This window comes from Euphorbia lathyris, chromosome 1 (genome assembly GCF_963576675.1).
Source record: "Euphorbia lathyris chromosome 1, ddEupLath1.1, whole genome shotgun sequence".
Classification (NCBI taxonomy): Eukaryota; Viridiplantae; Streptophyta; class Magnoliopsida; order Malpighiales; family Euphorbiaceae; genus Euphorbia; species Euphorbia lathyris.
Genome location: NC_088910.1, coordinates 139,622,737 through 139,676,020, shown reverse-complemented (window position 1 = coordinate 139,676,020; position 53,284 = coordinate 139,622,737). Strand labels below are relative to the sequence as shown.

The following is a 53,284-nucleotide window of genomic DNA, read 5'->3' as shown; positions in this document are numbered from 1 at the left end:
ACGCCTTTGAGATCATGGATCAACTCAAAAGGATGTTCCAAGATCAAGATCGTCAGGAAATATACTTGACAACAAAGGCGCTATGCAGCACTACGATGCAAGCCGGGACTTCTGTTAGCACACATGTGCTAAAGTTGAAGGGTTTTACTAACACATTGTCAAGGCTTGGCTCACCAGTGCCTGCACAACTAGCAGTCGACATCATTCTTGGATCACTTCCGGCATCCTACAATCAGTTTATCATGCACTACCACATGCAGGGCGTTGATAAGTCTGTAGTAGAATTGCATGGCATGTTGAAACTTGCTAAGCAATCCTGCAAGAGGACTCCAAAAGTGTTGCTGGTTAACAAAGGGAACGTACCTAAGGGAAAGGCCAAGTCCAAGTCCAAAGCGAAGGCCCAAAAGGCCAAGCCCAAGGCTAGGAAGGCGGCAGCTTCTAAAGGTAGGTTGGCCTCAGCAGATGATATCTGCCATGAGTGTAATGAGAAGGGACACTGGAAAAATGCGTGTCCAAAGCTAAGGGAGAAACAGAAGGACGAAGCTTCTGGTTCAGGTATTTATGTTGTTGAATTTAATCTGGCTATTTCTACATCTTGGGTTGTAAACACTAGATGTGGTACTCACATTTGTTCAAATGTGTAGGGACGAAGAAATAGGAGATTGCTGGGATCTGGTGAAGTGGATCTTTGAGTCGACAATGGTGCTCATGTAGAGGCCTTAAAGATCGAAGATTATTCTTAGAGATACCTAGTGGATTAGTTTTAGAAATTAGAAATTGCTATGTTGTACCTGCAATGCGCAGGAATATTATTTCAGTTTCTATGTTGGATATTTATGGTTTTAATTTTAATATTGGACGTGGTATGATTTCTATACATCGTGGCAATATTGTTTATGGAACCACATTTCTAGAAAATGGTTTGTATATCCTTGATCTAAAACATAACGAATCAATCTATAACATAAAAGCTAAAAGGATTAAGATTAATAAAACTGAATCCTACATATATCTGGCACTGTCGTCTTGGCCACATAAATGAGAAACGCATAACTAGGCTTTACTCCAGTGGAGCGCTAGGGTCATTCGACATACAGTCTTATGACACATGTGAATCTTGTTTAAGAGGGAAGATGACAAAGGCCCTTTTCACCAAAACTGGTGAAAGGGCCATGGAGCTGTTGGAGCTGATACACTCAGATGTATGCGGTCCAATGAGCACCAGTGCTGGATCTGGTTATCTGTACTTTGTTACCTTCATAGATGACTATAACCGATACGGGTATGTGTATCTGATGAAACATAAATCTGAAACTCTTCTGAGATTCAAAGATTTTAAAAATGAAGTAGAAAATCAACTTGGCAAGAAAGTAAAAGCGCTCCGGTCTGATAGAGGGGGCGAATACTTAAGCCAAGAGTTTGTCTCATTCTTGAGAGAGTGTGGGATTGTTTCCCAACTCACTCCTCCTAGTACACCCCAATGGAATGGAGTGTCGGAAAGGAGGAATAGGACCCTGCTCGACATGGTCCGCTCAATGATGAGTCAAGCTTCTCTCCCTATCTCCTTTTGGGGATTTGTTTTGGAAACCGTTGCTCACATAATCATACACCAAGCAAGGCATCTGAAGGAACACCATATGAATTATGGATGGGCCAAAAGCCCAACGTTTCCTTCATGAAGATTTGGGGCTTCGATGCACATGTCAAGAAATTGATAAGTGGCAAACTGGAGTCCAGATCTGTTAAATGCCAGTTCGTGGGTTACCCTAAGGAAACTAAGGGTTATTACTTCTACAACCCAGCTGAGAATAAAACATTCCTGGCTAGGTTTGCAATCTTTTTGGAAAAGGAATTCCTTTCCAAAGTAGACAGTGGGAGTGATATTGATCTCGTTGAGATTCAAGACTTACAAACTCCTGCAGCTTATGTTGAGGATGCTTTGGGAACCGATATAGATCCTCAAAACATTGAGGAGGCTAAACCGGTTATACAGGTGGTGTTTCAAGTAGATTCATACAGAATTCTGATGAACCCTGTGTGTATATGAAATTCAGTGGGAGCATATCCACTTTCCTAATATTGTATGTCGATGACATACTACTCATTGGAGGCAATATATTAACACTGCAAGATCAAGCAGTGGTTGAGTAAATGCTTCATAATGAAAGACTTAGGAGAAGCCGATTAAGATCTACAAGGTTAGATCCAACCGACTTATAGGCTTGAGTCAGGCATCGTACATAGACAAGAATCCATCATGTACTCTATGTCATGTACAAGGCCAAATGTTGCGTGTTGCACCAAATATGACTAGTCGGTGCCAGTCAGATCCCGATAAGGAACACTGGAAGACAGTCAAGACAATCCTGAAGTACCTTAACCGTACCAAGGGTGTTTTTCTTAGTACTGGATGGGTAGGAGGAATGGCAATATCAGGTTACACTGACCGAGGTTTTAAGGATGATAACTAGTCACATACTGGGTATAGATTTCTCCTGAATGGCGATGCCATTAGTTGGAGATCCTTAAAGTAGCCAACCATTATTGATTCTATGACAGAAGCTAAGTACATCGTTGCATGCGATGATGCAGATGAAGAAGTTTGGATTAAGAAGTTCATAACTGATTTAGGAGTAGGTCAAACTCTCCTAAGATCAGTTGATGTTTTCTGTGACAATAATGGGACAATAGCACAAGCACTGGATCCCATGTCACACAAGAGATCCAAACGCGTACTTAGATAGTGACACCTTACCCAGTGACATTACATTATAGAGGGTTGACACTGAGAACAATGTTGCAGGTCAGTTTACCAAGGCAATTGGTAGTACTAGATCTATAGTGTTTAGGGCAATACCCGCTTGGAACTAGTTCAAGTGGGAGACTGTTGGTGTGCCCTAGTTCATAGGCATTGGTTCTTATAAAATGTATTTGTGTCACATTAATAAAGGCATTAATCCAGTTCATTTATATCTTGTGCTATAATATGAATAGAGAATCCATTGATTGATAATCATAAAACCATATCCCAAGTCTATTCTATCATGGGAATGATTAGGACAACAGACTTGTATATTCGATGACTGTATGGTAGTAATTGATACTAGCCATAGCACTTGATAAGTCAGTTGTGAATATAGGTACATGTTGTATACATGTGACTGGATCGATCCGCCCGAGAAAACTACATGGTGGTTGTGTCATTAGTTTTCTTAAGTAGCTCTCTAACTGTCTTCAGACCAGATTTCATTATAATATCAATGTGGGATCCGGTTCACTTTGACATACGCCTAATAGGTCTGTAACAGGATGCCAAATACGGGTATGATTGGGTGAACAGGTGAACACGTTGGTATTGATATTGAAGTGATGGAATTACTGCTCATGTAACAGTGAGATGATATCACAGGCCGCTTGATAAGTGAGATTGATAAGCGTGTGGCCACACCCTGATAAGTAGCTTACTTATCTGTTTCACCAATCTACTTAAGATTAAGAAATATAATAAACATTAGAGAGGATGACAACCGCCATGCCTCTAGTTTATAATATCGATATCAAATGGTAAAAGAAGTTAAGAGATAATTACAGGGTCTCTGCATCTTTAGACTGCTGAAACTCTGTCTTGGTTAAGGGCAGTAATGGTTTGCTAGAACCCACTTACTGTCTGTGGGCCGTGAGCCCACTGCTAGCTAAGGACAGTCCCATAGGATCGTGCACATCGAACATCTGAGTTAGAACTTATAGAACGGTACATTGGAGAGATAGAATTAATTAATTGATTGACAGTAAAATGTCAAGGTAATTAATTGGTGGTTAATAAATTGATTAATTGATACTTTGTATCAAGGTAATTAATTAATGGTCTTAAGTGTTGAGTATTTAATTGATTAATTAGTTTGCGAGATGTAATTAGTTAATTTGTAAATTAATGAAATTGCATTCGGTGAATAATTAATTAGATCAATACGTTAATTTATTAATTAGTGTTATTCATTTAATTGGGGTAATTAAATTTAATCTAATCATAATTAATTGCAAAGAATAAATATTATTGGTATTTATTTATGTAATTAGATTAGGATTGGATTAGTTTTGTAATTAACCAATTAACCCTAAACCAATTAGGTTTAGGAATACACTATATATATAAATTAAAACACTCTAAACCTAATTTAACCTACACATTCATTCGGCCACCAACCTAATTAAAATTAGGAATTTCGGCCACACATATGAGAAAGTGGAGGAATCTTTGGATTTTTACATAATCTCTCCAGTTCTTCATCCGTTCTTCGGCTAGCACCGGTTCTAGCTCAATAGCTGTTCGTGCACCTGACTACGGAGATCTTACTACCTTGTGGATTCTTCAGCCGTCTCTAGAAGAGACAGTCCGGGTATGTTTATATCCCTAAACGGATCAAAATGTTTTATTCAATCAATGGTTAACGGACAAAGATCAAATTAAAGGGATTAGAAATAAATTTTAAACCGCAATTCCGCTGCGCTACAGTTGATTAACTGGCTATAATCCCTAACAATATCTAATAGGGTACGGTTTCTCCTCTCGGATACACCATTGTATTGTGGTGTATAGGGAGGTGTCCATTGTGAGCATATCCCACATTCAGTTAGATAATTCAGAAAATCATCAGAAAGATATTCGCCACCTCGATCGGATCGAAGCGTCTTTATTTTCTTTCCTAATTGATTTTCCACTTCATTCTTGAAGCATTTGAACTTGTCAAAAGCTTCTGATTTGTGCCTCATTAAGTAGATGTAACCATATCGAGTATGGTCATCTATGAAGCTTATGAAGTATCTGAATCCTCCTCTTGCTTGGACCGACATAGGACCGCATACATCTGAATGAATGAGTCCTAGAGTGTCTGATAAACGCTCACCTTTATTGCTAAAGGGTGTCTTTGTCATTTTGCCTTTCAAACATGATTCGCATGTTTCCAATGATTCGAAATCGATTGGATCTATAAGCCCATCTGAATGTAGCTTTAGCATGCGTCTCTTGTTTATATGGCCTAAACGACAATGCCACAAGTAAGTTGAATTATCTAGCTTATGTCTTTTGGTATCAATTGCAAAAGCAAGAATTTTGTTATCTAACACATAAATCCCATTTTGTGAAATTCCTGAAAAATAAAAGATCGAATCTTTATAAATAGTGCAACTCTTGTCTTTTATTGAAATATGAAAACCGTCGTCAACAAGACGGCTAATAGAAATAATGTTACGAGACATCTCAGGAACGTATAAGCAATTCCTTAATTCTATTACAAGCCCAGAGGGCAAAGGTAAAACATAATCTCCAATTGCGAGGGCGGCAACTCTTGCTCCATTTCCAACTCGCAAGTTTATGCTTCCTTTCTTTAGTTCCTTAGTCTGATTTAGCTCCTGCATATCTGTACAAATATGAGATCCACATCCGGTATGTAGAAGCTCCGCCTTTTCCCTTCTTGAGGGTGGCTAGATACTCCTTGCAGTTTCTCTTCCAATGCCCGTCTTTACCACAGAAGTGGCATTCTCCTTTGGGCTTCTTCACTTCCTTTCCCTTGGACACATCTTTCTTACCTTTCTTGGGATGTTTAGGATTGGGAAAATTCCCTTTCTTTTTCTTCGATCCCTCAATTACAAGAGCCGGTATGGTCTTGTCTTTCTTCATATTGGGCTCAACTGACTTGAGCATATTTGCAAGCTCTTCAAGAGAGGTTTGCAAGTCATTCATCTGATAGTTCATGATGAACTGTGAATAACTTTCTAGGAGGGATTGAAGAATTAAGTTAACAATTAATTCGTTATCCATCGCAAATCCAATACTAGAAAGTTTGGTAATGTAGCCAATCATCTTGACACAATGTGTCATGACTGATGTGCCCTCTTGCATCCTGCAACGATATAACAGATTGGATATCTCGTAGCGTTCGCACCTGGTTTGTTTCCCAAACAATTCCTTTAGGTGCATGATGATGGAATTGGCATTCATCTCCTCATGTTGCCTTTGTAATTCCGATGTCATCGATGCAAGTATGATGCATCCGGCATGATCGTCATCAGCCTTGTGCTTCTGATAAGCATCAATTTCCTCGATGGGAGCATCATCTTCAGGGACAGGGGGTATCGGTGTATCAAGTACATACCCAATTTTCTCGAACTTCAAAACAATTTTGAGGTTACGAAACCAGTCGGTGAAGTTTGAACCATTCAGTTTGTTATCGGTAAGAATGTTTTGCAGATTGGTTTTAGTCATGATTTTAAGAGTGTGTTTAAACAAAACCTGAGAGTGAGAAAGAGTAAACATATGTCATTCATTTGCTTTAAAGTATAACAATCTAAAATTATAGGCCTTTTAATTTATTTCAGATTGCTCCCACTATTTTGCCAAATTAATAGCCCTCCATATTAATTCGAAGAATTTCACAAATCCTTTAGTGAGCTAGGATCCTAACTCCTGAGATTTCGCCTTGAGTTTGCTCAACAAGCTAGTCTCATTTGTTAGGTAGATTCATGTAATCAATCACATCTTGAATGTGACTCCTAGGTTATTGGGTTACTAACCACATTAGTAACTAATATGCTATTCACATTAATCCCAACCATATTGCCCATTAGTTTATGACAACATGAGTTTGCTCATCCAATTTTCATAATCTAATTTAAGTATTACCCCATATTCATGAAAGAATGACTTTCGATAATTCAGGTGTTACCATAAGACCCCGAGCTTGAGTTTACTCAACAACCCAAAGGCCCTCAGTACTGCCGGCTGAATTATAATATTAGGGAGGGGCAGCCGATTTTAATAACTTGCTTATTTACTTAACTTTTTAACGAGGGATTTTATTTAAGTCTCATAATCTAACTTAGTCTTGATTTGCTTTAGCATACATCAGACACACATACATTCACATACATTGGCGTTATGGACATATCATCTAAATTATTCCGTCGAGCCAGAGACGGAATAAAAGGGCAAACCTAAGGAAATACTAACTATTACATATTTCTCTTTAGGTCCTCCGTCTTCTCCATGGCGCCTTGAAATTACATATTAATTTCTATACTACTATAAGAAAACTTTAATTGAATTGAAGGGAATCAGATAAGAGGAGAAATTACAATAGATAGTAGAAAGGCAGGACGCGCAGGCCCTATTTCAAAAATACCAAAAGACTAAAAGAGGGTCCAAATATGTCCATAACTCCAAACATGCATAGACTCAATGAAATAAATTTAATTGGTTGATTACATAACCGGCTTATGTAATATTTAGGTTAATCACATTAACTCGTCAAATTAACTTTCATCCAATTTTACTTCTAATCGTTTTGTATCTTTATATTAATCCTTAGATTAATATAACCATATAAAACGTCGATTATGCATCTCCCAATTATTTTGATTTCAATTCATTTAACACTTTGATTTACAACTTGGTAAAAACAAACTTTTAAACGAATTTTCATTCGATAATCAAAACAGAAAACTATTGATTTCCGAAACATATATATATATATATATATATAAATATAAATTATATTCAAGCCAATTTTAACAATTAAAATTAAGTGGGATTCGGGCCGGGGCCCGAAACTGGGCTGCTGCCGTTTGGCAGCAGCCCCGCGGCTGCGCACGCGGCTGGTCGCGCCGTGAGGCGCGACCCGAGCCGCTGTCGTATTTATATATTTTTTTTATAAACAGATATATATATATATATATATATATATATCAGATTTTAAAACTGTTTTAAAAACGATTTTCAGAAATAGGAAAAACTACAATAGATTTCCGTTTTATCTTTTAGAATTAATAAAACTAATTTTATTAACCTAACTATAAAACTAATAGATTTTGTTATAATGATTATCAACCGAAATAATTAGGAACATACGCATAATCTATTTTAATTAACAATTAACTAAAATTTATTTATCTTTAGAATTAATTAATCAAACTATTTGTTAATTAATCCTAACCATAAATATTTATTCAATCCTATTGAAAAACTTCTAAATTTTCATATATGAAATAACGGATTTAACGATGGCTCTGATACCACTGAAGGAAATTAAGGCTAAGGTATAGCAGCGGAAATATAAAATTTTAGCCTACTTCCTTTTAAAGGATCAGTTAATCGTTATTTCATATAAAGAGGGATAAGAAGAAATACCTTTTGAAGAACAATCTACCGTTGTTAAAGAAGCGCCCACAATTCTTCTCCGAGTTCCCAAGCACGAAGTATAACACGGTGAGGTTAAGTTAGAATCAACCGTATGAGATGCAACCAAAATAGATTGCCTCTAATTAACCAACACAAGATCAAAGAGAAAGAAAGATAGATGAAATTAATCGATCGATGGAAGCCGTATGAATTCTTGTCCACGAACTAGGGGAGTCAAATTCTTTTCTCTCTCTAATTGTATGTTTCGAAAATCACAATGAGGGGAGGGTTTAGGCTTTTTTTCGAAATTCATGTAGTAGGGGGGTATATATAATAACTTGTATCTAAACCCTAGTTAGATAGGAATAGGTTACTTAATAGGAATTCAATTCGGAATAGGATTCCCAATTATTATCTTATAATATATCTAATATATCTAGGATAATAATAAATAACCTCATTGGATAATAATAGGAGTATATTAATCTAATTAAAACTCCTAACTTAATTATCTCTTAATTAATTTAATTCACACACCTAATCAAATTAGGATTAATGGAATTAAAATATTTCCTAATTTATTATATATAAATTCCGGCCCCCTTAATTAAATGGGCCTTACTAGGCTCATTTGGGCTTCCATCTATTAATGACATCCATCTCTCTTTTGGTTCCAAGTCTTATGTGTGATCCATTAGGTTCTTACTACTTCTGGCCGTATGCAACTATTAAATTAATTTCTTCAAGAATTATATTTAATCCTTGCATAACGGAATGATGTACTGAGTATGTTATTGGCAAGTCTGTAATCATTCCCCCAGAGTCCGTTAAGAAGACAGGTTGATTCTGTCGTTAACCCTTCTGTATTAGTTACAGTATAATTCGATCATTTATCAACTACATCCTTGAACTGAATCTTATGACTATGGGTGATGTCAAGTCACATATAGCGAGACGTTCGTTTTACTTGTATAGGCCGAGTCAACTCAAATAGATAGGTTAAGTGAAATCTGTATTTCTTACTCTTAAGCTATCACCTTGCAAGGATTTAGAGTCGAGTCTTCCACAAGCGATCCTTGGATGTATCTCCCATTAATCGGGAGTGATAAATGCTCAATCCAATGTATAACTACCCTGACATTACCTCCTATGACACCCAACCTTTGCAGTTCACACCCCAGAGTCATCTCTGTTAAGGATCGTGGGACCGCAGGATCAAAGTCTCACATTCAGTAATTCAGGATGACCAATTAACATTCCTTTGAGTCTGATGATTAGTTATACCTATTAATACCAATGAGATGAACAGGTGACAAGGATGAATCTACCCATCCTGTTATCTCAAATCGGATCCCCAATCCTAATGAACGACGTTTCATCGGATCTATGTAACTGTCCAGATATCTATATATATGAAGCTTGTGAGATCAGCTTTCTGTCGGACAGAAGACATTGTTACATACAAGTCTCAACAGTGATATATCAATCCTAAACATATCACTTGACTTGGGGTGGTTTTAAGTTTATTAGTTTATTATAAAGTTTTGTCTCACTTCATGCTTGTATGAACACTTTATAATCACTTTAAACAAACTTACGGATTTCCTTTTATTAGACTTTATTTAGTGCTTAAACGAGATTGCCTTTATATAGTTATAAAACATATATCTCATTAAAACAAATGATATAAAGAACAATTCATTTACTTTAAGTTTGTATCCTGCAACAATTGTCTATAGGACACTAAACCCCAATAGGTTTAGGTACTAAATCCCATACATCATTTCTCGTGAATTGGTCAATACTCATCATGCTCAGCATCAGCAAAGTTCTTTGGTTCATGAACTGATACGAAAGCAACGTTGCTAAGGAATTTCCTAAGCTGGTCTCTAGTCATTACTTTATTGTTTGCATCATCAAGGATGGACTTTTCTGAATGTCCTCTTGGAATTTTTATCTCCTTGGGTAATGTTGAGTTGTTTGGAACAGGTGTTTCTACAATCTCTGCAGGGACAAATTGGTCAGCAAAGATAATTTCAGTTTCGATTTTACCTTTGGTCAGTTCTTGTGCTGATGACTCAGCATGTCCATTCTGGTCAGCAGAAGCTGAATTGGGTTCTTCCTCTGTGTGTTGAGTTGTTCTTCCTGCAGGGTCAGTTTCATCAAAATCTACATGGACTGACTCTTCTACTACCTGAGTCCTTTTATTATAAATTCTATACGCTTTACTGTTTGTTGAGTATCCCAAAAAGATTGCTTCGTCAGCTTTGGCATCAAACTTTGCCAAATTATCCTTAGTGTTGAGTATAAAACATTTAGACCCAAAGGCACGAAAGTATCCAATATTGGGTTTTCGTCCTTTCCAAAGTTCATAAGGGGTTTTCTTTAATATAGGTCTTACCAAGGCCCTATTCAATATATAACATGCTGTATTGACAGCTTCTCCCCAAAAATACTTTGGAAGCCTATTTTCACTCAGCATTGTCCTAGCAATTTCTACTATTGTCCTATTCTTCCTTTCAACAACTCCATTCTGTTGAGGAGTTCTAGGGGCAGAGAAATTATGGTCAATACCATTAGTTTCACAGAATTCATCAAACATTTGGTTTTTGAATTCTCCACCATTATCACTTCTAATGTGAGCTACTCTTAGGTCTTTGTCATTTTCAAGCTTTTTGACTAATGATGTAAACATCTCAAATGTCTCATCTTTGCTGCTCAGCAAGATGACCCAAGTATACCTAGAGAAATCATCTACAATAACTAAGGAAAATTTCTTACCTCCCATGCTGAGTGGCTGAATAGGTCCGAAAAGATCCAAATGTAGTAATTCCAATGGTCTTTTGGTTGAGACAACCTTTTTGCTATGAAAAGATTTTTTGGTTTGTTTACCTTGCTTACAAGCATTACAAAGTTGATCTTTTTCATACTTTAATTTGGGTAATCCCTCAACTAATTGCTTTCTAGCTAGTTTGGCAAGGAGGTCCATGCTGACATGCCCAAGTCTCCTATGCCATAGCCAGGAGTTGTCCTCTTTAGATACTAAGCATATATTATTTGAAAATTGTTTTTCTAGACTCAACATATAAACATTTTCTACACGAGGGGCTGTTAAAATCTAATCGTTTGTTTTTCCCTCGAGTATTTGACACTTAGTATCATCAAATATAACCTTTCTTCCACTCTTGCAAAGCTGAGCTACACTTAGAAGATTATATTTGAGACCTTTAACTAAGGAGACTGACTCAATTTTAGGGTTACCTCCGATAGTTCCTGAGCCAACTATCTTGCCCTTCTTGTTGTCTCCAAAGCTTACACTACCTCCTCGTTTAAGCTCTAGTGTGATGAACTGAGTTTCATCACCTGTCATGTGTCTTGAGCATGCGCTGTCTATATACCAAAGTTTTGATTTCTCCATGCATGTCAAGCTGACCTGCATTTTAAACTATTCGTTTTTAGGTACCCAATTCTTTTTGGGTCCTTTCTTGTTAGTGTAAACAGGTGCAAAGTCATATTTTAACTTGTGACGACATACTTTTATAGTGTGGCCAGGCTTACCACAGAAGTCACAAAAAGGTACCCTTTGAGAATTGTACTAAGTATGGTCAGCATTGTTGTGTTGGGCGTGCCAGCATACTTTTGTGGAATGCCCTTTTCTTCCGCAGAAGTCACATTGGACAATCCGCTTGTTATGCCAACACACATCTTTTGTGTGCCCCCTTTTTCCACAACACTCACATTGAGTGAATTGCTTATGCTGACTAGTACTTGCATACTCAGCATGGGGTTTATTTCTACTTGAGCCTTTCACTTGACTCTGCAAGGTTGTGACATCCTTTCTAAGTTTCTTTGACTCAGTTTGAACCTCCGTGACCAACTTATGCAAGATTTGCATGTTGGTATGTAAATCTGAGTTGTCTTGGAGAAGATATCGGAGGTCACTCAGCTTGACCTCTTCAATCTCGTGACATCGCCTGCTGAGTGATTTGATTTTCTTGTTACACTTTTTAGTTAGTGTGTATAAATCACTCAAGGCATTTATCATTTCGTTTCTAAGCAAAAGTAGGGATGTTACCTCATTGTTGTGATCCTCCTGGTCAGTTTCATCAGAGAGGTCAGCTTGCTCAGATTGAGATTGGTCAGCTCCATCATCTGCCATGAAGAATATATTGGCAGTTTCATTTTGCTCAGCTTCAGATGATGTCGACTCATCACTGTCACTCCACGTGGCCACCATTGCCTTTTTGCTTCCATTCTTATCTTTCTTCAGATTAGGACAGCTTGACTTAATATGCCCAGTTTGATGGCACTCATAACATGTGACAGGCTTGGAGCTGTCCTTTTTGTATCTGGTGTCACTGGACTCAGCTTTATATCTGTCTCCTCTCTTGTATGGCCGCTTACTATTTCTTTCACTTCTTCTGAACAGCTTTTTCATTTTTCTAGTAAACATGGCCATTTCCTCATCATCAGTTGACTCAGCTTCTGTGGAGTCAGCTTTCATCACTAGTGATTTCTGTTTCTTGTCCTCAGATTTTTCTTTAGCTTCAAAGTTTTTCATGGAAATTTCATGGGTCAGCAAGGAACCGATCAGCTCATCATATTTGTATGTGGTCAGGTCCTGAGCTTCCTCTACAGCTGTCTTCTTGGCTTGCCAACTTTTGGAAAGACTTCGTAAGATCTTCTTCACTTGTTCTTCTTCAGTGAAATTCTTACCGAGTCTTTTAAGCTCATTTATTATGTTGGTGAACCTGGCATTCATTGCTGAGATGTCCTCATTGTCAGTCATCTCAAACAGCTCATACAATCGCATGTGTTGGTTCACTTTGGATTCCTTGACCTTGCTGGTGCCTTCATAAGTTACTTCCAGCTTTTTCCAGATCTCCTGTGCTGACTCACAACCTGAAATCTTATTGTATTCTGCAGCATCTAGAGCACAGTGAAGCATATTGATAGCCGAAGCATTATTTTGTAATTTTCTGAGGTCATCCTCTGTCCACTCAACTTCACTTTTAACAATTTTCTCATTGTTAACAGTTTTGTATGGCACATGTGGACCTTGAACAATTGCAAGCCATGCACTCATGTTTGTGGCTTGAATAAAGTTCTTCATCCTATTCTTCTAGAATGTATAATTTGACCCAAAGAATAGGGGAGGTCTAGTGATGGATAATCCCTCAAGGAGTATCTGTGTTGTTTGGTTCCCGGGAAGGAAACGAGTGCTATTCTCACCTATTTTTCGGGATCAGCTCAAGATTGTTAGATCTTTGAGTAGTGAGCTTAGGCTCTGATACCACTTGTTGGTCCCTAGTAATTAGTTCCAAGGGGGGGATAGGAACTAATGTAACTTTTTATCTTTTAATTATGCTGACTTAATGTTATTTTAAGAGTTTGACAACTCAGCGTGTTGGTCAGCACGGCCGATTGATTAGTCAGACAGTTCTAGTTTTATGCTGACTAAGACTGCTTGACTTGAGAGTTGGGAATTGACACTTGAAAGGTCAGCTTCCAACTCAACACTCAGATTTACTCAGTTTCAGTTTTAACAATTTATAAGGTGAGTAAATTTCACAAGCAACACATACATATATATATATATATATATATATTGAGAGAAAGAGTTTAGAAGTTACTCAGCACGACTTATCCTGGTTCGGCCTCTTTGCCTACGTCCAGTCCCCAGTTCCTCCTGGGATTTTCAATCCAATACTGGGCTCTTTCAAGGTAGAGCACAAACCCTTTACAAGGCAGTGAGTATGCAAGAGTACGTCCTCTATTCTTCTACTCAGCTCCTACTAAGTACTACAACCCAGCACTTAGATTTTCTACCACTGAATACTTACAACCAAGTACTCAGCTCAACACTCTCAATAAACCTATTGATTACACACTTGTTCTTTTTCAACTAAAGAACACCTTAGATGATTACAAAACAATCAATCTAGCATTTACACAGAGAATAGAAAAGTTGGTGTAAGATCTTTTTGTATTTGAGTGCTTTCAAGATTTTCTCTCTTGTATTTTTCTTTTGATACTTCGGCAAATGATCCAAGAACTATCATTGTCCTTTTATAGATGAATTTCTGAAGATTGGATCATTTGAAATGATTTAGCCGTTAAGTCCAAAACGGCTCTTTTAGCAGACATCTTCTAGTCAGCTTCAGTCTGCTCCGCCATTCCATTTCTCTGTTTTCTTCAGGCGTCAGGTTTTGTCTTCTTGCATCAGACTTGTCTTTTTGTGCCAGTTGTCTTTTACCAATAATCCATAGACCCATGTTTCTTGGAATTAGTCTTCTGTGTATTTTCGAGGCTTCAATTATTGGTGCAGAAGATTGATAGACTTTGTCCTTTAGTAAACGAATCCTTCATGCTGTCCTGACTGTCACTTAGCTTCATTCGTTATCTTCGAATGTTGAACTTCCATGCTGAGTTCCTTCCTAGTCAGCTTCGTTCTGTTTGTATAATTCTGAAGGAGTCTTCTAATTTAGTCAGCTTCGTTCTGGCAACTTTGAAGGAAGCTTCTGATGCTAAGTTCTACTCCACTCAGCTTCTTATTCTTTCATGTTGAGTTCCGTTCAACTCAGCTTGGCTTATGCTGACTTTTGTCCTGTTTAACTTTATATATATTTTTGCACTCAATATTGAACAAACACATTAGTACAATTAAATCAAAGCATTTAAATTTAATTGCCTCTTAATCATGGATGATTTTGTCAAATCAAAATCTTGTGGAAAGGTGTTTCAACAACTTTTACTTCTTATCCTCAGACTTCTCCTTCACCTCAAAGTTCTTCATTGAGATCTCATGGGTCAGCAGCGAGCCAATGGGTTCATCATATTTGTAGGTGGTCAAGTCTTGAGCTTCCTTAACAACAGTTTTCTTGGCTTGCCAACTTTTAGGAAGACTCCTCAGTATCTTCTTGACTTGCTCTTCCTCAGTAAAGATCTTGCCAAGTCTCTTGAGCTCGTTGATTATGTTTGTGAATCTTGAGTTCATGTCAGAGATTCCTTCATCATCGTTCATTTCGAACAGCTCGTATAACCTCATGTGCTGGTTCATCTTGGACTCCTTAACTTTGTTGGTTCCTTCGTAGGTGACCTCTAGTTTCTTCCAGATCTCCTGCGCTGACTCACAACCTGAAATTTTGTTGTACTCTGCAGCATCTAACGCACAGTGAAGCATGTTTATAGCTGAAGCATGATTTTGTAGCTTCTTGAGATCATCTTCTGTCCACTTAGTCTCAGCTTTAACAACCGTTTGGCCGTCAATAGTTTCAACAGGAACAAATGGGCCTTGGACTATAGATAGCCATGCACTCATATTTGTTGCCTGAATGAAATTTTTCATTCTATTCTTCCAAAAGGTATAGTTAGACCCGAAGAATAGAGGAGGCCGAGTTATGGACAGTCCCTCAGGTAAAATCTGAGTTGTCTGATTTCCTGGGAGAAAATGAGTGCTGTTCTCAGCCATTGTGGGGACCAGCTCAAGGTAGTTATACCTTGCTCAATGAGCTTTTAAGCTCTGATACCACTTGTTGGTCCCTTATAACGTGACAAGGTTAGTTCCAATGGGGGGTTAGGAACTATTTAAAATTTTGTCCGTTAAGGCTGACTTCTTTTCATTAGAAAAGGTTTACACAGTGGCACTAAGTAGTTCTAAGACACAAGCTTAGTCAACTTGTGAATAAGTCTGTTTCTTTCCTTGAGTCAGGAGATCACACTTAGAGTCTATTCCTGAGCTCAGCTTCTTAGTGCACTCAACTCAGCGTGAGTTCGTTACTTCGTCAGTTTTATAGCAAGCAATATATAAAGGAGTTTAAGGGTTAGAAATATGTTACTCAGCAGACATATCCTGGTTTGGCCTCTCCGTCTACGTCTAGTCCCCGGAACGCGTTCCGAGCTTTTTGAATTCTCTACTGAGCTCTTTAAAGGTAGAGCACGAAACCTTTTACAATAGAAGCTTAGTATACAAGAGTACCTTCCTCTATACCTCTACTCACTCCTATATCTATCGCTGAGTACTATAACCGAGTACTCAGCTTCTCATTTCTATTCTTCTAGAAATGATAAAGTGTTTGTCCTAAACAACAATTGCTAAGACACTTTAGATGAATTGAAATCACTCTAGACTTTTACACAATGATTGGAAATTGGTGTAAGATTTTTGCTTTGTTTTTCTCACAGAACTTCAAGTATGAATTTGGTCAGCGTTTCGACTAGTTGAAGATCTACATCGATTGAAGCAGATGAGAGGCCTTTATATAGTGACACTTCAAGCACCGGTAATTTCGAATTTCGAAATAACCGTTGGAGGCTAACGGCTTCCTGTCATTGTCACTCAGGACATGCTCAGTGTCATTGGCCAATGAGATTCTTGCATCTTCTATCTACGCCAGTGATCAACAGCTTTTTGTCATATAAACAGAATGTTTCGACATTTACGGCAAAGTCTTCCAGACAGCTTTCTGCGCCTTCTGAACTTTACCCAAAGTAGAAATACTTTGTCTCGAAGTTGATTCTGTTCTGCCGCTGACTTGTACTTCTTGTCGTTCGACTCAGCAGCTTCATCTTGAAGCAATTGATAGAAGGCTTCTCGATCCTTCTTCACGCTGAGCTTGAACTTTGTTTAGAACGATCGCGTTTTGAATTCTTGGGCCGTGTGGTCTTGATCTGTTGACTTGGGCTTGACTTCCACTTATGGGCCTTTAAGCTTTTTATCTTAATGTCTTATAAACAATAAACTCAACATTGAACAAACACATTAGTGTGAATAAATCAAAGCATTTAAATTTAATGTGTTAGAATATTTTTCATCGTTTACTTAAATAATTTTGTCAAATCAAAATCATGTGGAAAGGTGTTTCAACAAGTAATATAAAGAAATAAAAAGAGTGTTATGTACCATTATATTCCGTAAAAAAATTTCCGCAAATTATATCCCGTCCTCATAATTTACAAAGTCAGTCCTTCTTAATTATAATTTTAATCCATCTATTTTCAACAAAGTGGTATCAGAGCCATATTACGAGAGTCAGTCTTCCGCCAAACAGACCCTATAAAAAATATCAGACGGTCTCAAACTTCCTTATCAATACCCTCACCTCACCAAAACCAATTATTCAAGTTGGTGTATTCAAATGAAGGCGTTACTTGGATGTCAAGATGTCTGGGATATTATCGAAAAAGGCTACATAGTCCCGACTAATGAGGCAGCATTGACACAGGCAGAAAAAGATACTCTGCAGAAAAATCGCAAAAGCGATCAAAAGGCGCTTACTCTCATCCATCAAGGTTTGGATGAATTAATGTTTGAGAAAGTAGCCGAAGCTACCACCGCCAAACAAGCGTGGGAAATCCTACGAGTTTCTCTTCAAGGGGAGGAGAAAGTTAAAAAAGTTTGTTTGTAGATGCTGAGAGGAGAATTTGAGACGATGAGGATGAAAGAGACGGAGGCCATTAGTGATTACTCATCCCGAGTAAAATCTGTCGTAAATCAGAAGCGACAGTATGGAGAAAAAATTGAAGAGTCCAGAATTGTTGAAAAAATTATGCGATCACTACTACCAAAATTTGATTACGTAGTGGTGGCTATGGAGGAGTCTAGAGACATCAGCGAAATGTCCGTTGATGAAGTTATAGGGTCATTACAAGCACGCGAGGAGCGGTTTGAAAAACGAAGAGAAGATTTTGTAGAACAAGTCTTAGCAATGAAGACTGTGTTTAAAAATGGCGAAAATAGTCAGTCCGGCAGAGGACGTGGAAGAGGTCAAGGAGGAAATGGTAGAGGACGAGGACGTGGCAGAAGTCAAGGCAGAAATGAAAACGGCAACAATAATAATGACAGAAGCACTCAATTCACCAGAGCCAGAGGAAGAGGTCGAGGACGCGGTGAAGGAAGAGGAAATTGGAGGCCAAATGAAGGACGCGATAAGTCCAACATTCAATGTTATAATTGCTCTAAGTACGGTCACTATGCGGTAGAATGTTGGAGTCCCCCTAAGGAGGTAGAGGAGACTGCCAATAATATTCAAGATGAGGAAGTAACTGGCACTGTGTTACTTACCTACGAAGGTGAAGAAAATCGCGAAAATAATATATGGTATCTTAACAATGCGGCAAGTAACCATATGTGTGGTGACAAGAAGATGTTCGTGGAGTTCTATGAATCCGTTCGCGGTAATGTTGTATTTGGAGATTCCTCTAAGGTTCCTATTACATGCAAAGGAACCATTCTTATTCGGCTCAAAAATGGCGCTCACCAGTTTATGTTCCTAGCATGAAAAGCAATATTGTGAGCTTGGGACAGTTACTGCAGAAAAATTATGAAGTTCACATGGTGGACCGGAAACTACTCCTGTTGAATGAGAAAAAGGATCTGATTGCACGAGTACCCATGACGAGAAACAGAATGTTCACAATTAACATTCAGACGGACGTGGCCAAATGTTTGAAAGCTTGTGTGCAAAGTCCCCCTTTGCTTTGGCATTTACGGTACAGACATCTCAATTTTGGAGGACTGAAGCAGTTGGGACAGAAGCAGATGGTAAACAAATTGCCTCACATTGACCAGCCTCATCAACTGTGTCAAGGATGTCTTGTTGGAAAACAATTCAGAACCAGTTTTCCAAAGGAGTCCATGTCAAGAGCAAAGGCGCCACTTGAGCTAGTTCACACACACGTGTGTGGACCGATCACTCCACAGTCCTTGGGAAAAAATAGATATTTTCTACTTTTCATTGATGATTATCGTTGCATTATCTGATTTTTTCTTATTGTTCATGTTTATGTAATTGAAATGCAACGATTATGTATAAACTGTTGCTTTTGATTTATTTTAATTGTTTTTTTGGAACTAAGGCAACAGTAATATGACATTTACAACGCGTCGTTGCCTTTTTTAACTTGATAATTAGATAAAGCAACGATGTGTCATGTAAAAATACTATTCCAATGTTGCATTTAATAAAAATACAATCACTATACCTAATTAATTTGATAAATTTAATTTCAACACTTGTTAATTAATGGTTCTACATATAATTTGTAAATAATTGTGTTTATTGACTAAAAATAGTGTAAAGATATTGAGGGATAAGGTCCATATTTTCCCCCGACATTTTTGAAGAAGTGCATATTTACCATTAACGTATGAAATTGTGCAATTTTACCCCTAACGTTGTCAAGCAAGTTCAGTTTTACCCCTACACAGTAAAAAATTTGAACCGACTAATTTGACAATTATTGACTATTACGTCAGATCTTCCAGACAAGTTTATTGATAAAATAAAACAGTTATGTATATTTTTACGGATTGTTTATACCTGTTTTAATAACATGGTAAGCGTTTTATACATTTTTTTATGATTAACTTGTATCTGAACTTAAATATTGTCATTTCGGCATGTTATTTGTAATTGTGTAAATGATAGAATAAATATTTTACCCATAATTGATGTTTGTAAGGTCTGATATGATAATTAAATAACGAGTTAAATAACAGTAAACCAGTCTGTTTAAATTTTCTGTTAGATAAGGGTAAAATTGATCTTGTTTGATAACATTAGAGATAAAATTGCATCATTTCATATGTTAGGGATAAATATTCACCTCTCCAAAAACATTAGGGGAAAATTTACATCTTATCCCTAATATTTATTAACTAGCAATAGAAAAAAAAACTAACAAAAAAAAAACTATATTAATTAATATATTAAGAATTTGATCTAACTAATTAAAAATTTAGTAAATAAAGTTTTCACTTCCCATCATAAATTCCCACCAAAATAATATTTCTATTTCCCACCATTAATTTCATTTTAAATTTTGACTTCCCACCACTAATTTTACCATTTTCACTTCCCTCCAATAATTTTACCCTTTTCACTTTTTCCCAATACTTTCACTTACACACCTGAACTACTTTCCCTCTCTCACCCTAATCAAACCCATTTCCCTTTCTCTCTCTCACGATGATCTCGTCTACTCCATTTATTTCTTTTGGCACAAACCCTAACATATTGCGTTCCATTCTCACCGTCATTGCAAAAAACCCTAGAACCATCCTGCGATTTTGGATGTCTATGCCAGCGTGAGATTTCACGATTCTTCACCAATGGTTTCATCTCTGATTTCATCGAATGTTGAGCACAAGAAGCTCTGGTTGGATTAGCAAGCTCTTTCTTTCTCGTCCCAATGATTCTATTCTCTAATTCCTTACAAATAAGTAAGCTTAACAACTCCCTCTTCTCCCTATGTGAGACTTTAATTTAATTGCTAATTTTGTGTTTTTTATAACTATTGACCTACTTGTTATTTCAATTATTAACTTTAGGGAACACAAATTTTATGTCCAATGGATTACACCCCCAAACCCTACAATCACAAGATTCTGCCACTGATGAAACTCTACCTAGCTAGTGATATAGACAAATTGAGACTCTAACTAGATAGGAATCTATTTACAAGATAATAGGAACATTATCCCTAACAAATCAATCCTCCTAAGATTTCTTTCAAGTCTACAATTTCCTCCAATCCTTTGCAGAATACTCTCTCTTTAGACCCTCATCACCCCTTTGATCCCTCTAATGATGTCCGAATTTTTCTACCATCCATCACTTGGTTCCTCAATGACTTACATGTCCAGGATAATGGGTGCCTTAATTCTGCTAATCATTTTCTGTTTTGCCTGTTTATTGCTTTGACCTGAGGGAGTATGAAAATCCTCTTTTGGATTCGACAAGATTGGGACTTATGGTTCTTCTTTTATAATTGAGTCAGTTGTTGATTTATGATGACTTATGGTTCTTCTTGTGGCTAGAATTGGGCAGCCAGAAATTGTATTGGTTGAATTGGCTAAGGCTATTGGTGGTGATGCTTTTTATGCTCATAGAGAGGTTTCTCATGATGAAGTTAAGGCGGAGGAGAATATTGAGGCAGCTATGAAGGATGAGGAAATTAAGGTTAAGTATTATTGGGGAAGTAATTTGTATCATGTGGATGATATTCATTTCAAGCTGGAAGATATGCCATCCAACTATGGTGGATTCAAGGAAAAAGTGCAGGGATTGGATGTTAGGAAGACAATTGTTGCATTGGGTCAATTGAAGGGGGGTTCCATCAAGAGGAGATATGGAGGCTGGGGAGATCCCAACTTTGCTAGATTTGGGTCTCAATGCTTCACAGGTTTGAATTTCTCCTCAAATATTTGTTTTCCTGCTTGTATTTTGGTCTTTTTGTAAATGGTTAGGCAGAGGTTTTTGTTTTCTTTTTTAATATTGTATTACTATTAGTTCTAGAGAAAATGGGTAGAAATTAGCTCAAGGTCTGCAATATACTATAGAGGCAACATAAAAAAGATAACATCTTTATAATATGCATAGCATATTCTGTTATTTGATTTAGGCTTAGTACACTAGAGGCTCTATATTTGGTCAAATAATCTGATTGGCTCCCCGAAGTTTCGAGCTAAACCTCTAAAATTGCTTAAGTGTCTTATTGGCTTCTTGGACTTGCTTAAAGTGATATATTTTACTTAAAATGACTAATTGGTTTTCAGTTTCTTCCCATTCAATGCAAATATGTTATTAGTTATCCCTCTAATTGCATATTCAGGATTACAACAAGCATTTGTATGGTAATTGTTCATTTTAATATGTTCACAATTTGATGAAAGCTGACTTCTTTAACATCATAGTACTTTTCATTTCCTCTACGTTGTGTTTTTCTACTTAAAAATGAAAATTCCTTCCATTTCAGGACTGCATGCACCAAGGATATTGTAACTCTAGCATTTGGTGTGTCTGGATAAGGTGGAGCAATGGCAGTGTATGGTGCTTTTGATGCCATAGTAATACACGAAACCTTTGTTTTGTAAAATGAATATTAACTGCAATATGACCTTGGTTAATACACATTGTTTTAGCCATATTTTTTATTCCTTCCCATAATTACAAAATTTATTTGAGAATTGAGACACTTGTAACCAAATTATCCTATACCTTTTATGGTTATAAGTGCTTATCCTAAACACAAAAGAATATCTTCTCTTAATCTGTAAAACTCTCTTCAAAATAGATATCTTTTTTAGTGCAGACCAACTTTAGGGTCTGAAATAGAGTTTTTGCTGGTAGTAACTGCATCTGCATAATCTAAATATAGCATATGTTTCAGTATTCCATGCTTGAAAAAATGCAGAGTCTGTTGCATATTTTGAGTTCCATTATGTCTGTGATTCATGATGCGCTGATATTTTGGATTTTCAGGGGTTCAGGAAAAGGGTTTATAGCCAACACATGGCTTAGGATGTGTTGCTTGAAAAGCTTATTACAGAAAGGGAAGAAATGAGGAAGAAGAGAAATGAAGTTGAGAAATATGAGGCTAAGGATTTTCTTGACATTATTTTTGACGTTATGGAGGATGAAAATTCAGAGATCAAGTTGACTAGAAATCATATCAAGGCTTTGTTTTTGGTAAGTTCTACTTTATTTTCATAGATGAGGTGTTTCTTGCTTTTTAAGAAAATAATATTTATCAACACGTATCATTTTTAAATTAATTATGTGTTAATTGAGAAATTATATTATATTTTAGGAGTAATATATCAAACCAATCAATTTAATCAATTTAGATCAAAATGCTAAAATAATTACATAGAAAGTTTGAATATCATAACTAAAATGTCGTTTTACCAGCATTTTAGTTTCAAATTGGTTCCTTGCAAATTTTATGGGATCAGATTGAGGGTCAAAAGTTACGAAGCACAACTAATTAAGTTCTTTATTTTTTTTTTTTTGAGACAAATCGAAGTTGAGTGATGATGAAGTGGAGCGGGCCTTAAACTATTTGGAGAAAACGGACCCGAAACTGAAATTTTGAAGATAAAACGGGTTGTTGGAATTTAGCGATTTCGGACCCTAATTTTGTTGGATTCGGCCCATTGAATCAAACCCATCGGTCTATAGACCGATGGTGGACGTGTTTTTTAGCCATCCGAGGTCGTTTAGGGCCTCAAATCGGGCTTTTTGTGTTTTAGCGCACTTTTCTTATTTTATTGTTTTCCTTTTCCTTTTAGGTTTCGGATTAGGTTTTATTTTGTCAGCCTATATAAAGGCTCGACCTCCACCTTATGTAAGGCAGTTATTGATTAATAAGAATTTCAAAGTTTATTCTCTTTTTTTCCAATTTTCGTTAGTCGTGCGCGATTCAACGATAGTTGACGGTTTTAAGCTTTGTTCGTGCGCGAGCAAGTGTTTAGAACGAAAGTCTGTTTATTTCTGCTGCATCAGTTGGTATCAGAGCCTAAACCGTTATCGTCATGCCGCCCAAAAGAAGAGTGGTGGATGAGATTAACGCGCGAGAGGATCAACAACAGCTGGAACAAAGGATTGGACAGCGAGTTGAGCAAGCGATAGGGCAACGATTCGAACAGCGATTCGATGACATCGTGGATCAGCTGACACGGAGGTTGGGTGACATGTTCGCAACTCACGGACAACGAAACCCTAATCCGCAGTATCATTATCAGCACAGGAATCCGTTCGCTGCTGATTTTGACGAAGAAGGGACTGATGAGGAGTATTATGAAGAAGTCAGGAGGCCTCGTCCACCACGTAATGTGGGAGACGATAGGCGTTGGGAGGCTGGAATGAGGACGGAGATTCCTGAGTTTCGAGGTTCCCTTCAACCTGAAGAGTTTCTTGATTGGTTGACCACTGTGGAAGAAATCCTAGAGTTTAAGGGTGTTCCTGAAAACAAAAGGGTTCCTTTAGTCGCTACTCGGCTCAGAGATAGGGCAATGGCGTGGTGGCAGCAGTTGAAGCTAACTAGGGTTCGACTGGGCAAATCGAAAATTACAAGTTGGGAGAAGATGAAGAAGCAGTTGCGGGCGACGTTCCTGCCATACAATTACCAGTGTATTATGTACCAGAGGTTGCAGAATCTGCGGCAAGGGAGTCGTTCAGTTGATGAATATACGACCGACTTTTACCAGCTCATTGCTCGGAACGAGGTATATAAGACAGAAGATCAATTGGTGGCCAGGTATATTGGTGGTTTGCGAGAACAGATCAGGGAAACCGTCAATATGTTTGATTCCATGTCGGTTTTTGCCGCGCACCAAAGGGCAGTCCAACTGGAAAAGAGGCGTGTTAGCGGGTTCGGGCAGTCTGTCGGGTTTGGCCAGTTTGTAGGAGGAACGCGGGAATTTGTTCAAACTTCAGCCCCTACAACAGCAGCGGCACCTAGTGCTAACAGAAGAAGTGCACCCAGCAGTAGCTCTATGAAGTGTTTCTCATGCGGTGAGGTTGGGCATAGACAGGCTGACTGTCGAAAGGCAGGAAATAGAGCGATGTTTGCTGATACAGAAGGAGAGGAGAATGTCCATTATCGAGAAATTGATGGAGAACCTGTCTTTGATGATGAGGAGCCTGTAGATGAAGAGATCGTGATAGGAGATGTTGGGACTTCGCTGGTTATAAGGCGATCGTGCTTCACGCCCCGAGCTGTGGAGGAACGGTGGCTACGAAATAATATATTTCAGTCCACTTGCACTATTAAGGGGAAGGTGTGTAAGTTTATTATTAATTCTGGAAGCTGTGAGAATATCATCTCAACAGAGGCACTTAAGAAGTTGGAACTAGTACCCGAGAAGCATCCTGCACCATACAAATTGGCCTGGTTGAAGCAGGGAGGTGAGTTGACTGTGACCAAACGAGTTTTGGTATCTTTTTCTGTGGGAACTAGATATAAAGATGAGGTGTGGTGTGATGTGGTACCCATGGATGCGTGCCATCTCCTATTGGGGAGACCGTGGCAGTTTGACCGGATCGCGTTCCACAATGGTAGGACCAATACTTACAGTTTTGTTTTCAATGGTGCTAAAATTGTGTTGGTCCCTACGAAGGAGGAAGTCAGTAAAGCAGCGCCCAACGGAAGCGTCTTATTGGTGAATCGGGTACAACTGGAGGAGGAGCTTCGGGATACTGAGGTGGTGTACTTGTTGATGGGTAAGCGAGCAGATCAAGAAGGGGTGATCCCAGACGAAGTTAAGCCATTGCTGTCAGAATTTCATGATCTGTTCCTAGAAGAATTGCCCAATGGTTTACCACCCATGCGGGAAATTCAACACCAGATTGATCTTGAGCCAGGTGCTGCATTACCCAACCGTCCACATTACAGGATGAGTCCGGGCGAGCATGAAGAGTTGAGGAGACAGGTAGAGGAGTTGCTAGCAAAAGGGTACATTAGAGAGAGTTTGAGCCCTTGTGCAGTACCAACCCTATTGATTCCAAAAAAAGATGGCACTTGGAGAATGTGCGTGGATAGTAGAGCTATCAATAAAATCACGATCAGGTACCGTTTTCCTATCCCTCGCTTAGATGACCTGTTGGATCAGTTGAGTGGAGCTACTGTGTTTACAAAGTTGGATTTGAAGAGTGGGTACCATCAGATTCGTATTCGGGATGGAGATGAGTGGAAAACAGCTTTCAAAACATGCGAAGGGCTTTATGAGTGGCTGGTGATGCCATTCGGATTGTCAAATGCTCCTAGCACTTTCATGCGAGTTATGAACCAGGTCTTGAGACCTTTTATTGGTACTAGTGTTGTCGTGTATTTTGATGACATTCTGATTTACAGTAAAAATCTCATTGAACATTTGGCTATCTTGAGGGAGGTTCTCACTGTTTTGAGGAGAGAGCAGTTTATTGCTGCTGTCAAAAAGTGTGTTTTCATGTCAACCAGGGTGCTGTTTCTTGGTTATGTTGTTTCAGATGTGGGTTTGCAGGTAGATGGGTCCAAAATTGAGGCTGTCAGACACTGGCCCCGCCCTAATACTATTACTGAAGTTCGAAGCTTTCATGGGCTGGCGTCATTTTATCGGCGTTTCATACCTCATTTTAGTAGTATCATGGCTCCTATTACTGATTGTATGAAGCAGAACGGGAAGTTTGTGTGGACCAACGAGGCGAAGTCAGCTTTTGAGCTTATCAAGGATCGCCTTACTTCGGCCCCAATTCTAGTCCTTCCTAATTTTCAGCAGCCTTTCGAGCTTCATTCTGATGCTTCCAAGATGGGAATTGGAGCTGTACTCAGCCAGAATAATAGGCCAGTGGCGTATTTCAGTGAGAAGCTGTCAGGAGCGAAGCTGCGGTACAGTACTTATGATGTTGAGTTTTACGCAGTTGTGCAGGCCATTAAGCATTGGAGGCATTACTTGTTCCTGCGGGAGTTTGTGTTATTCACTGACCATGAAGCGTTGAAGCATTTGCATAGTCAAGACAAAGTTTCAGCCAGACATGCGAGATGGGTTGCGTATCTGCAACAGTTCACCTTTGTTCTAAAACATAAATCTGGGGTTGCCAACAAGGTGGCAGATGCATTGAGTAGGAGAAGAGGGTTGCTCAGCAAATTGTCGGTTGAGGTATTTGGATTCGACTCTTTCGCTGAATTGTATGATACTGACCCATATTTTGCTGGTGTTTTGGCAAAAGTACGAGCTGGAGAGCGTACAGGTTACCACCTTCAAGATGGTTTTCTGTTCAAAGGCAACCAGTTGTGTGTCCCTGATTGTAGTTGGCGGTTAAAAATTATTGAAGAGCTGCACGGAGAAGGTCATGTGGGTCGGGATCGTACCTTGCAGTTGGTTCAGGCCAATTACTTCTGGCCTTCTATCAGGAAAGAAGTGGAGAAATTGGTACAGAGGTGTCGCGTGTGTCAAGTTTCGAAGGGAACAGCTACTAATGCAGGATTGTATCATCCATTTCCTGTTCCTACACAGCCGTGGACAGACATCAGTATGGACTTCGTGTTGGGGTTACCGCGTACACAACGGGGTAATGATTCTATTTTTGTTGTGGTGGATCATTTTTCTAAAATGGTACACTTTATTCCTTGTAAAAAAACAACTGATGCTGTTCAAGTAGCTCAATTATTCTTCCGAGAGGTTTACAAACTGCACGGCTTGCCAGCATCCATTGTGTCTGACCGGGACACTCGATTTGTTAGTCACTTTTGGCGGAGTTTGTGGAAAATGGTCAATACGCAATTGAATTTTAGTAGTGCCTACCATCCTCAAACTGATGGGCAGACTGAAGTTGTGAATCGGTCCTTAGGCAATCTGTTGCGTTGTTTGATTGGTGACAAGGCTAAGACATGGGATGTAGTGTTGAGCAAAGCTGAGTTTGCACACAACCATGCTGTTAATCGCAGTACGAGTTTCAGCCCTTTTGCTGTGGTTTATTCTGTTGTTCCTCGAAGCCCACTGGATTTGGTGTCATTTCCAGATAAGACACGCGTGCATGGGAAGGCAGAAACTTTTGTGAACAGCTTGGTGGAAGTACATAAGCAAGTTCATGATAATCTTGTGACGGCAGCAAGCAATTACAAGAAACATGCGGATACGAAGCGCCGCCACGTAGAATTTGAAGTTGGGGATTTTGTTTGGGCTGTTTTGACTAAGGAAAGATACTCCGTGGGAGATTATAACAAGCTGTCTGCTAAGAAGATAGGGCCTTTGGAGATTGTGGAGAAAATCAACCCAAATGCTTACCGGTTGAAATTGCCTAGTCATATTCGCACCGCAGATGTTTTTAATGTGAAGCACCTAATTCCGTTTTCTAGCGATTCTTCTGATGATGACAATTCGAGGGCGAATTCTATTCACCCAGGGGAGAATGATGAAGTGGAGCGGGCCTTAAACTATTTGGAGAAAACGGACCCGAAACTGAAATTTTGAAGATAAAACGGGTTGTTGGAATTTAGCGATTTCGGACCCTAATTTTGTTGGATTCGGCCCATTGAATCAAACCCATCGGTCTACGGACCCATGGTGGACGTGTTTTTTAGCCATCCGAGGTCGTTTAGGGCCTCAAATCGGCCTTTTTGTGTTTTAGCGCACTTTTCTTATTTTATTGTTTTCCTTTTTCTTTTAGGTTTCGGATTAGGTTTTATTTTGTCAGCCTATATAAAGTTGAGAAATGAAGTTGAGAAATATGAGGCTAAGGATTTTCTTGACATTATTTTTGACGTTATGGAGGATGAAAATTCAGAGATCAAGTTGACTAGAAATCATATCAAGGCTTTGTTTTTGGTAAGTTCTACTTTATTTTCATAGATGAGGTGTTTCTTGCTTTTTAAGAAAATAATATTTATCAACACGTATCATTTTTAAATTAATTATGTGTTAATTGAGAAATTATATTATATTTTAGGAGTAATATATCAAACCAATCAATTTAATCAATTTAGATCAAAATGCTAAAATAATTACATAGAAAGTTTGAATATCATAACTAAAATGTCGTTTTACCAGCATTTTAGTTTCAAATTGGTTCCTTGCAAATTTTATGGGATTAGATTGAGGGTCAAAAGTTACGAAGCACAACTAATTAAGTTCTTTATTTTTTTTTTTTTGAGACAAATCGAAGTTGAGTGATGATGAAGTGGAGCGGGCCTTAAACTATTTGGAGAAAACGGACCCGAAACTGAAATTTTGAAGATAAAACGGGTTGTTGGAATTTAGCGATTTCGGACCCTAATTTTGTTGGATTCGGCCCATTGAATCAAACCCATCGGTCTATAGACCAATGGTGGACGTGTTTTTTAGCCATCCGAGGTCGTTTAGGGCCTCAAATCGGCCTTTTTGTGTTTTAGCGCACTTTTCTTATTTTATTGTTTTCCTTTTCCTTTTAGGTTTCCGATTAGGTTTTATTTTGTCAGCCTATATAAAGGCTCGACCTCCACCTTATGTAAGGCAGTTATTGATTAATAAGAATTTCAGAGTTTATTCTCTTTTTTTCCAATTTTCGTTAGTCGTGCGCGATTCAACGATAGTTGACGGTTTTAAGCTTTGTTCGTGCGCGAGCAAGTGTTTAGAACGAAAGTCTGTTTATTTCTGCTGCATCAAGTGACCATTTTAAGACAATCATGAAAATTCAGTGACCAACCATGCATTTAATCCTAGATAATTTAAAAATTGGGTTATGCAATTGGTGCAGAATAAGAAACAAAAATATCTGTGTTTAAAACAGCGTCTAAAATTGATCTAATTTATTAGAGGTAAAATTGCTCTTGGCTTCCAACATTAAGGGTAAAATTGCACCATTTTAGACGTTTTGCTCCGGACCCAAAATGTTAGGGGCATTTTTGCACCTTAACCCTTAAAAATTCTACTATACTTCTTGAAAATGGGTAGAACTACCTTTACCCAATGTTTACTCTCTATATATATATATAAACCTCACTGTGATGTGTTATTATACTGATTCAAGCATTTGGCAAAATGGGTTTTCTAGTGCTGATCTGACATATTGGAGAGGCCCATACTTCCCAAGTTCGCAAGGAAGCAACGGGTAATTCTTTGTAGCCCATGCTAAACATTTTATAGAGAATTCATTTGCTTTTCTTTCCACCATTTGCCTAATGTCTTGTAAATAACTAAATATCAACAAAATGGTTCCAATTCAACTAGATCAATGTACAGGGTAACATTTAATAATTTAATAAGCATATCAATTCACTTATTTTGGTATTTTATTCTTTTTGCTCCCAATTGAGGTTTAAATAACATTGTTTTGACTTGTAAAAGTATAACAAAGATTTTCTAAGGCTGTGAAATATCCAACTCTAATGGTTTGGGAAATTAAGGTGAAAATGAGGTTGTTTTGACCTATAAAGAGTAATAAAGAAAACTTATACATTTTGTGGCCCAAACCATACTAAAATATGCTTGGGCTTAAAACACACTTGTGAAATGAAAGCTTATCATATTGTTACTTAATCTGAGAAACTTGATGACATGTGTACTTTGGTAAAACATTGGATGTAGGAGATGATTTTAGTATCTGAATACAACAACAACAAAGCCTTAGTTCCGAAATGATTCGGGGTCGACTAACATGAACCATCATATATAACCGTGAAATCAAGTCGTGTCTGCGACACAAATTCGCTCCCTCCACTTCGTCCTATCCACTACCATATTTTCCTCAATTCCCAGTAAACTCATATCACTCTCGATCACCCTCCTCCAAGTTTGCTTAGGTCTTCCCTTACCCCTCACCACTACATCCCTTTGCCACTCTTCGGTTCTCCTAACCGGCGCATCAAGCGCTCTACGTCTCACATGGCCAAACCACCTTAGTCGGGTTTCTCTCATTTTATTCTCAATAGATGTGACCCCTACTTTTGTCCTAATTATTTCATTACTCACCCGATCTTTTCTCGTATGACCACACATCCATCTCAACATACGCATCTCCGCCACCGACATCTTATGGATGTGGCAGTGTTTCACTGCCCAACACTCCGTACCATATAACAATGCTGGTCTAATTGCCGTCCGGTAGAATTTTCCCTTCAATCTATTAGGCATGCCGGGATCACAAAGGAAACCCGTAGCACTCTTCCACTTCGACCAACCAGCTTTAATCCTATGAGCAACATCTCCATCTACTTCTCCATCCGTTTGGATAATAGATCTTAAATACCGGAAGCAATCTGAGGCCTGAACAACTCTCCCATCTAGGGTGATTGTCCCTGCCTCCCTACTCCTATGGCCGCTAAACTTACACTCCAAATATTCTGTCTTACTTCGGCTCAACTTAAAGCCTCTAGATTCTAGAGTTTGTATCTGAATGAAAATAGTAATTTTGAAGGAAGGTGGAAAATAACAAAAACACAAAGATGCAATTAAATATCCTTTGCAGGTTTAGCAAAAGTATTGGATAACAAACTACTGTATCAACTATCAATCTCGCCTGCAAGTGGACCTTAAGTTCCTCTATGTTCTCACTTTGTGGATTGTGGAAGAGTAAAAAGAGTTACTTGTAAGTGGAAGTGGTTCTGATTTTAATGTGTCTTTTTATTATATCATCACATGCCTTACTCTTCATGCATTTACTTGTAACATCAAAATTAGCAATCAACTTTACATGCAGTAAAAAATACTCCATGCAAAGGACTGAAATTGAAGAATATAAAGTCGGCATATTTTAACAGGGGAATGACCACTTCTTCTTACATCGGGACCTCCTGAATTTTGAAGATGTCTCATTAAGCCTTTGGACTGCTTAAAATGACCTATTGACTCTTTAATTTACTTAAAAGTGATCTATTGCACCCTAAACATTGTTGAAGTCATAAAAGTTGCGCATATCTCCTCTTACTCTGTCATAATACAAGTTTAGGGGCTAATGAGACATCTTAAAGTTTAAGGGAACAAGTGGTTTTTAGGCCAATTTCAGGGCACCACTGATGTATCATATCTTCTCAGTTTGTTTAATCTTATTGCTACTAAATCTTTGTCAATTGGTTTTATAACTTGCTTCCAGACAGGACAAACATGTCTTGCTACTGCAAAAAAAAAATAGATGAGAAAAATTTCAAGCATGCATTGGTGTAATGATGAACGAACACAAGTTTGTCATATTTGAAAGACACAACTTATAAAACACCAGAAGGACCTGCTGTTGTATCTATATCATTCGGTATTGTAATTAACTTGTTACTTTCTTTGGTATCAAGTTTAAAACGTGATAATGCTGAATTTACTACAACTCTTTTTACTTGACAGGTGTTGGTCTGAAGATGCAATCGACCCCATGTCTAAAGATGCAATGGAGCAATTCAAAATGAAAATCAGAGAGAAAATTAGAGATGAAGTGAAGAACGAGATTAGAGAGGAACTGAAGAATGAACTATCAGCTCATCTTGAATTTCTTATACAAAAGTTGAGCTTTATGAACCATCACTTAATTTGGATGGTGTTTTTTCTACAAGTTCATTCAGATGATGACTAATTTATTCTTTTGATGGTACTTTTGGATTTTATTATTTAGGTACTTTTTTTGTTGTTGTTTGTGGATGTTTATTTAAATAGGTATTGCCTTTTGGATTATAAATATCATCATTGTCTTTATGTTACAAACATCGTTGTCTTTACATTACAAGTGTCGTTGCAATTGTAAGTAAAACATCTAAACATCGTTGCTTTCTTCTTTGGATATTGTTGCATCTGTAAACTAAAATTGTTGCTTTTGTATTCAAACCATTGCATTTGGAACAGAAAAATTGTTGCTATAAATTAGATTCGTTGCTGAAGTATAAAACTGTGTTGCTTTTGTTAACTAAAAATCGTTGATTTAGAAAAATAATTGTTGCCTTACCCGAATAAAGTCGTTGCCTTTACCATAAAAGGTCGTTGCTTAAGGCCCTGAAATAATGTTACCTAATGGTATTAAATCGTTGCCATCAGTCTAAAATAGTGTTACCTTTACTTAAAAGCAACAATTAATAAATGTAAAATCGTTGCTTTAGGATCCATTTTTCGTTGCCTTTAATTGTATCCTTCAACCGTTGCACTGGCTGAAAACAAAAGCAACGATATCTTAGTCGTTGCATTAGGGAATATTTTCGTTGCCTTTTAGCGGAAAGGCAACCGTGAATAAACCAACGAAAATATATTGACCAAAATCGTTGCATTAGCCCATTTTTGGCCATATTGCAACATTTTTGGGTGCCAAACGTAACGAATCGGCATCATTGCAATAGGCATTCTATGGTGTAGTCACTGGACCGGTGAAAAAGAAAACAACTACAGTTTTTATCCGTTCATGGATGAAGACAATGATCAGGAAGAACCAACCACAACACCAGCAACCAGTTCGACATCAGCAAGCTCATCCAGTTCGAGTTCATCCTCGAGTAATGAAGACAGTTTAGATGAACATCCCCCCGGAAAGCCAAAAAAATTCATACCTATTAAAGATCTCTATGATGTAACAAGAAATCTCGATGATGAATTAACTCTTTATTGTCATTTTGTTAATGATGAACCAACAGATCCAGAAGAAGCAATGAAAGATGAAAAATGGAGAAAAAGCCATGGAAGAGGAGATTCATTCGATCGAGAAAAATAAAACATGGGAGCTGACATCACTTCCGACCGGTCAAAAACCCATTGGAGTTAAATGGGTGTTCAAAGTAAAGAAAGATGCAAACGGTGAAATTGTCAGACATAAAGCAAGATTAGTGGTGAAAGGGTTCAGTCAACGACCCGGAATAGACTACAATGAAGTCTTTGCTCCTATTGCCAGAATGGAGAGTATCAGACTGGTAATTTCTGTAGCTGCTCAATACGGGTGGAGAATCCATCAAATGGACGTGAAATCTGCATTTCTCAACGGATATCTGGAAGAGGAAATTTATATCCAGCAACCACCTGGGTATGTTGTGAAAGGTTAAGAAAATAAAGTCCTAAAATTAAAAAAGGCACTTTACGATCTCAAGCAAGCACCACGAGCCTGGAACAGTCGTATTGACAAATATTTTCAAGAAAATGGTTTTGTCAAATGCCCACATGAATATGCCCTGTATGCAAAGGTGAAAAATGGAGATATGTTACTTGTTTGTTTGTATGTGGATGATCTCATTTTTATAGGGAACAATCCTAAGATGTTTGAGGAGTTCAAGAAGACAATGGCTCGTGAGTTCGAGATGACTGACATTGGTCTAATGTCATATTATCTTGGTATTGAAGTGAAGCAGAATGACAACGGAATTTTTATTTCTCAAAGTGGTTTTGCAAAGGAGATATTAAAGAAGTTCAATATGGAAAATTGTAATTCCGTCAGCACGCCAGTAGAATGTGGAATCAAGTTGACAAAAGATGAAGGTGGAGACAGCGTCAACCCGACATTATTCCGAAGCTTGGTCGGAAGTCTCAGATACTTGACATGTACGAGACCAGATATTCTCCATGCAGTCGCCTTAGTAAGTCGATACATGGAAGCCCCAACGGTGTCACATTGGAATGCAGCAAAAAGAATTCTCCGTTACGTGAAAGGTACAACTAATTTGGGATTACATTATTCAAAAACTGACGATTTCAAATTAGTTGGGTACAGTGATAGTGACTGGGCCGGTGACAAAGATGACCGAAAAAGTACAACTGGATTTGTATTTTTTCTGGGTGATACTGCATTTACATGGAGTTCAAAGAAGCAGGCAATTGTGACGCTGTCAACCTGTGAAGCTGAATATGTTGCTGCAACCTCATGTGTCTATCATGCAATTAATTCGTCTCCGAAAATTGCTAAAAGAATTTCAAATGAGTCAAAATGATCCAACAAAGATTTTTGTCGATAACAAGTCTGCATTGGCATTAGCTAAAAATCCAGTGTTCCATGACCGGAGTAAATACATTGATACAAGGTATCATTTTATTCGCGAGTGCATTGAGCAAAGGGAGGTGACACTGAAGTACGTGAAGACACAAGATCAGATTGCAGATATTTTCACGAAGCCGCTGAAGTACGATACGTTCAGCCATTTAAGAGCTCAACTGGGAGTCACGAAAAATTAAGTTTAAGGGGGCATGTTAAAATAATAAACATAATTTTATATTAAAAAAAACAAAATTAAATCAATATGAAAGCAGAGATCACGTGGGTGACTTTGGTGATTTGTTGTTGATACAACAATCACAATGGCATAACAAATAATAAAAAATTCATATGTCAGTAGACTAGTTATAAGAATTGACTAATTTTGTGGAAATGAAAGGTGAAGACGTGGAAGTTTTATACACAACCAATTGTATGGTTTAAATGGTGTATAATGCTCTATAAATTAGAGCTGGTTATTTTTTTCTTGTAATTTTTGGTGTGTGTTGGTGAGTAATATAAAGAAATAAAAAGAGAGTGTTATGTACCATTATATTCTGTAAAAAATTTCCACAAATTATATCCAGTCCTCATAATTTACAAAGTCAGTCCTTATTAATTACAATTTTAATCCATCTATTTTCAACAGTTTCTTTAACAAATTTAATAAAATGCATTATCACTATTTAATATTGTTTATGATACATTTTCAACTTTTTTCTATTTGAATACTTTTTAAATAATAATATTTTGAAGAGTTTAAAACTAACAATAAATTAAAATACAATGAAATGTCAACAAATTATCTATCTTAATCGTAATAAGCAAATTTATTTGATGGCTATATGAACTGGAAAATAAATAGAGTTTTTTTTTCCTGAGTCAACATCAAAATTGATAAAGAGTATAACAACAAATGAATTCATTTTAAAAATAATTATGTATATATTACAGAAACATTTGTTTTAAAATTAGTTAATTTCTAACTCTAAAATATATTATAGATACCATAATGTAATTTATTTTTGCTCAAGACATTTAAATGGACTTATAGTGTTGTACAATAACAATGAAAGATATGATAAAAAAATAATTTTTTTTATAAAAGTATGAATATTATAATTTCTTTTAGTAATAAGTTGGTTGTATTTCTTTATATGACCTAAATTTTATTATATTAGCTAGTTTTATATAAATATAAACATTTTTATAAGTTTCAAACATAAAGTGGAGGTTATTATAATATATTTTTATGTTACATAGGCTTGAGAGATTAATAAAAATATTATCTTAAAAATATTATTTAAAGTTATATACTTGTATATTTCTCTAATGTTGGGATTTTTTTTATGAAATTGTCTCCATCTTCATTAGATACGAAAAGAACAAGTACAATAAGAAACAGAAAACGTAAAAAACCTTACAAAATCCATAATGGGACGAAAATGACTACAAAGAGCAATAAAATCCATTAAAGGTACTATAAAACATACACAAAATAATAACACATATACTTCATTGAAATCATAATCCGCAAAAAAGCAACTGCAATCGAATCTTCATTATTTAGGCCCTTCTGAATATTCGGATCCGAGTCCTTTCTTTTGTTGCAACCACGCAGATATATTGATCCACGTATAAAATAAATCGTTTCCGCTATTGCTAAATCCGAAACTGGTATAAACATAATAATAGAGAGTAGATACAATTCAAACGGATAAAGAGATCTAACAAAATGTATAAACACAAACTAAAAAAAATACAATAAAAAACAATACAGTAAACCTAACTCGACGAGAGGAGGAAGACGGAACTTCCTTCTTCCTCCTTAACGTAGATCCACAAAAGAGAAGGCTTGCAAAATCACACAAAATAGTTAGAAAAAGAAGAGAAGAAAGGAAGGAGGCAGTTTTTTTTTTGAGAGAGAGAGAGCAGTTTTTGCTCTTCAGAGAGAAAACCAATCTAAAGTTTCTGGCTAAACAAAACAAAATTCTAATGTGGGGATTGAAAATGAATATTTGATAAAATTAAAATCATTTAAATAGATAATGAAATGTATACTTTCACTATTCCTCGATTCTATTTACATATTTTCACTACAAGAAAGTTGACTTTTTGTGGAGAAAATCTTGTGGGGAAATACTTTTCCTCACTAAAAGTAATGAATTTGTAGGGATTTATAAATTCGCTACAAAATAAGACATATTTATGGAGAGTTCAAAATTTCGCCACAAAGTCTGACATATTTGTGGTGGAGTATAAAATTCGCCACAAAATTTTAAATATTTATGGGGAGATTACAATATTTCCACTGAAAATATAATACTTTAGTGGGGAAAGTTTAATTCTCCACAAAATACAAAAATATTAGTGGGGAATTCAGAAATTCCCCACTAAAGATACTTGTCTTAATTAATAACTTTTTTAAGTATGGTTGTTTACTTTGTTATTATTATAAATTTAAAATAATTAGTAAATACCAATTAAGGTTGATTTTATTGGTTAATGGTCTCAAGTCGCTTAAACCAGAGATCTCGATTTCGAGTTCTAGTGTACGTAGAAAACTTTTATTAGATAGAATTCATCTAAAAGGTGCCTGACGAGTCTCAAACAGAACAATGAGATAAATTATATAACAAAATAATTAGTAAATATTATTATATTACAGAAAATTTTAAAACAAATTAACTATAATTTATTTTTAAAACTTGAATCCAAACTTATAATAATTAATTTTATTATATATATATTATAATAAATTTTATAAAATTATTTAATTTAATTTTTTTATTAATTAACAATATAAATATATTTTTGAAATTGTTTGTGAATATCTTAAAATTTTATTATATTTTCTAAAAATATACATATATATTCTTTTCAAATAAAAAATATTTCTTTTTATTTACTTATTTTGTTTGTTTTTATAGTAAATATTTCTAATAATTAAATATTATTTGTTTAAATATTCTTATTAAATACATAATCTTAATAATTTTACTCAAAGTAAGTATGAGTGCCAAGACAATTTTATATTAAATTTTATTCTCACTAGTCACTAGTATCTATTTTTATTAATTTACTTCTAAATTTTACTAATTTATTAAATTTCATTTCTATTCTTAATTAAGACATTTTATCTTGCTCTCTTTTCCCCAAATATTTTCCCCCAATTTTTTTGGTTTACCCCCTCTTCCCCCCCCAATTTTTTCAAGGTTCCCTCCATCCTTTTTTTTTTTTGAGAAATCCCTCCATCATTTTCAGTAAAGGGTTGAAGGAAATTTCTTTCCTCATTCCCACTTCATCGCTTCACCGTCATGAACTTTACGAATTGAAATTCATGGCTTCACCTTGAACCACCATAAAGCATTCGACCTAAATCCTGGAAATCACAACATGTAAGTTGCGACCTTGTTCTGCAATGTCGTCTCTACGGGTGCCAATGCTGTCATTTTTCTAGTGATGTTCTTCAAGCCATGTGGAAACTGTTAGCTTGGCAACTCATGTGGCGGCCATTGAGGAGGCGTATTACTAGAATGCGGTAAGCTTTGAATTTTTTCGCTTTTACATCCATCCAGCTTTAAGCTTTTTTATCTTTTTTTGGCAGAAATTGATGAGAGATGGATGAGCAGCAAAGCTCCAGAGAAGAAGGTAGGAGATTGGTGATGATAGGAGGTATTGCTGACTCTTTCCTCGCAGAATCCCTTTAATTTGATGCTATGTTACTCTTATTAACAGTAAGCCTTATTCATCACCCTCTTTTATCCTTTATTTATGCCCTAATGAGAACATTATCTTATGCTTCAATTTCTTTTCTTTAGGTTGAAGCTTATAATTATTGTTCTACTGTCAATGACATAAATGGACTTTGAAAGTTTTTTATTTTTATTTTCTTTATTGTCATAATTATCTTTCTCTATTTCAATTGGCCTTTCATCATCCATGAATTGTTTGAAGCCCAAAACAACAAGTTTCTATTGGTGTAGCTTTTTGTGAACATCAGGTTAATTTTACCCAATTCAAAAATGAAAATGATGAAGCATTATTCCTTCATACTTGTTGTAGACATTTGATATCCACACTCAAATGAAGCTTCTGTTTATCCACACTCAAATGAAGTTTGTATCCTCGGTTATGAACTTAACTTTTACTCGCATAATTTAATTGAATAGGAAAAGCACAAATTTTAATGAAATTCTTCCATTTTACAGAGATTGGCTTGCAGGGTATCTATCAATTCCTTTTTAACTAGAGATCAACTTGTAGTTCCGTGAATCTATAAGCATCCAAAGGATATTAGCTAGTGCCTTTCACTTATTTACTCACATCTGTCACTGTAATTTAATCATATAGTGTTAGGCTCCAAACCAAGTTTGAATATTTTTCCCAAAAACAGGATCCAAAATTGACACGCTGTAAATGGCATAGAAAATTAATCACAATAGAAGCAGTAATGATTTGAATATATGGATGGAGAGAAAGAATCTATCTCTTACTAAGTTTGTCTCTCTACATCTCACACTCGCACACGCAAAGTTACTTTTTAATAGTCAGTCTATCCGAAGCTCTTCCCATCTCATGTTTGGCATAGTTATATAAATCATAGCTCTTTTCTTATTATGATTTGTCTCTCTCTCATGGCTCTTTGCTGTAAATGGGAAATTTCATTCTTAATGGGTAATATGCTTTGTAAAACCATTTGGTTCAATTCAACTTGTATTCTGGACCTTTTTGCCACATGGCGATGGGATTTTCATAACTGCAAATTTATACAACATACAAGATTATTGTTGGTTGATGAGCTAGCTAGGTTACGTGGAAAGATAATTGTATGTTTAAGTTTTACAAATCTGTTAATTTTCTGGACATATACAAGACCTTTTTTTTACAGGGTAACAAGTATTTTAAGCAGAAGAAATTTAAGGAAGCAATTGAATGTTATTCAAGAAGCATAGCCTTGTCACCAACTGCAGTAGCTTATGCAAATAGAACAATGGCTTATCTTAAAATTAGGAAGTCAGTTTTTGAGATTGTTTATGTATGTAATGTATATTATTGCTTATCCTAAGCTCTCAACTTTTTATTGCTATAACTTCTAGACATAAATTGTCAGTTCTCAATATGAATAAAAATGCATCTTAGATTTTACGAGGCTAAGGAAGACTGTACAGAGGCCTTGAATCTGGATGACAACTACATAAAGGCGCGTACTCATGTCGAGCAACTGCTAGAAATGAGAAAATTTAAAGAATCCATCCAGTGTATGTTATTGTCAATTTTTCATAAAAACAAACTATATCTCGGCATGCTCTATAATTTAGCAGAGGCAGTGTTTCTAATTCACATAATAACTTTGATCTTTCTGACATAATAAAATGTAGCTAATTGCAGATTCTGAGTTTGCTTTGCGGTTGGAACCTAATAACCAAGAAATCAAGGAAGAATATACAGAGATCAAATCATTGTTTGAGAAGGTAAGAATTTTTCTTATAATCACCATGAACTTTTCTTTATACTTTTATTCCCTGGCACTTTTTTCGTAGTGATTGTCACTGGTTCTTTCAGGAAATTCTTCAGAAGGCATCTGGGTCAATAAGAACATATGTAGAGAAAACACGGAAAGGAGGTTTAGAAACAAAAATTAGTAAACATGAGGTCAATTCTATCTCAAGGATTGCTCATAAGACTAGTGAATCCACAACTCAGAAAGGCAAGAATAAGGTAGTAACTATAATAGATTTACTGTGTTTAAAGTTGCTAACAACCTTATAAGTGAGGGTGCTGCTGGCAATCATAAAAATATCATTTTGCAATACTATGATTTCTGGATTTATACTATAAGATTTACATTTCTGTAGTTTCTTTCTCTTCACTTTTGTAAATTTAAGCCTAACTCATGCCAAAAAGTAGCTGAGAGGAGGAGGAATGCCTCGCATACATAAGAAGTTATATAGCTCCCGAATTAAGCAATTAAGCAATGTGTACCTAACACACACTCTTCACGCTCAGAACCATTTAAGTGTGAAGCAATGGGTTACCCAACACCTGTTAATCCATCTAGTACTCACACTGTCCTTATACTCTTGTAGGGATATAACAAAACAGTAAAGCAAGAGCTGAAGGCCTCTGTACAAGAGCTTGCATCTGGAGCAGCTTCCGGGGCTATAGCTGAAGCTGCAAAAAATCACACCTCCAAAAACAGCTTATCAGTTTGAGGTTTCTTGGCAAGGCTTTTCCGTTGATCGCGCTTTGCAGTCTCGCCTCTTGAAGGTTTCCTAATATGATTTGAGCTTAATTTCCTTCATATTTTGGATATTCTAAGTATAAGCATGGTAGGAAGCTTCTCTCGTTGTTGGAGAAACTATTATCACTGTAGAGAAGTTGAAGCGGTTTTCCTGTTTCCTCTGGCCGTGATTCAATATTGTCAGCTCACCGACTAGCTGTTGTGGCATTCATATATTCTTCAGGACGACTAGGTAATTTTTCTTTTTCTCTCTTAATCAAAGTACATATAGCTTCCTCATTTAACAATGTGGGATGTCTAACACTCTTCTCCATGGTATATTTTGACTCTTACCTTCATTTCTTTCTTCGGTTTCTGCTTCTTGGCTGAACCAACCAATAGGTCCTTCGACCCTCAAAGCAATAGAGTATGTTGCTTCTATACTGTCCAGTAAACGAAAATGCAATTTGTGCTCAGAAAAAGTAAGCTAATATTGCCTCTTGTCTCCCTCCTACACTCTATATCATAGAGTTGATAGGTTAAACTCCTCCATGTACTCTCTCATAGAGATTTCAAAATAAAAACAACCTTCTCTTAGATTCTTAAACTTTTTGAATAAGTCTGTTTTGACATCACCTGGTAGAAATGGATCCTTAAACTTAAGAACTTCTTGTTCTCCATAGCCCTTCTTCTCCGGCTCCCTCTTCCTCGTACAAAATCTATGGCAGTTCCTCTAGCATCCTTTTTTCTCTCTTATTGGCTCGCTAGGCCCTTAAACTATCTCATTAGACGGGTTCTTATAGAAAAAGAAGCTCTTTGTGATAGAATAAGCTGATATTTCATCTCTGGCTATTGAGCCAAGTGGGACTGAAGGAGGTTTTAGTGTTTTCGTAACTGGTGATAGCCAAAGGAAAAGATGGTTGAAAATGACAAGTGCCTCACTGGATGTCGATTTTGAAGATTAGGTTGGTACAGTCTATTTATTATATGTCAATTTTGATTTGCATCTAGTGAACTATAATATGCCATGTTCTCTTTGGTTTAGTTTACATTGAAATATAATCTGGAAGAGTATGCATTTTGAAACAAGAAACAGAGGTTGACTAGTTTTGAGCAAATTTTGTTGAATTTTCCTAATCGATTTTGTACATTAACATGAACATTAATTGGTTAATTATTTATTTAATTGATTTCTTGTGCCTTATGATCCCACACTTTGCAATAATTATTTTATAGTTTTAGAGTGATTCCACACTTTGCAGGGACCTTTCGAATAATTTCAGAGTCCGTGAAGGATCTTGTAGTTAAAATCATCAAATTGAGGTAATTAATTTTACAGTTGAATGCCTATAATATTGATTCTCTCTTTTCTGGCTGGTTTGCTACCTTTTTCTTCGATTTTTGCAATAATCTTGTTCTGCAACCAAAACTATGTTATATAATGTGTAGTTCAAAGAAAATGTCTATGCTTACTATATGAATTTAATTAACCGTTTTGTTCTCTAGTTAATAGCTCCAGGTGAAGAACTTGTATTATGGTTTGTAGCCTACAATATTTCAATTGTTTGGAGTTGAATATCTATTTTATTAGAAGACCACTTGTAGCTTACTTGTACATGGAATTTCAGTTTTACACCATTTGAGTTCACAATGAGTGTAAATTGATTTACTATTTACTCTATATATATCGAGTTCCCTTCAATCCAAATAAATTAATTAAAACTAAAAAATAAATTAATTAAAACTAAAAAATATTACGTATTATTTGTTGGGATATAAATATTTCCAAAATTGTGAATTTGTGGGGAAAATTTCCCCACAAAAATCTACATATTATTTGTGGGGATATTAATATCTCCCCACAGTTTTTTTGTGAATTTGTGGGGATATAAATTTTTCCCCACAGAACAGTAGTAAGATTAGTGGGGATAAATAATCGCCACAGAAAAAAAAACATTTTGTGGGGAATTTTGAGTTCGCCACAGAAAAGGATACATTTTGTGGCGAACTGTGATTTCCCCACAGATGTGTATCTATTGTGGCGAATTAAATTTTCGCCAAACTTACTTTTAACGTCGCTCTAACAGTGGCGACTATGTGGCGAAATATTTTTCGCCACAAAAGGGTTTTAGTGGCGAAATTTTGATATTTTGTGGGAAAAATTTTCCCCACAATAAATCTGTTTTCTTGTAGTGTTTAAAGTTGATTTTAAATGTATAACATCATAAATTTATCTTTTATTTCAAAACAAAATAGGTAGTGTCAGCAATAATTATATAACACACAAATCCAAACTGTCAATTATACATACAAAAGACAAACACCTAGAAACGACAAAGGGTAAACAAGGTGACATATTTTCTCTCTTTCTGTTTTCTATCTATTCTTTCTTTGCTACTTTGGTTGTTTTGCATATCCAAGTCCAAAACATTAAATAAGATTTACAATCTTCAATAAATCAGTTCATTCTCTGAATAATCTAATAAAAACCATTGCATCTCTAAATCTTTATCAACGTCATCCATTCATTGGTGTTGTCATATGCATAATGACTCTAGATAATCATACTGAAATGATAAAAGTTTTTTTCCTACACAGTAGTAATAAGACATATGCTAATGCAATAATTAATATATTTAAAACATATTTTTTTTAATGAAAATGACATGTTATCATTTAGATAATGTGGCACACTCTTATAAATGATTTTTTAGGTTAATTAATTTATTAGTCCCTATATTTTGATAAAACACATTGTTTAGTCCCTGTATTTTAAAAAACACATGGTAAAGTCCCTAACATTTTTCTCGGTGAACTGTTTAGTCTCTAACGTTTTTCTCGATGAAATATTTAGTCTATGCCGTTAGACTCTCATGAAGATTCTATTAGTCAATTTGGATTTGCGTTCTTGTTTTTCTTTATTTTCCTTTCCTTTAAACTCTAATGCATCTGAAATCAACTTTGAGTGTTGTTCTTCTTGATTTTCTTCTTAATCGTTCAAATTCGTAAGCATTGGGTCTGTTCTTTTTATTGTTCTCCATGCAAATAGCTTCTTCTTCTAAATTGGATTTCCTCTTCTGAAGTTTGAAGGTAAATAGTAAAAGATAATTTAGTCATTTCCGAAGCCATAAACGGTAAAAAATCTAATAAACAGCCGAAAGGACTAAACAGTTCACTGAGAAAAAGGTTAGGGGCCTTACCATGTGTTTTTTAAAATACAGTGACTAAACAGTGTGTTCTGTCAAAATATAGGAACTAATAAATTAATTACACTTTTTTTATGATGTAGATATATGGTGAGTGGTTTTGATAGTTCCACTTATATATATATATATATATATATATATATATATATATATATATATATATATATATATATATATATATATATATATATATATATGATTTATAATGTAATATTTAGAGCCTAATCGACTAAAACGGAATAAGAAAATTATTCATAATATTTTATTGTTATATATATATATATATATATATATATATATATATATATATATATATATATCACGTTGATATACTAAGTAATAGAATAAATTTTACTCTAATTTTTCAAGGGAAGTGTAGATTAGTTTTAGTGTACGAAATGATGCAAATTTAACCCCAACTTTTTTAAGTAAGATTAATTTTAGCAATACGATATAAAAACACTTTGTTTGACATTTATTTAACTCTCACTTCAGACCTACAAACAATAATTTTATCTAAGATATTTAGTGTATTACTAACAAATTATACTATTAAAATGCTAACAACTATATTTGTTACATATATACAACAACAACAACAACAAAGTCTTAGTCCCGAAATGATTCGGGGTCGGCTAACATGAACCATCTTATAAAACCGTGAAATCAAGTCGTGTCAGCGACACAAATTCGCTCCCTCCACTCTGTCCTATCCACTACCATATTTTCCTCAATTCCCAGTAAACTCATATCACTCTCGATCACCCTCCTCCAAGTTTGCTTAGGTCTTCCCCTACCCCTCACCACTACATCCCTTTGCCACTCTTCGGTTCTCCTAACCGGCGCATCAAGCGCTCTACGTTTCACATGGCCAAACCACCTTAGTCGATTTTCTCTCATTTTATTCTCAATAGATGTGACCCCTACTTTTGTCCTATTTATTTCATTGCTCACCCGATCCTTTCTCGTATGACCACACATCCATCTCAACATACGCATCTCCGCCACCGACATCTTATGGATGTGACAATGTTTCACTGCCCAACACTCCGTACCATATAACAATGCTGGTCTAATTGACGTTCGGTAGAATTTTCCCTTCAATCTATTAGGCATGTCGGGATCACAAAGGAAACCCGTAGCACTCTTCCACTTCGCCCAACCAGCTTTAATCCTATGAGCAACATCTCCATCTACTTCTCCATCCGTTTGGATAATAGATCCTAAATAACGAAAGAAATATGAGGCCTGAACAACTCTCCCGTCTAGGGTGATTGTCCTTGCCTCCCTACTCCTATGGCCGCTAAACTTACACTCCAAATATTCTGTCTTACTTCGGCTCAACTTAAAGCCTCTAGATTCTAGAGTTTGTCTCCATAGTTCCAACTTCCTCTCCACTCCTTCTTTCGTCTCGTCAACCAACACAATATCATCTGCAAAATGCCTTATTGAAGTGAACTTGTTAGTTCAGCCATAACGATGGCAAAAAGAAATGGGCTTAGTGTGGAACATTGATGAACTCTAATCGTAATAGGGAACTCTTCAGTCTTCCCAACACTAGTACGTACACTCGTGCATACTCCATCATACATGTCCTTTATGATGTCAATATATTTCCGCGAAATGCCTTTCCTTATCAAGGCCCACCAAAGTGCTTCCCTTAGTACCTTATCATATGCTTTCTCCAACTCAATGAAAACCATATGCAAGTCTTTCTTCTTATTTCGATATTGCTTCATTAATTGTCTCATTAGATGGATAGCTTCCATAGTTGATCTTTCCGGCATAAAGTCAAACTGGTTTTCCAAGATCTTCACCGTCCTTCTTAGCCTTTGTTCAATCACTCGCTCTCAAAGTTTCATAGTGTGACTCATTAATTTGATTCCTCGATAGTTGGCACAATCTTGGACATCGCCTTTGTTACATATATATTAACAACAATTTTTTTTTTGTCAAACTGTGGAAAGTATTTACTATGTTATTAATATAGTTACAAATAACCAACAAAAATGTATGAATCTGCTTTAATTTCGACAAACTTATTTGGAAGGTATGATGTGACAGTTAAATCAGTTTTTTCAAAATTTTAGTAATACATGGTTAAAATTGATCATTCTTGAAAACATTAGGGTTAGATTTGTACAATTTCGTATGTTAGGGCTAATTCTGTATTTCTTTTGAACCGTTAGAGTTTCATTTGGCTCTTATCCCTAAGTAATATAAAGAGATGGTGGCCTGTTTTAACTTACAAATGATTTTTTTTTTATTTTATTAAAAATATTACATTATTTGTCCTTGGCTTAACACATTTTTTTTTAAGTTGTGTGTAATGAATCTACATTAAATAAAGAAAAAATTACATTAAAGACAAAGAAACAGCTTCAATTTCGACAAACTTGTTTGTAAGGTATGACGTGACAGTTAAATAACAGTCAAATAAATCGTTCTTGAAAACATTAGGATTAATTTTATGCAATTTCATACGTTAGGGCTAATTCTACACTTACATTAATTTTGTGCAATTTCATACGTTGAGGAGGGTCAGATTAAAAACATATGTATTAAGACAATCCATTTACGTAATTCCATAAAATAAAGCTGATTTCTTAGCTTTTATGTTAGAAATGGTAACAGAAATCTTGCAGAAATCTTAGTAATTGATGATTAAATTTAAATATATTGCAGAAATCTTAGTAATTGATTATTAAATTATACCAATTCGAAAATCTTGCCCATTAATTACAGAAGTAATTGCTGATTCAATGTATTTGATTTATTTCCATACTAATTACGCTTTATAAGTTTATATACATAGAACAAGAACTAAACCTATCTCCACCATTCTCAAGACCTTCCCAGCATCATGAAATTTCCTGTAATCATTTTTTTAATTTCATTTTTGGGTACAATTATTACTCAAACATCAGCAGATCCATGGCATGATGCTCATGCAACATTCTATGGTGACATGACCGGAGCTGAAACAATGAGTAAGAATCAAATACTGAAATTTGTTATTAATTACTGACTTATTTTGCGACTCAGTGTCAACAAGTCATTACAGTAGAAGTTGTTATAATGCAATTATATATATTTTTTCATTTTCGCAGAAGGAGCTTGTGGGTATGGAGATCTGTTCAAACAAGGATATGGATTAGACACAGCAGCCTTAAGCACAGCACTTTTCAACAATGGTGGAACTTGTGGAGCCTGTTTTGAGATAGTGTGTGTAAATGATCCAAAATGGTGCATACATAATGCTGGGACTATTAAAATTACTGCCACAAATTTTTGTCCACCAAATTACTCAAAACCACATGAGAATTGGTGCAATCCACCCCAACATCATTTTGATTTATCCATGCCTATGTTCACCAAACTTGCTAACTACAAAGCTGGAATTATACCCGTCAAATATAGAAGAATTTCGTGCTCGAAAAAAGGTGGAGTTAAATTTGAGATTAAGGGTAATCCTTACTGGATTCTTGTGTTATTGTATAATGTTGGAGGGGCTGGAGATGTTACTGATGTCAAAATTAGAGGTTCAAAAACTAATGGATGGCTTCAAATGTCCAGAAATCGGGGCCAAAATTGGCAGATTGGAAGTAATTTGGTAGGCCAAAGTTTATCTTTCCAAGTCACTGTTAGTGACGGAAAAACATTGGAGTTTGACAATGTTGCTGCTTCTAATTGGCAATTTGGAAATTCTTATGATGGAAAATTCAATTTTTAGGATTAGGGTTTGAATAATTAGGGATATTTTAAGTTTTGTGGGGTTGAATTTTATCATTTTATGCTTTTTGATTAGCTGTTCATCAAATTATAATAATGATGAAATAAACATTAACCAGTTTTTATTTAATTTCATCTTGTGTATTAATTTTTTTTGCTACAAAAATGATATTGTCTATTATTTTAATTATTATTATTATATTTAAAATGGTACTTTCTATATATAAGATAGGGAAAGAAAATAGATAAGGTAATTTTGTTTTAATATGGATATTATTTCATATGGTATTACCATTAGTATGCAACCTAAAAGTTATGCTGCAACCTAGAAAGTTATCATTGAGACCAAATACACAAATAAGCATATACACAAAGAAGCATATCTACCAACTTATATCTCTCCCTCAAATTCACAATATAATAGCTTAAGGAGAAACTCATGCCCTAAGACAGTGATCCAACACAATACGAGATTTGTTGGAGATAAAAGAAGAATATACAAAATGAAAGAAAGATAGAAGGAAGCTTTTCTTAATTTTATTTCTTTTTAATTTATGCTTCTTCATCTTTTAGCCTATACAAGATTACTATTTATAGTACATGAAAATGTAACTATTACAAACTTAATAAATAACATTTAATAACTCTTAATCACTAATTAAAGAGTCTAACTTAACATCATATAACTGCTTATAAGTTATTCTAAAGCTTAATAACAATCAACTTAAAAACTATTAATTATTAATTTATTATTTCAACACAACCCCTTCAATTTATAATTTTTTTTTTATCATTTACCAACAACATCTCTTAATCTGTTGACATCTTCAAACTTCATGATCATTGACCTCTTCACTCTAGCCGCCATCATCCTTATTATTATCTCCATCCTTTCCTTCCAACTTCATTGTAATTGAAGTCTTCACTCTGGCTTCTATCATCTCCGTTATTATTTCCATCATTTTCTTCTTTCTTATCATCATCGTCGTTTTCCTCATCATCATCATCGCCATCTTCCGCATTATCATCATCATCACTACCATCAACATCACTATTATCACTGTGTACTTGTATTTTGGATTTTGGATGAGGCACATAACTCCTAATGCACCTTCTAAGTGAACTTACACAATATTACTCATGCCAATGTCCTCGAGTTCTTTCACTCTTTCCTTTCTCTTTGACAATTCTTCTTTGAAAAATGTCTCCTTCAATTCCTTCATTGTTGTACTTGGATTGGAGTTTTCTATTTAATTCTGATAAATATTGTCAATTTTATGTGGAAATGTGTTTACCCCTTCTGTTTTGTTTGATTCAGGGATTGTAAATTTATTAATGTTGGTGTTTGTGTGTAGTTTGTTTTTAGCTTAATTGTTTGGACTATCTTTCTTCTAAAATCTTTTTTATCATGAATTTGACACATAGTGCATTATGCATAGTATGCATTGTCAATGATAGAGTTAAAGGGCGTTTGAAGGTTACAAGAGCATTTGGTACAAGATTTCTCATTACAAGAGCATTTGGAGCAGGATTTCTCAAACAAGTATTTGTTAAACTTCCTTTACGGGATATTTCTTGTCTAAATTTGGTACACAATGAGAAGAATACTATTTGTTGTAGTAATGTTTTGAATCTATTGCTTTGTTTGATGACAATTGTATTACTTACATTAGCTGTTATGTTAGTTCAATATCACAATATTACAACGTTTGAAACCAGTAACTAGGTATGATTAATTATCCAGAAATACAACTTATATAATTGTTAGTTTCCAATATTTAAATTGTTACATATATACATAATGTTATAAAATACATTATTCTTTGAAAACAACTATGCATTCTTTTTGTCAAATAATTATCTTATTCCTGAATTGAACTTTCATAGGAAGATCAAGAAAGAAAAGCGAATAAAATGAAGATTACGTCGTGGAAATTTTACCTTATTATAAGGTAACATATTTTTTCTTGTGTATATAAATTTGTTGGTTTGTGAATATAGCTTATGTATTGTAAATCATGAATTTATCAAATTGACATATTTTTTTTTTATTTTTTATTTTTTTAATTATTGGATTGTTTTTATAGGTTATTCAAACAAGGAAAACCTCGAGAACTGAGTTTTGTAAAGGATCAAGTATATATATGAACTTGTTAATGTACTTTATCCATTTTGTCAATATAACTTTTTTTGTATGTCACAATTTCCCACTATATTACTAGTTTGATGAAACTATATTACTAGTTTGGAATGGGATGTAACTTTTCATTTTTATCGAATAATGGATAAGAATTTTTCTATATTTTATAATGATAAGTTATACATTTAGTTATGTATAAGTTTTTACAGTGTATTTCCCTATAAAATTTATATGCACTACAATGACGAGTTAAAATTGCCAATAAATAGAAATATTTTGTGGCAAATTATCAGTAAAAGTTTATCAAATTTTTTTCCACTAAACCTTGTAATAGTGAATTAGAATTCCCCATAAGAAATGAAAATAAAAGTTACAATGGAACTAAACATATATGCCACAAATAGGTATTATTTATTGGGGGGAGCAAAGTCGTCACAAAATGTATATCTACTATGGCGGAAAATAGGCCACAAAATATATGTTTTTGTTGCAAAATTGTACACCACAAAAGATATAAGTATTATATTGAAAAAGTTTGCCACAAAAAACATATGTTTTGAGGCGGAAAAATACGCCACAATTCATATATCTTTTGTGGCGTGGATCTATTTTGTGGCGAATAATGTTTCCCCAATAAATACATCCTTTTTGTGGCGGGATAGTTTTTTGCCACTCTAGAGTACGATGATGGTAGTTCAAGTTAATAGTTAAGGCCCAATAATAGATCTTATATTAATCTCTAACATTTTTTTATAGACAAGCATCTTGGGTTTGAAAATTCCACATTTTTTGGACGAGTGTTGATAACAATGTGTGGCGGAGCACTTATTGCACGTGAATTAAGCAGTCAACGGAGAGGCAGTAGCCTTGGATCCCGCAGGAGGCCTGGTAGGGGACGTAAAATTCATAGAGGCATGAGTTGTAGGCTGCAAATCACGTGTCGATTCATTAAAAGTCTAATTAGTCATTAAAAGTTATTAATGAGCAGAAGTTTCTCCTTAAGAAAGCCCTTCTTACTAAAAGTAATGAGCGGAATAATTCCGCTCATTATTAACTTACAATGGGTGGACATTTACTCTTACTAAAAACTATATATAATGATTAAAAATACGTTCGTAAGAAATGATTATAAATATATGATCTCCATTTCATCCCATGTTCACAATACTTTATACTAAATTATAAATGTATAATCTTCATTATTAACTTATAATGAGAAGACATTTACTCTCACTAAAAACTATGTATAATGATTAAAAATACATTCATTAGAAATATTTATAATGAAAAAAAAAATACACTCATTATAAGTATTTATAATGATTATAAATGTATAATCATCATTTCATCCAATGTTCACAATACTTTTTACAAAATGAAAAGCAAATCAAAATTAGGAACCCGAACCATAGTTGCAAATTGTAAATCAGTTTGAGTTCATCAATGAAAACAAAAGTATGCTTTGGCCCTGACAATGATTGGACACAACCATTTCTCATTGGGTCTAACCTACTTCCAATAGCCTCTAATCTTCTTTCGAGGTTACGATTTTCTTCTTCATTCTCTTGGAGTTTAGCATCCCTCTCTTGGATTTTAGCCTCAAGCTCCTTTTCATAACTAGATGTTGATCCTTTCAATTGCTTTCACTTTATTCCACCTCCATAACCAACATGGTTGTGGGACTATGGTCCAAATCATACGTAGATCAACTCTATCATAGAAAGTGATGGGTCAGATTGTAAGATCTTCACCATTTCATCCTATAAAGGATGCAATGGATTGCATGTGGTATTAGAAATAACATACAATAAAATAAATTTTAGCAAATTAGAAACTTTTACATATTTGTGTGGTTTCTTGGTCTTGTAATTTCTATATTTTGTACAAAATCTCAAGGAAAAAACTATCGAGATTAATCAGATTTGTATTTTTCTATTTAATATTTTCTTTGTTAATAAACCAATTATTAAATAAATTTAAATTGAAGTTTAAAATGATTTAATATAGAAAACAAGTATATTTGTAACATATATCCTTAAAAAGATGTAAACAACAATATTTCAATATATATATATATATATATATATATATATATATATATATATATTATACTTGAGACAATTACAAAAACACCCTTAGAGAGTAATTACAGATATACCCTTATATTATTATATATTTACAAAACTATTAGCCTAAATGGAGTAATCAAAAGAAAATAAGAATAAAATCTCGATTTCGTGAGCTGAGGCGGGACGAGACCGTCCATGAAGCCATTTTTCTAAACATATTGATTTCCTATTCTAGGTTCAAACAATATTAATAATTATTGATTGTTTCCTTTTTAATTTGCTTCTTTCCTTATTAAATCCTTATTGTGCAATCCCATATGATGTTTGTATATTGTTTGATAGTTGTAATTAGGGGTTAAGAAAATCAATACAATAAAATCTCTATATAGGAATACGTTTGGTACCCGAATAACTAAATATAGTTTGGTAATAGAGGTTATTACTAAGTTGGGACCGCTTTTTTATAATAAAATAGAGGTTATTTCTATATAGAGATTTTATTGTATTGATTTTCTTAACCCCTAATTACAACTATCAAATAATTAAGTTAATATCCTTAATTGGTAATTTACCAAAACTAACTATAGATACCTTAGAAATGGAAATGAATTCATTCCATAAAATATACTAGCTAATTGGTTATCTGTTATCGTAGAAATGGTAGCAGAAAACGAAGTAATTGCTGATTAAATATATGATTTGTTTTATTTCCATAATTCGAAAACATTGCCCACTAATTACGCTTTATATGTTATATATATAGACCAAGCACTAAACCTATCTCCACCATTCTCAAAACATGCCCAGCATCATGAAATTTCTTGCAATCATAATACTTTTTTCATTTCATTTTTTGGTATAATTATTGCTCAAACATCAACATTCTATGATGTTATGACCCGGTCTGAAACAATATGTAAGTACATATTACTTATATATTTTAATTTCGTTACTGTTGTTGGAGTCTCTGTAGTTGATGAGATGTTAATTTTGTCTAAGTTCCTAGGTGACTAACATCATTTCTCCTACTCTAAGTTGACTATATATACCTCTCTTTACAGAACAAAATACTCAGAGATACATATTTCGCTATGGATAAAATAGGTTAAAAATTACAGTTTCATTACAAAAAAAACAGGCTTTTAACAACACTTCTAACGAAATTTCTTTAGGGTGCTAAGCATTAGGATACATAAGCCTTTTCACATATTTCGTCTCTGATGCCATATCGGTTATAGATTCTGAATATTTGTGAAATTATTGTCGCAACAAGTATTACTGATTTCATTTTATTTCTCGATGGAGTCCGAGTGACCCTATCCCTCCGTCCACAAGCCTTAGGCACCCATGCAATTTTTGTTTGAATTAAGTTATATATGTATCGTTGGGGCGTTCCCTACTCAGCGACGCGCTGCACTTCCTAGACCCGGGTGTAGTGATAAATGTGCAAGGGTTGCTAGGTCGTCGCCCCGAAGCGGCGCGCCACCCCAGGACCCGGGGGTGGTGTCAAATATGCAAGGGTTGCGGGTAAATAAGCTAGTCCACGGTAATGGTAGGGGTAGGGGTAAGGGTAGTAGGT

At 35.5% G+C, this 53,284-nt stretch overlaps 1 protein-coding gene and 1 pseudogene across 3 annotated transcripts; both read left to right on the top strand.

Moving 5' to 3' along the window:
- Positions 1-17,604: 17,604 nt before the first annotated feature.
- LOC136219686 (blue-light photoreceptor PHR2-like) lies at positions 17,605-21,364 on the top strand (annotated as a pseudogene).
- Positions 21,365-37,590: 16,226 nt separating this feature from the next.
- On the top strand, positions 37,591-47,572 carry LOC136211122 (expansin-A23-like). Of its 3 annotated transcripts, none has more exons than XM_066002669.1 (8): positions 37,591-37,876; positions 37,943-39,596; positions 39,727-39,809; positions 39,901-40,056; positions 40,425-41,523; positions 41,821-41,881; positions 46,695-46,754; positions 46,875-47,572. In XM_066002669.1, exons 7-8 carry the CDS (start codon positions 46,733-46,735, stop codon positions 47,495-47,497), a joined length of 645 nt encoding a protein of 214 aa, XP_065858741.1. In that variant the 5' UTR covers positions 37,591-37,876; positions 37,943-39,596; positions 39,727-39,809; positions 39,901-40,056; positions 40,425-41,523; positions 41,821-41,881; positions 46,695-46,732; the 3' UTR covers positions 47,498-47,572. The 3 variants fall into 3 exon arrangements, with proteins under 3 accessions (XP_065858741.1, XP_065858742.1, XP_065858740.1); XM_066002670.1 differs by having other exon boundaries at positions 39,717-39,809; XM_066002668.1 differs by lacking the exons at positions 37,591-37,876; positions 37,943-39,596; positions 39,727-39,809; ... (1 more) ...; positions 40,425-41,523; positions 41,821-41,881 and having other exon boundaries at positions 46,505-46,754.
- Positions 47,573-53,284: the final 5,712 nt, after the last annotated feature.

Coding starts and splice junctions, on each gene's coding strand:
- LOC136211122 (XM_066002668.1), top strand. CDS start 46,628: ATGAAATTTCCTGTAATCATTTTTTTAATTTCATTTTTGGGTACAATT. Junction 46,755..46,874: donor GACCGGAGCTGAAACAATGA/GTAAGAATCAAA, acceptor TCATTTTCGCAG/AAGGAGCTTGTGGGTATGGA.